We start from the raw sequence: 53,732 nt of genomic DNA on the forward strand, positions 1-53,732 counted from the left end.
AGAAGTAGGGGATGAACGAGGAAAATGTTACACGATCAAGTTAAAACAAATACTTAATAGTAAACCTTTAGAAAAATTTACAATAATATTATTTCCACCTTACAAAATAATGCACCCAGTTTTCAGGTACACTAGAATTCATCACCAGAGGAACACCGGGTACAAGTCAAATAGTATTTTAGAAAGCATGACTTATTTAAAATAAACAAAATTGTCTCGTCAAAAGTTGTATTTAAAGAAACACTGTAAATTTTTCTTACCTATAATTTGATAAATAACAGAACCGGTATTTTTTATATAATTTTCATATAACTACTTTTTCAACTCGACAAATGCACAGAGATTATTTCAAATTATTATTTTTTTAATTGATTCAAACTTCAAATTATTCAAGGGGAGTACGTTAAATTTCGGTAGAAATTCGGAATGCGGTTCTTAACTACTGTCACATCAAAAACCCTGCCAACATAAATGTAGTTACCCTTCCCGTCAGCCAGCTGACGAATTTGACGAATGTCAGACAGAAAAACATCAACTTTTTATTTGAGCGCGACCTCATATCGCGAAAATGCCGAAAGAGGAGTGATTGACATTTTCGTAGAGAATAAATATTTATTTTACGTATTTTATTATTATTATTCAGTTGGCTGTTCGTTGGTGCTGTTAGTATAGTCAGTGGAGTATTATTTTTTTTACTGGGCCAGGGCCCGAGCTGGAACACTAATCGGAGAGATTCTGCTTAATTTTGAGAAGCAACAAATTTCGAAAAGTTCGTGTTTTTGTAGACTTAAATTTTACAGAAATTGTGAGTGTTCTCTTTCATGCGACGAAGTTGGGTGTTTGGTTAGAAGGCTGGTAAAATTATATTTTTTATTAAGTTTATATTGTATTAATGAATAACACACTCAAGTCTCAAGTGTATTATCATAGCTACCCGGTTCCTCTTATTTTGTAAAATAAATTTAAATAAATCAAATTTATTACCTCACATCAAATATTGATTAATTTTTTTTTAAAAGAAAGACAAACATTCCCGGGTTACGAGTAACCTGACAATATTTTAAAATCTCCTACTAACACCAAAATGTTGCTTGTGTTGTGATAAAAAACTTAGCCAGTCGAGGAATTGAACACACTACGCCTGGGTGGGACCCAAACGCGATGCCGACTCAGTCACTGACGGGTCATAGTAAATTTAAAGACTTAAAAACGATAGAAAATTTAGTTTTCCGATATTTCCGAAATGACGAAGTTATGAGCTTTTCAAGTGAACTTAAAATGTTTACAATGGTGTCTCGTGACGTCACACGAAAAACAATTCTTTACGATAAGAAAGAGAAAGTGGGTACGTTTTTGGCTATTCAGATCTGGTCATAAACACGCTTAATATATATAGGCGATACCGAGAGTATCTTCAGAGTCACTTTTCAGAGGTTTTATGTAGAATGGTTTGTAGAAAAGTACAACACGGTAAAGCAATTTTTGCTAATTTAGGCATTTTCAAATTTTAAAAGTAAATTTATGCTTAATTTTTTTTAAGGTTATTTCGAAAAAATCGTACATGAAACTGCTCAACCCCCATTTTTTTCTAAATTATAAATAAAATTGCAATATTTTGAAAAATAAATAACCAGTTTTATATAAACTTCGAGTTTTTAAATTAGTTTAACGAATCCGTAAATGATTCATTTTTACCGTCACCTGTAAATTTTTCATTTTGTGGCTTGAAGGGTTTTACCAAACCACAGTCGATATATAATTTTAAATTAATCAGTTGTAAAAAAAAACTACAACGAACTAAGTATACTGATTCGACGAAAAACTCAATTAAATTGATTCAGCTCAAGAAAAAATTGTTAAGTTAAAAATTTTTAAAATGATCAAACTAAACTTTTATCGGTTTATCTCTTCAGTGGGCTGTGCCCATTCCTACAGGAGTTTCCGTTACGCCCCTGGCCGTTCTGGCGGACAAGAAAAATATTGCCATTCCGATGTGCAAACGCAAAACTCGGATATGTCCAAACTAAAAGCGGGAAGTTTATGAATGCTATTTTCCCCTACTGGACTGATTTTAATGAAAAATTGCAGCGTACATAGGCAATATTTTGGCCATTTAGCTGGCTATATGTCGTAATTGGAGATGTTATGATTTTACAAGGGTTTACACGATGTAAACTGGAGTTCATTAGAGTGAGCAAGGAACAAATTTTGACTCCAGCAGGTCATGGTGGATTACGACATAAATAGAAGCTTTTTATAACACTTTTTTCTACCTACTTTTAAAGATATTTCATAAAAAATTTTAATCAAAACAAATTTCGTTATTTAGAACATGGAAATAAGTCGGTAACATGTTGTATTTAATCCGTGTTGGTTCACTAAACACAGGCCACGATAAATCTTTTCTTATGTTGGGCATTTTTTAGTAATTAAGTGTAACATCAAGAAATCGATATGCGGGAGTGATTTTGAGATTCATGCGCTTTGCGTCTAAAGCCCCAAGTCCACGTTGGCTCAATTCATTGGGCCAATATTGGCGCCTGAACAAGTAAAAAAATAGTTTTTTTGTAAATTTTTAAAAGGTTAACCGCGCCACCTGAAGATTTGTTCAGTGATTAAATGTATGAGGATTTTTAATGGTGATAATCGGTATGTTTCCATACCTCCATTTGTTTCTATTGTATTCAATATGGGGTTCTTTTAACAAATGCGAAAGCCAGTTCGCTACAGAGGTCGTCAAATACTTCAAGGTACTTACTCCGGGCACTTTATGTGATATAATATTATCGACTATTTCATGGGAAAATGCTAATAAAATGTCCGCTGTCTAAATGTTCAATTATTGTCCAACTACACAATAAAGTATTATTTTTGGAAATTACCGTTTTGCGTGCCGGGAAAATTTTCACAGAAGCTTTTATTATCTTCGTGTTCCATTTGAATTCAAGGCAAAAAGGGTTTTCCACTCGCCAGTTTCATTGTTTTAAGGAAAACAAAGTTTTGTAATAACCATTTAACTTTGTTCTTTAAACCTCGGTCTGTTTTTAGCAATTTGCATTACCCCTGTGGAAAAGAGACTTTATTTCGGTTCCTGATTAGCAGTAATATTTAACTTTTTCTATTGTTGTTCATGTACTGTGCACAGCCGCGATTTTGTATTTAAAAAATGTAGATATTTTTAGATTGGTAACGTATTTATTTTTATAAACTTGACACATTATTCACAAATTAGGTAAATACACAGGAAAAGTGGGACACGGTTAATGGTCAGATTTTATTTTTAAAACACTTTGTATCAATTAGATAACTCAAGTATTTCAGTAACGTAAAATTGAAAATAATTCATTTTAATAGCTAGTTCGTTGATAAGCGTATTTTCTTTACGCCATGTTTTGACATAATAGTATTAAAATAGATTTTAGGCTAGTTAAAAAAAATTGTTACATCCAAATTGTAGACGCAAATATGCATTAATAAAATATGCACCAACAAATGTTCCTGCATTTCCTCATCTCATTTCATTACCCAATTTGACTATCCTGTTCTGACAGCAACCATCGAAAAACTATGGAGAACCTACCTCAGTGACCTTGAGTGACCCTCGGAGTGTATTAATATCGATTCTGCTAAAAGAACCAGAAAAGTTTACATATGTGCTATCACTAGACCCGCTTCTCAAATAGTTGTGTCAACTTGAAAGGTTACCAAAACGGTTCCATGATAACTCAACACAGTGACAATTCAACACAAATTTAAAAATTGTCGTCATTAAAAACGATGAAAAAAATTTTTTTTTTAACCTAAACTAACCTGACCTACTTAACCCAGTTAATTAAGTTTTTGTTTCATCACTTTCCATGACTTCATATAACTTTTTAAAGATGTGATGAATTATCATTTTGATGATTTATCCGGTCACCGGAGAATCGAGAAACCCTGGAGTCCATCGCATCAAGTATACTTACTTCAATGCACATTGCAATATCTACAACCTCTTTCCAAAGGCTAATGTTCACTAAAAATATTACATACAGTATTTATTCAACTTCACAAAATTTTAGAAGATAAAATATTATTTGAAACTATTCCCCTCTTCGGTAACACCAAAATTCACTAGTTAAAACTATGAAAAAACTAGACCTAGTCCGCAGCAGATATGGTTGAAGATGTATTTACGAAGTCATTTTTTAAAATTCAAATAATGTTGGTAGAAATTTCAAAACCATATCATTTCGCGTAAATGAATTTCTGGAATTCTTTTTTTTTCTTTCCAAGTCAATATTGGTAAAATTTTATTTAGTAAAGTCGATTTTAAAAATGTAAATGTTCGTTTGTACAAAATCTTAAATCTCCCAAAGTTCTTCGCCGATTGCTTTGAAATTTTGACACAAATTTGCATTCAAATATGCGTAGGTTACCTATATATTATATAGATGTCACCTGTGACAGGTGAAAATATGCCCTTTTTGAAAAACATCGGAGATCTACAATTTTCAAGATAGTCTTTCGGATAATTTTGGACATTTTTAGTTCTTTGTATTGCAAAGGTATACTCGTGTACAGATCTTCTGGTATATAAATTCAAATTCAAGGGAGTGTAACGTACCTAGTGACCGTAGGGCAGTTGGTTGTAATCCGGTAGTCAACCCCAATCAGTGAGATTGGCAGGGGTAGTTCTGTGTAACCCTAATTAAGGGCTGCTGTCAGGTTTGTTTGCTGGAAAAATCACCAGGAAACACGAAAAAATCGAAGGGCTAACGAAGACTTCACCGCCAGTAAAAAATATAATCATTGTGTCCACATTGCGGTTAAATTTAAACTGGGTTGTTTATAATTATTTTAGCCCTTTATTTACTGACGGGACGGGGACCCTGGAGTCCTGGTTTATTTAAACCAGTGTAAAATGTTTGTGGATTGTTAAATCTTGTAGGGAATAAGCATTCGTGTTTAGCAAATATTTTTACTTTCGTTGCAAGGACTATAAGGAACTACAGTGAAAAATATCATGGCTTTAAAATATAAATATATACTTATTCATATAGATCGATAAACGCTGATTCTGAATATACATGTTTGAATATGTATATTATTATATATAGAATTTATAAAGGGCCCATGTCATCCTTAGGGATGCTGTGTGGAGAGTTTCCTCAAGGAAAGGAGGGAAAGGACGTTCAAGGAAGGAAAAACAAGTATGAGGGATGGGTAGGAATCCATAGATCAGTGTGTCCAGGAGTGACGGACGAATGAACATCCCTTGAACTGCGGCGCAAAGCAATGGGTCGAGAGACCAGTTGGAGAGGTCAAAGGGTCTCCCCAAACCAGCCTCAGATTAAAACACACCGTTTGGTTGGTACGTCTGAAACTGCTGATTCTGACAGCACAACCAGTCTACGTGAGTAACATATCTATGGTCTACAATGTCCAATATCCACAGCTGAACTTATGAAAATGCTTTTTTTATTTCAGATGCGGTAACGGATGTACTTTTGCACTTTGGTTCAATTCAATAAAATTAGTGAAGAGAAACTTTTACTTAGTGTTCTTCAATATTAAAAGTAGGTTTTCACACACTAAGTTGTTCTTCGCGTGGCACTTGAGAATTGATTTGCCGATTATGGTTTTTTTTTCAAACTTTGCACCTGGGACTAGTTGTAGCGGCAAGCTACTCCTAGTAAGTTTTAGAACATCCAATTCAAGTAACGCGCATCGCATTTGGAACCTACGAGATGAGTGGCGAAAGTGCGCCGCACCGACCTACTCTCGATTGCCAAAATGTTCTCGAAAGAGTGTTTCCTATTAGGCGCGCCCGCATGCGGTATCTAGTTAGTCTTAGGGGGTATTTCACTATCTCTGATTATGTTCTGACTAAGCACTAATCCGCGGATTAGTCATTTTTTCGTTTTCACTATATCTGAATAACGCTAACGCTCGGGTTAAAGTTCGATTTGACTAATCAGTGCTCGAACCTGACGTTAGGCGCTATTCCTCGAATCAAAGATGGCGTCAAAACATTCCGAGTTTGACAGCGGAGAAGTGAGTCGAATTTTGTTGAATGAATTTGAATGCTTGTATGATCCATCCTGAATTATTTGATTGTGTTCAAAATAAGAAACAATTTATTAATTCGACACGAATCTATCTAAAATGACCTGATAATCAACATAACATAACCAAAAAAATGCACACTTTGCGGTGTGCGGACTGTGACGCATGACAGCTGTGGCAGTAGATGGAGTAACTGCAAACATTTTGTGATGTTGCCAGACTATTTCGAGTGTTATCTATCCGGAAGCTCGGAAACAATGGTGAAACGGTCGCCGTTGAATAACGAAGTTATTCTGATCTTTAAAGCCAGCCAACGGATAGCTAGTCAGATATTTAGCCCGACATAGTGAAATACCCCCTTAAGCAGTCAGTCTTTAGCACACAGCCGTTCAGTCCCAGGTAAGCGACCAGGGCGGCTGTTCCGCAGCCACCCCCACGCACTATACTCCGCACCGCGCTCCGCAACTGGGTCCCGCATTGAGCGGCAGGTACATACTAGCGTATCTGGCTTCGCCCGCGGTTGGAGCCTCCCATCATCTACATACCACGTCCATCGTACCTCCGGCTTTCTTACTTCACACTCGAGTAACAGGAAGACCCATGGTCTTCACCAGTGCTGAACACAACCTACAAGTCCGGTCTCCGCCAACGCGGTATAGAACCACCAACGCAATGACCACTCTACCACCGTGCATCTCCGCTTCATACGGTGTTGACCATCGACTACATCCACCGACGCCGCGTCGATCTTCCGCCTGGGGAATTGGCCACTGATCTAGAGGTGAGGCGTATTTGAAAAATGTGGGGAATCACATATGTATTTTTTTTTGTGGGTAATAACTTTTCACAGTAGTTCTCTAACAACCCACCTCTCCCCCATGGATTTGAAACCTTTTTTTGGGGAATCACACATCTGAAATTTTTTGTGGGGAGTTAGGTATCACAGAAATTCTCTCAAGATGGATTTCGAGATAGAATTTATGAGATTTAGTTGAGCAATTACTTATTCTTATTCAATCTTCAGGTCAGATTAAATACTCAAGTATTTTGTCACCGGTATTTTTTTGTACCTGTACTTATTGTACCCAATAACGAAAAGTACTCAAACTTTGCACCTGGGACAAGTTTTTCTAATTCTTGATTTTGCAATCAAACTAACTTTTAAGAAAACTTTGGGCATTTTCTAATGATTTGATATTATTAGCTAGGTATTAGAAAACTTATCATTTATTTTTTCAAATATTGGGTAGGTAAGTACCTAATTGTTTTAAAAATTAAACACATTTGTGTGATTCAAACCAGCACTGTGTAATGGACCTGTTTGGGGTAAAGGAACGTAAAGAATTTTTTTTTTTTTCATAAATTAAAATACGTTCAGAGAATAGGGAGGAACGAACAGACTATGGACATCTTTGGGACATACTAGAAGCTTTATTATAGAAACCTACGTCGGTAATAGGTGTTAACCACGTAATAATTGAAAAGAGGCGTGATGGAGCTCAACGAATCAGATCATTCCCAAAATCAATTAAAAAATTTTTCGCCAATCACGGAGACTAAGGGCGGTCTAAAGACACGAAACACTCTAGGTTGATTTACTGTTGAGCTAACCTTGGGATCCGGTCTCACGATGCGTGTAAGGGCACTTGGAGAACGACGATAAATTTGCATTCTAAGGTAGAAACGAAGCGATACCCAACCATCGATAACGAAACAGGGGGGTGACGGTTTGGCGAAAGAAGATGGTTTTTTAGAATGTTTTGGTCCAGAAGACATATTACGAGGTGATCCTCATAGAGAGAATTGTTTACGATCGCTGAAGTTCTGAGTGCTATTTCAAGTGTTGACAATGGACACGAATTTTAACTTAAGATGGGATGTTTGGCCGAAATTGCCTAATTATATTAACACGGGGGAGATGCAAGTTGGGTAATTAAGAAAAGACATAAAAGTTAATGGGTCACGAAGTCTTTGATTAACGATCAAAATTTTACGACCTTTTTTGCGCGTAAACAAAGTTACGAGGATAATATATTGAAATTCCTGGATGAAGCGAGAAAAGAGTATATGGGTTGGGCTAAAACTAGACGCAAAGAAACTGTAAAAACAGGGATGTACTGGGCGTAGATCACCGAAAAGAAAGGACCAGGAATCGAAAAGAAACCCGAAAGGTAGTTTAGCTCATGATGGAAGAGGTGTCACCGACTCGGGTAGTGGACAGCGATGGGTTACGAAAAATTACCAGAAGATATGCGGCGGATATCACGAAAAGAGTCAAAACAGGTAGGCGAAATTACAAAAAACGTGTCGAATCAAATTTTGGAACGAATGCCTACGTATGTCATCACCGAGAGGAAGGTATATGTGTCCTGGGATCACCCACGGATCGTGTAGACACCAATCAAATGCTAGAAGGCAGCACACAAGGAAGGATACTGGATTGCGCAAGCGCTGGACATAATAGGTGAAAAGCTTCCGTTAGTTGGGATAATTTATCGATTATATTATCGATATCAATAGCGAATTTCTCGGAAAGATTTCGAAAACAACGATATAGAAATGAGCTACACCTAGTCTATAGGCCGGAAATCAACCAATATTACGGACACAACACGTGTACGAAAAAAAAATAATCAAATAATTTTGCGCAATAATCTACATCGCCGAAAATCATTTACGGGAGGGCGCCCGGAAGTCAGGTCACCGAGTACACGCCTGTACCCGTCTCGGCAGAGGGTAGGTGTTTACCCCAACTCGGAAGGCGAGAACAAAAAAAATCTGAAACGGGATTATGCAATTCTAAACTTAACGGGGAGTGAAACCTCGAATTCATAAAGACGAAAGTCGCACAAATTTTAAGTCGATTTATTCGAAAGAAAACATTATTAAATAGCGTTGTTTGGAGGGAATCGGGGCTTTTTCGTTTTAACTTGGTTGGAGTCTGTCTTCGAGAACTTAACGTCGCGACAGTTTGGTGTGCTATCTTTAAACTAAACTGATAGAGTTTTAAATATAGTGAAGTTGTGGTTTTAATATTAATTGAAATAATTGAAGTGTTTTAAAATTTAATTAGATTCAACCAAAAAAAAAGGGTAAACTCATAATTAGACGATACTAAATTCACGGGTTGGAGTCTCTTGGTTCAGACTAATATAAAACGATGAAACTCGACTGCGGTAATGTTTAATAATAACGCGTGTGCCATTAGAGGAGAAAAAAATAGAGAACCATAATAACTATTAAATGACCTGACGAAAACGGCTAAGACAAAGTTCTAAAAATTTTGTGAAATTGAAGAGACAGCGTACATTAATCAAAAAATAATAATAAAAATCGTGTAGAAACGCGGCGAATGAATTTACTCGGAGAGAAGAATTTAATAAGAGCTAAATACATCATTCGTAAATCACATGTGGACCTTCTGGTCAAAATTAATAATAATTAATTTCCAATATATAAAACGTAGAGTAAATTGCTCATTTGAATTGGGGGTATAGACAGTGTTTTCCTTGCGAACACGGGAAGGATTTTAACGGTTTACACGATATAAGAATTTAGTGAAAAAATCGAAGTGAACGTGGCAAATAATATATGAAAGGTTCTAGGAAGGGGGAGGGAGTTTGGGTAGATCTCGGCAAATGCTTACTTAGATGCTCTAAAATAGTCGTTAGGGGGAGATATCTAGATTAGGTACAGTGGAGGCCAACAAATACCTATGCATGTCAACTATCAACTTACGGTTAGGGAGGAAGAGATATTCTATTGAAAGAAATGATCCGCTTAAACATTCCGAAATCTAGTATTCGGTAATTTATGTGCTATCTACGGGGCGGCGTATGAAGGTAGAAATTTTAGCTAGAAAATTAGATCCAATATGGTTATAGTTCCTACTGGCGAGTAGACGGGTGACATAGATAATCGATTTCGAATTTAATACGAACCCTTAACGGCTTAGGGGCTTCTACATCCTACCTACAGCCCCTGGACGTGGATTAATGTACATGTCGTCGATATCCCGACTGGACTGGTAATATAACGATTTTGGGTGAGTGATCTTGCATGAATATATATTTCCAGAACGTTAAAATTGCGACGAAGATGGGGCTGCAACTGATAAAATAGTATCACATTTAGAACTGTTTGCTTGCTTCTAACAGCTGTGTTTAGCACGAGGCCAATGACCTACTTATTTGTAAGCAGTTAGTGGCGACACACGACCCAAAAGGAAGAAAAGGGACCCCATAAATCACTCGACGTCCGTGCCTGACGACAAAAGTCGTACATTCTACCGAGTTGGCAGCCGCGCAGAGGCACCTCAAATCAACATGGAAGCGACTAGCTGCAACCAACTCATGCTCAAAACAAATAAAAAAATCAAATTAATAATATTTGTATAACCTTATATGTTCACTAACAAATTCCCGAATACCTTTGGCCTCGGCTTAGAACTCACCGTTGGAGTATGTTGTTCGTAAGCTGTCTTGAGAAAGCACACAACTTCCTCAGCTCAGAAGTTTTTCTACTTTCCTCATCACGCGATTTCGGGGCGTCAACGTTGTATGGAGAATCACGAAGAGTTCGGGAGGTCATCCCTTTTCGCGGAGCCGGGTTGGATGAGAGGACAATTAGGAGGTCGAGTCAACACAACTGGAAGTAAGGGTGACGGGAAAAAATGCAAATAAAGGGATTTGAAAAATATTTTTTTAATATAAATTTATATCATTTATTAAAGATAAAACTCTAATTAACAAGCACCGTTGTTCAAATTACATACTAGGAGTTACAAGGCACAATAAGATATGTTTCATCACGGCTTTATTGCTTTGTTTGTTTATATATAAAATTGAAACAAATTAATAAAAATAATGTTACAAAAATTTTATTATTCGCTACGGAACATGGGTTAAATGTCTTAGAGCTAAACAATAATTACTATGGACATTATAATAAAAAGTAAAAACATTGCTTTTAAATTCTTCTAATTTTTTAATTAGTGCCAAATCATTGTTTAAATTTATTTTTGGAATAATACAGCCCTCAGAGTGGATTTCTGATTGAAAATATCAATAAAACATTTCATCAAAATTTTTTTGGAAAATGTTATAATATCACTTAGTTAGTTCATAATCAATAATTAATTTTAATAAAACTACAGACATACAAAAAATATAAGAACATAATATAATTAGATAAATAAATTACATGGTAAAAGTTGCTAGAGAGAGAAACAATATTTTTTCACATGAAATTCGTTAATATTGTACTAATTATTGTAAAAGAATGTTGGAACTAAAGTGATGCACAATTATTAATTTAATAAAGTCATTTGTTATCGCCAAACTAAATACATTTCTAAATACTGTTCAATAAGACAAACAGGCACAGAAGTAATTACAATCTAATTATAGTGAGTAATTATAAACATGTGCGCATCGATACAGAACACAAATTGGCCTGATACACACCAAAAATGATGCAAGTGATTAGGATTGTAGAAATGCCAAGAAAGTAGTTACATATTTATATCACAAAGAAATTGTTGCAAGTATTAAAAAGTGTGATGTATTAAAAAAAAATTACTGATCGAAATCATTGGCACTGTGACGTCCTCATATCAGGCAATGTTGCATAGCGAAAGAGATAGGAGGAAAGAAAGGAATCCAGAAGGGTTCGGAGATTCGAGTAGTGAAATGTCGATCGATCACTCGTCTAATACATAATTGTTTTCCCGCACGTGTCCTTTAGTTTTCCAGTCCTGAATTAATTTCATACAAATCTCGCAAAAATAGATCGCCTCGATCGTTTCTATACACTCCGTTTTACCCCATTAACTGGTAAGTGGCCGAGTTGGCATCGCGTCTGGGTTCCACCCAGGCGTAGTGTGATCAATTCCTCGACTGGCCAAGTCCTCCGTCACAACACAAGCAACATTTTCCGCTTACTGTGATGGTAGTAGGAGATTTTCAAATATTGTCAGGTTGTTCGTGACCTGGGAAGGTTTTTCTTTCTTTAAAAAAAATAAATCATTTAAAGCAGGCAGTTTTGGTGCTATTTTATTCAAACGATCACTGCCGGCAGCCACTTCTGACGTTAGATGTTATTAAATTCAAATTCAGCGGGGGACGCTTGCGGTTATGTCTCTACAATCTTGTTTTTAAGCATTTCAACCCTAAATATGAACAACCCGATGAAAAAAGTACATACTCTTCAATAAAGATTAAAAATTGTCGAAATGGAAAAAATCCTGCTGAAAAACGCTCGGATATAGCGAAGCGTTTAGGAATTACGGCAATTTTATTTAAAAACTTTAATTTTATATGCGAGATTTGCATCTTTTTTAGAACATTAAACATATAAGTATGAATGTAGCGTTTATATATTCGCGCATTCATAGTTTATTCCAATAGGACCCTTCAAAAACGATAGATTTAAAAAACCTAAACTCCTTTCGATAAAAGTCAAATCCAAACTCTACAATCTTCTACTACTAGAACGAAGTAAAGTAGAAGAAGATAATATTTATAAAGAACTGGAGGGAGACAAGAAGAAGTGTTGTATTTTCTAGAGATAGTCAGGACTATATAGTGCCAACGAGGATATCGATTTGCAAAGCAAACACCTCATATTGTTAATTCATAAAAATAAGATAACACTACTTCAATACTGTGTTGTGCTTGAAAAGGTAAATTGAAAAAATTAATCTTTGGAAAAAGTCAGCCCATTGCAAATGGGGCATCTAATTTCGTCTCCATTTGCAACACTATTACTGTAATCAATAGTCAACTTATTCTGGAAGTACTTCAACAAATCTGAAACAAAATTGTGATTCAGCTCACCGTCGATAAATATACTCTCAATAACGCTTGCGATACCGCTGTCATCACCGCAAATATTTTTCAAATAATCATAAACGAAAACAAAGAGTCGGTAAAACAAATCGTTTCCATTAATTCCCAAAACGTTAAGTTGCTCGAGCATGTACATGTTCAGATTATTTTCAAGCGTTTTCAAAATTAGTACAAATTTGCTGTAGATTGCCATGTCTTTAGCAAACGCACAGATTTTCAACGCGACATATTGCAAAATATCATCGGTTGAAGCGACTGAAAGGTCGGGGAAATCTTTAATCAATCTATTAACTGTCATCACAGTTGTCATGACACTGGGGATTTGGTAGGCGGTGGACGGAGATCGAACGTCGACTGTAAGGTTTGTGGGCACGTTGCTGGCTGACAAGTTAGCTGGTCCAATACTGCTCAGGTAGGCGGCCCTGGCTTGCGGGTTGAGGCTGTAGAACTCTTGTGGGTTTATGATGTGTTCGCCGTTCAGCATAGCTTGACCGTCTTTCATAGCGATCCGGACTTTATATTGGTTCAGCTGTTTGTTCAGCCGCAGAGCGTCTTGGAAGAATTGATCCTTATTTTCAATCTTCTGGATTCCCCTGATGACTTCTGAGTTACCTCTGGCCTTGCCATTGATTCGGCGAGTTTCAGCCACCATCTTATCGTAAATTTTCCTACAAAGAAAATGGAAGAAAATAATTACTAAAATACTTAATAAAAGACGAAATGGATTGCTCAATAACTAGGCAGTTCTGCGATAGTCGACTTGGCATCTAAAAAAGAATTACAGTTTTTTTTTTTTTAAAGCAACACGCGCTCTTGTTTCAGCGATGGTACAGCTAGTTTCAAATAAAAAATTGTACAATTTTTTCAAAATGTCACATCTCAATGACAATTCTTCAAAAAGCTAATTCTAGCTAAATCCAAATAAACACGACGATTTCACATTTGAAAAAGAATCTTTAACTAACCATCTTGAAACGGAAAGTACCAACAAATTTACAGACAGGCGAAATGTAAAACCGAACTTCGCTACGCTCGGTCAATATCCAAAATTGAGCAAAGCATAATTTTTAATGGAGGTAATTTATCACAGTAACTGGGAAACACAGCGAAACATAGCACGAAAGTGGAATCTCACCTTTGGCGGTTAGAACGCAACGAGTCTCTGTATGTGGATATCTGCGAATTCTGAGTCTCTTCGATGATGGTGGAAGCCATTCTGTTGGACACTATCGAGTTGGTGAGGAAAAAGATCGAAGAAGCTATCTGGAATATTTCCAGGGATGTGGGACCCTCCTTGGTCTTGTTGTACTGTGAACAAAAACAAAAAATTTAGATAGAAAATAAAATTGAATAAAAATATAGGGTTTTCCAACAAGAGGTGTTATTTTGAATAGCCCGCTATTTCGGTAGATGTTACTTTTGAAGCTGTCATTTTTTGACATTTGACAAGTAGAAACGCCATTAATAAAAATGGAACGATACACGCTTCAACAACGCATTGAAATTATTAAAATTCACTTGAGTGAATCAAATGCAAATCATCTTGAGTGATGAGGCCCATTTCCACCTCGGTGGCTTCGTAAACAAGCAAAATTGTGGCATCTGGGGCTCGGAAAACCCAAGAGTTATTGTTGAAAAGCCTCTTTATCCTCAACGTGTGACTGTTTGGTGCGGTTTATGGTCCGGCGGAGTCATTGGACCTTACTTTTTCGAAAATGAGGCTGGAGCAACAGTTACGGTGAATGGATTGCGCTATCGAGAGATGAGTAATGATTTTTTATGGACGGAATTGGATGGTATTGATCTGGACAACGTTTACTTTCAACAAGACGGCGCTACATGCCACACAAGCAACGAAACCTTTGATCTTTTACGATTGAATATCAAAATAACACCTCTTATTGGAAAACCCTGTATATATATATATATACATTTTTAAATATGATTTTTTTTACCTTAATGACACAGTTTGTTATAGTGTTGGCCAGCCCTGCTCCGCTGGTCAGAGCTGCCATGACTATTGCAGTGTCGTGGGCCAAACGGAATCCCTAAAAAAAAAAAAAATTAATTTATTGTAATTTTTAATCATGTAATTTTAAACAAACGCATCATAATAAACTATATTCTTACAGTGGCGATGGTAGCCCCATTGCTAGCCGCTCTGGCCAAGAGCCTGGAAGAAGCACCGGCTACCATTCCGGCAGCACTGGCTCCCAGGTTCAACCAGCAACTCCTGGCTTCCGGGTCTGCTAGGCTGACACTCTGCAACAAGTTATTACATGAGAATTTTTGTTAAAAAAATTGTTATTTTAAATCATTTTGTAGGCGAGATTATCGCAGAAAACATTTTTCATTTATTTTTATATTCTTGATATCAGTTTTCTTTAGGGGATTTTCAGAATCTAGGGATTTTCAGTGATCCACACACATTTCAAATGACCACTATTTTTGTGGGTAACCGGATAAAACAGAATAATGACAAAACAGAACATGACAAAAGAATAAGTAAGGTTGGATTGTGTGAGTTTAAGTTGGGTTAGGTTAGGTTCTTCACTTTAGATCACTTCTCTTCAATGTTCTTTTTGCCATGAAACCATTTTGTTCCATCCATGCAACACTAAGATGGAGCACGCACTGATATTAAATGCAGCAGTTTTAGAATAGCTGAAAATGCTAAACCGCGTACAAACAAGCACTGCGGCTAGCGTTTTAACATAATTCTATTTCATGGTGATACTGAAATAGAATTAGCTAAAAACGCTAGCCGCGTTGCGTTTTAGTATGCAGTTTGGCATTTTTAGCTATTCCAAAACTGCTGCGTTTAATCGTTGCTCCGCCTAATTTCTCCAACAAAATATCATATATTTATTTGTTTATAATGAAAACAGAAAATTAATATAAACATACATACTATTCAAGTTAGGTACTATAGTGTTATAGGTTAACATTATATAGATATTGCAATTTATGAGAGGTTTACTATTTAAGTTAGGTACTATAGTGTTATAGGTTAACATTATGTGTAATTTATGACACATTTAAGTTTTCTTTAACCTCTCGGGTATTTTGTAAGGTTTATGGCACAAACTGAGAAAACTCGAATAACGATCTTAATTTGAATTACGGTGAAATATACAATTTAAGCAGTGTCAGAAAGAGGCAACACCACACTTTGTATTTGCATCTAAAAGGTTTCCATTCACTTCCAAATAATAGTAACATATTCCATAAAGTCATTGACTGTAAAATTATGCATGTTTACGAAAAAGCTTTGTCAAAGTTTGTGAATTTTTCGGTAATTATTTTATACGAAATGACATTTATAAAACATTTGCGTAGTTAAAATATATTTTTTTAGTTTTTGTATAAGGTAGTATTTCCAGTTTGCGTGAAAAACAATCTTAAAAAAAATCCCCCATTTGGGGAGGGACAAATGACATTAAAGGAATTCATTTAAATATTATTTAATTTCATTTGGGAATATTTTTAAATAAATCCAAAATTTCAGTTAAAGCTAAATTATTAAATGATTTTTTTAAATACCTGAGCGTGTTTATTTCTGTCGACGAGATGCCCAGATGAAGTAAATAGGCCATAGAGGCCGGTAACACCAGTGGCCACTCCAGTGGCCATGGCCACACCCGCCGCGACGGGTGCAAACACAGACACGCCCAGCACTCCCACGGCGCCCACGGCCACGCCGGTGCACACATAGTCGCCCACCTCGCGGACCCTGCTGGACACCGACGAGGCAGGAGATAAGGCTATTTCTAGATCCACGTGGACGAAATCCTGGGTCACAAGTAAATTTATTTTCAATATTTTTATAGTGGAAAAACTTATTGAGTAAAAATTGAAAGTGTAATATTTAATTGATCGCATCTGGGAATTGAAAGGCACAGGTACTAGGGTCACTTACCATATGCGACAGAATGTTTTTCTGCATTTTCTGTTTAACATTTTTGGTATACCCCAATTGGGGTATGTTGTGATGGTAAAGGGAATGGGGAGGGGAAGAAGACGTAAAGAGGAATTTGAGTAAAGAACCTGGCTATTCAGATCCAGTCACCAAATACGGCCAAGCCATTTCAAGCAACGTTTCAATTCTGAATGGTGGTCTTTCACCAAGGCTATACTGAAAGTATATAACATGCTAATACAATACTAAATATTGAAATAACATTAATAATACCCAAATAATATGCTTTAGAAAAAGTGTGCAAGGATGTGGGAAGAGCTCAAAATGAATTTAACCATTTAGTGACCAGATCTGAGAAGTCAGGTACTTTTAATCTTCATCTTCCTCTTCCCCATCTCCTTCCCCTCCTCATTTTCTTTACCCTCACATAACTCTCTGATTGGGAATGCCACAGCCTCATCAGCCCTGAGAAGTAAAGATTTTGGGGATATATTGCTTACGAAAAATACATTTAAGAGTTGCTAAAAGTTAATAACTTACATCGCTGATGATCCCGTGATAACGCCCATTGGCGGGTGCCACGATAATTCCTTTCGGTTGTTTGTTATTCTCCAAATAGAGGGACCAGCTTTGGTAAACTCTGCCAATATCATCAATGAAAATACAACACCCGGTGCGGCTATCTAAAATTAAACATTTAAATATGAGATAGTTAAAGATCTTATTACAGCTAAATAATTCTCCACAGGGATAGGCAGAGAGGACGGACCGCCAAACAACTAAGTCTTGGCACACTCTCCTTGCTTCAGTCACATTCATACATCGCACCATACATATCCTTCCATTATTCTGATTCTTGACATGTCATCATGTCATGTCTTTCTCGGGCATCCCCGACTGCTTTTTATAAATCACATAAAATCATATTCTGTTGTAATGTTTTTGATCGTCTGACAATGTTTTGACAATAAACAGTGTCATTAATTGGTTTTTCTGTCATTGTTGGCGATTGCTAGATAGAAGGTAGAAAATATATTTTGAAAACCACCACACAATCACAATCAGTAGAATGGGACGCATATGAAATAAACTCCAAAAAGAATTTTTGGAATAGCCACAATTTTTCCCCTAGTTCTGACAATTTATTTATTATTATGAATGTGAATGAGGCAAGAAGTGTGTGCCAAGACGGAGTTGTTTGGCGGTCCGTCCTCTCTGCCTAACCTTGCGGAGAAACGGCGTGATGGTTAGTTAGTTAGAGAAAAAAATGTTACCTGACAGACTAACTTTGATGCATTTTCTAATCCTGAACACCGGACTGACGCAAATTTTGTCTGACATAACTTTGTCATATGCGAATTTGTCAGTCACTTCTTTCATCTCAGGAACGCAGCACACAAATATAATCGACATGAAAACTGACTTGTGATCCGCTGAATACTTTTCTGTGAATAAAGAAAGATGCGTTAAAATAGTGACTTAAATAAACATTTGTGATAAAACAAACTAATAATGTCATATTATAAATACTTACGAAACTGGCATATTTTATCATAAATCGGTATGACTCTTTCCAATTGCTCAGCAGTGTAGCCAAAAGTAGAATTAGCATTTGCTAAACACAGATCCTCGGATTCAGTGCCCGGTGAGCCGTATATAGCAAAGGCTATTTTCTGCTTGATCAGAAATATGTTTGACTTCTCAAATCTAAAACATAATATAAAAGAGAAGGTTACGAAAACTATAATATCGACACAAACGATCATTAAAAAATATATAAATTATTCATAAGTAACAAATTTACGACATTTAATGTGATTGTAAAGGAGGAAAATAAGATGGAAGATTATGAATAAGCTGACAATAGTTGAAAAACTCCCACTACCATCATTACAAGCGGAAAAGATAAATATACTCGGGACACAATTATTACGTCAGTCAGTTGGATAACAATGACCAATAACTATTTCAGTAACTGGATATGGAAAAGAATTAATTAATAGCTATTTCTTTCAAAATACGAATAATTTGATATAATATTATTAAAATAGGTGAAGAAGAGTTTTTTTTAAATTAGATTAAGAACCTATTTTACATTTTAAGGTTCATAGTTTGGGTTAAATAAGAGAAGAAAAATAAATAACTTTAAACATTCACATAAAAACGATGGCCGCCAAGTGAATAATCAATTTTAATTTTAACTAAATAACTATTAATATGCATTATTTTCCATTTCCATTCTGTAAATCCGTAAATTTCACAGAATTTTAGAAAGCTTCTGAAGTATTTTGAATGTGTTATATAAATTGTTGTAAAAAGAAATACCATTATAGAAACTAGTTAAAATTTTCTTTAAGATGTTTGTACCTGAAGTAGATATTGATATTTCTAAGGATGGGTTGTATCAAAGAATTTGAACAATTCATCAAATTTCAATGCTGATTTTCAAGTTCTGTGAAGGTTCTACTAAAGTTTTGTTATTATATCATTATTGGCCAGTTGTTTCACAAAACTGAAATAATAACAGAACTTGAATAGAACCTTCACAGAACTTGAAAATCAACTTTGAAATGTGATGAATTGTACAAATTCTGTGAAACAACCTGTCCTAAATAAATTTAAATATCAAACATTAAAAGGTTGACTAAAAACTTATCGATACATTTTGACTTGGAAAGTCCATAATTTTGAAAGAATTCGATATTTAGAAAACACATTTCTTTTGTGTAGGAAATTAGTAATAAAACTGTTACTTCACTTTTTTGCCGTGTGTACAATAAAAAAATATTAATAATTTTGTCGACGAAAACATCTTGCCAATTTGTAATAATACACTCTTGACAATTCTTAGGATTTTATTCATTGAATCAAGTATTTCTCTTTCCAACGATGAATAATTCACATATCTCTGTATTATAGAAAAATACATTTATAATGTATGGACGCCCCGGTCAGATCTGTCCTTCAGAGCCTTTAATGGCATATGATGTTTGTGGCTAGTAATGTCCTCTGAGGTTTGAAGGGTTAATGGATTAAGAATGACAGCTAGATACATGAAAAGGTTAATCTCTATGTATCTGAGTACCTATTTTAGTATGAGTATTATATTTTGGTTATGTTTACAAAAAATACTGACTTATTCCAGTCCGTGCAGCCAAATACTTCAAGGTAATCCTGTTGAATTTCTCTGGCCGTAATGAATGAACTCACAGGCTCTGACTCGGGTGCATTAGGTTCATTATCCCTACAAAAAATGTCAATTAACACAACAAGTTAACAAGGAAGAATTGTTACACTGTTTTTTTATAAGTAACAAGGAAGAAAATATATTAATAATTTTGAAATAATTTTTTCAACTCACATGATAGTTTTTTGTCCAACTTAATGAAAATGACTGAGATAATGTCGAATCTGTGTGAGAAAGAAAATTATTGATTAAAGAATGAGATAAGATTCAAGTGCTTGTAACAGTACCTGAAAGTAAAGACAACAAAAAACAATACAGATTAATTACAATACTTATTACATATTATCATGTCTATGAAAATCTCATTGAGAAAATTGTATGATTATGTAGGTTCCAAAGTCTGAGATTGGCTGAAATCAGATTAATTGAAAGAATATTAGATGACAGCACAAGTGATGTGCACTCCCCCAAATAATAATATTAAAAATTATTTTTTACCGATAAAAATTTAAAATTCAAAATAATATTTATTGCACAAAAATACAGAGTACAAAGGGTATAGGGTATAGCTTATAGGTTACATCCTATTTCTTCCAGCTAACCCAACAATTACATGTTAACAAATGTATGTAAATAAAAAATAAAAAAACATAGGTATTTAATTTATGTAAGGTGTAGTGACATTTGTTTAAAATAAATGTTTTTAGTGATGATTTAAATTTAAGTATGTCGGTTATTAGTTTGATACTACGTGGAAGGTTGTTATATACTTTAATGGCCATGTAGTGTGGTCCTTTTTGAAATATAGTTTTGTTTGCTTTTTAAACTAATGTTTAAGAGGCAAGGTTTTTTACGCATACAGGATAACATATTATTTATAAGCAATAATTATTAGGCTAAAAATATATTATAAATTACCCGAAGTCAGGTTTTTTTAGTTTTACTGACACATTTCGGCCAGGTATTTTTTGCGCTGGCGCTATGCTGAGTCCGGGCGAAAATATGGGGCCCATGTGAATTTCTTTAATTTGTTTTAAATCTCTATATCTTCGAAAATAATTAAAATTTTAATAAAAATTTCTACATACTAACTCAGCATACCCAAGCTATAAAAGTACTAAACGAAAATCGAATATTATTTGAAATGCAACTCAATTAACCTTTTTATATGTTAATTACGGTCAGCCTATCGGTATTTGCTCACACCAGCTTTCTTTAAATACGCCCGACATCTCTCGCTCGCTTGCACATAGGAGTCGAATGGGTGTGGAACAGAGAAAGAGATTCGAATCAGGTTTCACGATCATAAAAACCCTCATTCCAGGAATTGAATTATTTCACTTACAAATAATATACTATCCTTTTGTTGGAATACTGATATAAACGAAAGGCACGAAAATACATTTAAAAAAAGACTTACATTACAATTCGATAATTATGTACATATAGTTGGAACCTCTACAAAGAGATAGGTATATAATATTCATGTAAAAACATTGAATAATTCTGTCTTTTTTGCCATTGAAAAGAAGCCGGCGCAAAAGGTAAAAATACTCTTCCCGTCCTTAAGCACAAACAAATTTATTATAGTAAACGTTTCAAAGTAAAGTGTGTTTAATTTTCATAAAGTCATCTCATTTCTTTGTAGTTTCATAAAAACTAACTAATAAAAATATTTATTTATTTTAATTCGACTATGGTTAATTTCTAGATTTGAATATAAAACGTGGTATTTTCTCTTTCTAACACCGTTTAGATAATATTGCTCAACACAACAGTAAGGGAGGACAACGATTTCTGTGAGATCATATGAGTTGTTCACAAAAGCCAACAAATTAGCCAGAACGGTTAAGAAAATTGTTCTAAATATGGCCGTCACGTATTTTTTAATATTGATTTTTTATTTATTTTTTTTTTTATATTAACTCCACACAGGAGGCCCTGAAGAAAATAATTTCCCTCAGGGCCTATGTCATCTTTGGGGATGCTGTGTGGAGGGTCTTTTTGTGGAGAGGAAGGAGTGAACATGGGTCTTGAAGAGTCCCATGTTGTAGGAGGGAGGAAACACAGAGGCCGGCAGTTCGTTCCACAGCCGAGCTGTTGAACTTAAGAACGAATCGTAGAAGCGACCCGTTCTCATGTGACAAGTGTCAACTGTGTACAAATGTTGGGCGCGCGTTTGGCGTGTATCCCGACTACGCACCGGTGCCGAGGGGATCAATGACGCTAGTTCCTCAGAGCATCTTCCATTGTAATACCGATAGAACAAGGACAGCATACCTACCTGACGCCTGTGCTCTAAAGATTGCAGTCCGTTTGTTAAGATTGGGGAATCTATCAAACGGACCGCCCGTTTCTGCACAGAGTCAAGGGTTTTTTTCAGGTATTTTGGGGCTCCAGACCAGAGATGGCTGCCAAATTCGACAGTAGGGCGCACTTGCGATTTGTACAGGGTGAGCAGTTGTGTACTATTAAAGTATCTGCGGGCCCTGTTCAGTACGCCCAGCTTCTGAGAGGCCAACTTTACTCTGGCTTCGATGGAGCCCCCGTACCTGAGCTGGTCACTTATAGTTACACCAAGCATATCAATGGAAGGCCTGTTCGGAAGATTGCTTCCGTTGAAGGAGACTAGATTATCATTTGGATCCCTTTTAGACGTAATCAGACAGGATTGGGTCTTTGAAACATTAAATTCGACGAGATTATTTTTACCCCAGGAGGAAATACTCTCGAGATAACCGTCCATTCTCTGCTTCAAAGCCCTCCGAGCCGTTGGAGTTTGTGTGACCTTTGGGGGCTTGTCAAACAAAAAGCTATCATGAACTGTACTGTCATCCGCGTAACAATGAATCGGTGCACATGTCAAAAGGTCATTGATGTGCAACAAAAACAAAGTCGGAGACAGAACCGATCCCTGTGGGACGCCAGCATTTATAGAGTGCGAGGAAGAGGTGAAACCGTCAGCAACCGCCTGAATCGACCTATCCCTTAAAAAGTCAGCAATCCACGTACACAGGGATGCGGGAAGTCCGTAAGAATGCAATTTGTTGACAAGTCCTCGGTGCCAGACCCGGTCAAAGGCCTTGGATATGTCTAGTGCGACCGTTTGGGTCTCACCGTGACGTTCCAGGCACCGCCCCCAAACATGCGTCATATACGCGAGAAGATCACCGCACGAGCGGTTCCGCCGGAATCCGTATTGACGGTCGTTGATAATTTTGTTCTTCTCGAGGTATGTGAGCAGTTTGTCGTTGATCACACGTTCCATCACTTTGGACAGAACTGATGTGATCGCTATGGGGCGGTAGTTGGCCGGGTTGGAGCGGTCACCTTTCTTGGGAATAGGGTGAATTACCGCTTTTTTCCAACCAGAGGGCACAGTTCCACACTTCAGGGACATTTTGAAGAGCTTTGTCAAAACTGGAACTATTTCCGCAGCACACCTCTGCAATACCAGGGCAGGTATTCCATCAGGTCCACTAGCTTTGTTAACATCGAGCCCCCGTATGACGTGGAGTACATCCCGATGCCGGATCCTCAGCTTTTTCATATAGAAGCCGCAGTGAGGAACCGACGGCGGAACAGCACCCCCGTCGTCGAGGGTCGAGTTTTCCGCAAACATTTTCCCTAATAAGTTAGCCTTTTCGGTGGCGGTGTTTGCTAGTGAGCCGTCAGGTCTGGTAAGAGGTGGCAAACTGGGTTTGCAAAAATTTCGACCTATTGAGCCCACAAGCGACCAGAATGCTCTGCTGCCGTGCGGGCAGGCAGCCAGCTTTTTGCTGATCTGCAGGTCGTGTTCGAATTTTGACCTATTAATGATTCTCTTGCATTCCTTTGCCGATTTGTTGTATGCTGATCTGCTTTCGGGCGTTCGAGATGTGTTGTAGGCTCGGTAAGCCGCGTTTTTTCGTCGAACTGCTTCGGAGCATTGTCGACTGAACCACGGCTTTGAGCCCGCACCAGTTTCTTTAGTAGTCGATTGTATGAAGCCATCCATCGCCGATTTGATGACTTCACCAATCTCCTGGGCACATCTTGAAGGGTCCGAAGTCCGAAAACAAACAGCTGACCACGGAAAAGCGTTGAAATGGGCCAGCATACCGAACCAATCTGCTGACCTATAGTGCCACACTTTTCTCCTCAGCCTCTCATTGGTTGGTCTGAGGCTAACGGGGATTGATGTCGTCACTAGGCAGTGGTCAGATGATCCCAGAGGCGCTGTGACGTCAATCTTATAACCGTGTGGCACAGTAGTTAAGAATAGGTCTAACAGATTGGAGCGGTGAGTCTGGACATCAGGAACCTTTGTAGGCTCCTGAACTAATTGCTCTAATCCGTAGCAAATGGCAAAGGAATCCGCCTGTCGGCCAGCCGAGTCGGTTGGGCCTGGGAACTTCAACCATGGTTCGTTATGAACATTGAAGTCCCCCAGAACAACAAACTCGGCCGAAGGGTAGCGGGGCAAGAGATCATCAATAGTATCGCTCAAATGTTTGAAGAGCTCGGAAGTGTCTGATTCGCTACGGTTCGGTGAGCGGTATAGACATGCGTAGAATCTTGCCATACTGGCAAGATTGACGCGCACCCACATTACGTCGAATCTGGAGTTTTCCAGACTCAATATTATATGTATTATATTTAAAGAGTTAATAATGATTTGTATTTGCAAAGCCGAACTATGATAAATTATTATTTGGTTAAATCTTGTAAACAATAAAAATCAACAGCTGGAAAATAATAAGAAAATAATAAATAAAAAAAAATACACTTCATTTCAACTTTAGTACAAGAAATAACGATTTACGTTAGAATTCCATTTTATTCTAAGTTCAAAATTTACCTTATAAAACGATCTCTTTGCCGCCATTTTGGACTTTTTTGCACAGAATGACAATTGCGAAAGTTTAGTTTCAAATCAAATATGCATAAATTGCTTTCTTGTGGTAATTGTTAAAACAAAGTGTAATTACCACAATATGTGCCTAAAAGTGCGGCGGTTAGTCAAATAATTTATTATTTATTTTTTATTATGGCGACTATTTAAACATTGTACATAAGTAAGTTGTATTTCTTAGTCCTCCCCTCTAGAGTGACCTGTGCTGAGGCGGACTAAAGTTATTCATTTCTGTTTTATTAGTTTTTAATGTTTTGTTCAGAGTTTTTTTCATTAATCCTTTCAGCCAGATTTCTATTTTTGATTTGTAATCATTCAAATTTTCTATTAGCTTCATATCAGGGGGAAGGATATTGTGGAGTTTCGTCGCAAAATATATATAATATCTTTACCCGAATGTGGTTTTATGACCTGGAATATTTTTTAGGTCATTGTGATTTGACCTTGTTTGATGAATATGAGATATTGTAGAGGATTCAGTATTTTTGATTAATTAATTGCCGACATTACAAGGATTTTTTGTAAGTTTTTCCATAAAAAAACATACAGCATTTCGTTTCAACTTGATTTCTACAAGAGATAACTAATTATGTGGTGAGAGATGGTAAAATATGCATTAAAGTTCCATTTTCTGCTCAAAGTTAAGATTGGAGGTTAGGAAATACGCATAAATTATTAAAATAACCCAAACTAAACACTAAAAACCTATTTTGTGCATCTTTACTTGAACCCAGGACAAAAATTGTTGTCTTCATTAGATATTTTAGTTAAAATCAAGTGTATTTTTAAAGAGCCTTTGCATGCAGCAGAATTCGACAAGTTTACACAAAAAAATAATGCTTTTTGTAAATTAAAATGTTTGCCAATGAGATTGGCTTCCCAAGATCTGTGTCATTTAGGTAGGCCGGTGCATTATTCATTTTATAAGCGAAAGTGACATTATAAATACCTACAACTTTTATGGGAACAGCTGATTATTCTATGTATCATAACAATGTACTTTGGACATTCTTGTTGTGTGGATTAAATGTAAAAATGTATTGTACAGAAGTTAATAATATTGAAATAATCCTATCATTTTAATAGTTATATTTCATTACAATTATTCAAATATAAGGAGAATGACCATGGACGAAAAATAGAGAGTAAATCTGACATTTATAGGTTATAAATCTACAAATTGAAAATTAACAGATTTAACTATGATATCAGCGATTTAAACATTGAAAAACATACCATCAATTGACTGCAGCTATCACAGAAAACAGATTACTAACACAATTTCAACAATTCACTTCAGTCTTTAAAAATAGGCACAAAACCAAACAGCCAAATGTTATTGCGCGTCAAAACACTGATATTGCATCATGAATCATGAACTCAGACTATAGACGCTGAAGAAATGCCGAGAACGATTCATAAGAGAGATAATAATTATTTAAAATTAATTAAAAACGGCTGTCATGAACGCATGACAATTTATAGAAAACGATTGTCACACAAAATAATAATATTTATTGAGTATTGCGAAACAACTGACATCGAACGTGAAGTGTTGCTAGGCTAAAAAAAAACTACCAAACTAAATAAATAAAACTTGATCCATCTGCCATTTCAATGTTATGCCATAATAATCTCTAGCCAATTCGGGTAAAGCTCATTATCCCATGGCATTAATGTGTCAGATGAAACCTTGTTCTTGTAATTGGAACTGCAAAAGCAAACTGAACCAATAATAGAAAACAGGTGTAATTATTTATTTGTTAGGTTATTTCTGAATCATCAATTTAATCATAATATTACTACTAGTAACTAGTATCATTCTGTTATCATGCTAGTATGATGCTATTATCATATTATCATATTATCATATTATCACTATTGTTTATGTTTAGTGTGAGACGAGTTGTACTAATTATAAAACCTACTGCAAATCAACAAGGGTGTAGAATGTAACTGTTCTGTTTTATATGGTTGAAAAAATATTTTAATTGTTTCGTTACATAACAAGTAATCGTCTATAAAAATGTAATTATTTATAATATTATAAAACAATAACTTTTAACGCATATTTGACACTCACTAATAATAATAATAATAATAATAATTGGATAATTTGTAGAGCGCCGTTTTTGTGAAAAATCACCTCAAGGGCGCACTAACTAGTTACTTCTTATAACGTCAACAATTTTTTGTTTGATGCGATAAGGGCGACAAATCTTCAAGGCCAAAAGCCGATACGAAAGAAACACAATACGGATACGAAAACGAAATTAGTTTTACAAACAATGATAAACGACAAAACTACTTCGGTGTTATAAAGAATAATGAGTGCAATTACCTGCAAATCACGGTGAAATATCGAAGGTTTGCTTGTTTTAAATCCAATCACGGCACAAAACAATAGTGGTATAATAAATTCTATAAGGCAAAACTTGTAACAAGCGCAATTGCAATGCGTTATTATAAATTATAATCACTCTGAACCGCCGATATGCCGAACCATAAATAAACTGTGCCGAACGCTGAATGCAGAATGAACGAACCAACAAACATAATAATTGCTAGTTGCTAGTGGGGAACCAAACCAAGCCGGTAAATCGGGGAAGTCCACCGGCGTCGTCCGCATTTCGAACGTTCGAACGCATTCCAAACGTGTCAAAATACATTGCCAGTAAGAAAAATCTCAATAACAGAAAAATAATATTTAGCCAGTGACTACCTAACAATATTTTTAGCGCGTCTTATTACAGAAATAAAAATTATGCAGTCACGATGTATTTTTATCCCGTGAATAGTGTGATATAATTTTTTTAATGTTTTAGTAAAATAAATGAGAAATGTACCATGATTTTTATTAGATATGATTTGAGATTTTCTTGGCCAAAAGTTTAATCGGGTTTTTTAAGCCAACGTTTTTGACGGTGTTACAGTATCTATCGGTGAACATCACATTTGCCCTGATGATGGACACTGTAACGCTGGACAAAACGTTGGATAAATAAGGCGGAAGACCATCTAATTAATTAATATGATGCAAATAATGAGTTATGGTAAATACATGGAGAAAAACAGTAATATTGAATATTGCTCATTAAATCATTTCAAATTATTCGTAATCCGGTTAAAAGCAGGATTGCAGGCTTCTAATGAATGAATTGTTAGGTTTCCTAATAAACTTTAAGTAAAATACGATGTCTTAACACGTGTTCATTAAAATTCTCATATTTTCGTATCTCGTCATTGTATATTATCAAGGCAAATGCAGGTGCATGAACACGTGTTCTGATATTATAAAAATTCACTAAAAATTTATCACGAATGGCCTGCAATCCTATTTTTAACCAGATTACCAATAATTTGAAGAGATTTTTAATACATTAGTAATACTCATTTTTCTCCATGTAGAAGCCCCCATAAACATTCCTGTTTTTCCCTTGCCCCCCACAGGATCGAACTCTCGCCTTACGGTCGAAACGCCCCCCCCCTCCTACGCGAATACTATAGATACACTCAAGGGTGTCAATAAGATAATACTCGTATAAAAACTAATAACGTTACAAGAATAGCAATAATTATGTTAGTATGCACTGTGCAGGTATTGACTTTCAGAAGAAAAAAACATTAATTTAATTGAGAACAAACATTATTTTGGAAAAAAAATTAAATTAGTCAAATTAAATGTATTAAATTAGTGAAATGAAATATATTTTAGATAAATTTATATTAGTCAAATGAAATATATTTTTACCGATCGAATAATAATTGTCGAAAATTATTTGAAAAAACTGCACAAACACGAAAACCGACGACTTCTTCCACAAACTGTTCAGGACTGATCTTAGATACATTGGGGTTATCAATTTATTGATTCATTTTCGATCATAAACTACAAAAGTCCCTTATTAGCAAAATTCAAAACATTTTCTGATTTTAAGTCGCAATATATAATAGATAACATGATTAATAATAATATTGCATTGAAGTTATGTGTGTATATAGATAATATTTAATCCATAACAATGCTAGGTAGGTACCTATATAATCTTGAAATGAGTTCATTGCATCAATACAAAATGATGATAATTTATAATCACAATGTGGATATTTTTATCGGCTGCAAGGCGTTTTAAATAAAGCCAGAGTCTTAAGGCCCCTTAAGAGGAAGCTACAAGCCAAAAATAAGTATATTCTTGGTATACCTAATATCGTAGGTAATAGGCATTAAAATCGCTTGACAAACGGAATCTAGAAACGTTCAATTTCAAGCACAAAACTGGTTTTTATTTATTTTGTTTATTATTTTATAAGAAAGCAAAAAAGTTAATCAAGTGAAACTGTAACAGATAATCTTAGCTATAATACTGTATTTTTTAAAGTTGTTATGTGTTAGTTATGCGTTCATACATTTCTATTGAAAAAAAGGTTTACATTTGTATTTTTTATTTAGTAATTTATTTTCTTATTTGTATTCTAATCAAGCGAAACGGTAGGAAAACCTTCAATTTATCTAAAGCATATTTTTTTGGTATTAATAATGTACACCAATTCGTTACAAAGATTAATCAAAATAGTGATTTAGTATTAAGCTTCGCTTTAATGTAATGTAATATTGTTATTTATGTTATCTTAAGAACGCGTTAAGGAAATAACTTTTTAAAAATACAGTATTATAGCTAAGATTATCTGTGACAGTTTCACTTGATTAACTTTTTTGCTTTCTTATAAAATTATTTACAAAATTAATAAAAACCAGTTTAATACTTGAAATCGAACGTTTCTAGACTCCGTTTGTCAAGCGATTTAAATGTCTATTAACTACAATATAAGGTATACCAAGAATATACACATTTTGACTTATAGCTTCCTCTTAAATGACAGAGGTCAATCAGCATCTAGTTGGAGTATATACTTAAAAAGGGGTTTTTATAAAATTTTTGTTCTTAGATCTTTTTTAAAATTTTTATTTTTATTTTATCATATTTTTTTTAATTGAAATTTTTTTTTGGTACATAGTGGATGAAAACTGTATGAAAATATTGTAATAAATGTACGTAAAAAATCCCACGAAGGCGAAGCCTGAGTCCACTCTCGGTATTATGGGTATTTTTTATCTTATTTCTATGGTTTAAGTGGAGATACAATATCAAATATACATTTAAGTTATTTAAGAAGAGTTACTGTACAGATGAAATACAAAAAACTGAAGCATGAAATAGTTTTAAAATAACACAAAAATAAGGTACCTACTAGTTTTTAAAGAAGACATCTTGAAAAGTTAACTAGCAAACCAAAACATAAAAAACAATAAAATATATCTGCTGTTTTGTATGTATTTGAAATAATAAAAAATAAACTGCCAATGGATATAAATGTAATAGATGGCTTTGCTAAAACTTATCAAAAAAATATCTAGTTAAATCAAATATCACTTATCAGAAAAAAATACCTAGTTATATGAAAGATCACTTATCAGAAAAAAAATATCTAGTTATATCAAATATCACTTATCAGAAAAAATAAATGTAGTTTTTAAAATATTGAAGCTTTACACACGTGGCCCTTTTAAAGGTTGTGCATAAAGAATTATACATTTTTGGAGCAATAAAACTAATCTGTCTTGGCTGATGATCCAAGACTTGGTGCCTGTTTTATATTTAAAAAAAATGTGTTCATAGTTTCGCTACAACTAATGTATACATATTATCCTCAATAATATATACAGGGTGTATCGGCACGTACCCGATAAACTTTAACCAGCTATTCCTTAGCACATTTGGAGTAAAAAATGTTATGGGCACTTTGCTGTCCGGTAACATTTTTTTTTTAACAAAAATTTACTATTCATATTTTCACCACATGTCACCAATGTTTTATCCTTTGTCAAAGTTTGAAAACCCGTCTGGCAATATTTTGTTCGAGTTTCGTTGAATAATGCACGTACGTACCTACATTGGCGCGCTTTTACAATCACAACGAAATGGCACGGCACCATTCGTCTCATTTTTAACTATTATTATTTAGTGTGTACGAAAGAGCGAGGACACTTTTTCACACACTTGCTAATAACAGCTGTTGGACACGAGAAACAATGCAAATGACAGTGACGGAGTGTGGATTTTTTTATTTATTTTTTGTTTTTAATGGAAAAAAATGTTACCGGACAGCAAAGCGACTGTAACATTTTTTACTCCAAATGTGCTGAGGAATAGCTGGTTAAAGTTTGTCGGGTACTTGCCGATACACCCTGTATATATATTTTTTTTGGAACTTAAAAACTTAACGACAAATTTCTTATAAATCGGTAGAAATTGGGTGTGCCAAAAATGATTTGTAATAATTATGTCCCAATGGCCGAGTGGTTAGAGGCGTTGTCCTGGTAAGACGGAGATCCTGGGTTCGATTCCCAGTTGAGACCGTTACCTTTTTATTTTTCTTTGCCTTATTCTATTTTACGTTTCGTTTAGTATTATCTTCTTCTTCAATGATATATTATTTTTTAAATAAAATAAAATAAAATACTTTTTGTTTTAAAACCACGAGTATTACTGTAATAATTTGTACCCTGAAGATGCTTGAGTAAATCGAAACCGGTCTGTTCTAAAAATTATTAAATACTCGTGGTTTTAAAACAAAAAGCGTTTTATTTTATTTTATTAAATGTGTCAAACCACTAAGTGATTGCTTTCTACAATAATATTTATTTTTTATCTACAAAACAAATGATATAATTTCGTTGCTTACGTCGAAGTGCCAGCATAAATAATCGATAGCGAAATAACGAAGATTATTAAAATTTAAGAGATACCCATGATTTTTTGTAAATTTTTCTAACGTACGGCAAAGTGCTGTATCCACTCCAATCTATTGTACAAAATGGAAGCTCGGACTCTTAAATTTTATGCTATGCAACGTTCTTGAGATGCAAGTCCTTTGTAATGTTGACCTTCGGGATAAGGTTTTAAGTACCGTGAACTGAACAATAATTAAAATATAATATAATAATTAAAATATGTAAAATTTATTGACCGCAACATTAAAATTTTTTTATCAAAAAATCTTTAAAAAAGGTTCAAAATAATTATAATGTGTTTATTCGGGAATGTGGGGAAATTTGTGCGATCCACTATCATTTGAGATGAGAAATGCGTGCAAACGTGTTTAGTGATCCAAAAGTCTGACCATTCTTTGCTTAAATTTCATATTCAGAACAGTGTGAGGCAAGTATGGAAAGAGAGCGCGTGCTAAATGGACTAGAATCAAAAGGTAGTCTGTCACTGGAAATCAAAAATCAGTCAAATCTATTTGGAAGGCATTTCTAGTTTTCTTTGTTATTCTATGGTGCTAAGGGTAAATTTGTAATTTTTTCGTAGTGCATTATCGGTATTATCATGGTGAATGTACTGGACACCTACGCCAGTGACATTGACTGTAAAATGCCGGTTTCCTCTCGGGGGTACCTTGGGAGAGGATTTACAATGAAACACAACTTCACGAAAGTCGTCGGACAACTGATTGATTGGGCCAGTTGTTTTCGTATTTATTGGGTTATTATTATTCAACAGTTTATACATGTGTTAATGTGGAGCAGTATTTATTAAAACATCTAAACAGAAATATTATAATGCATCATACCCCGAGAGTTAATTACTTAAGTCCCACAGTTTTGTCGTGCGAGTAATGCATCCTTGAAAAGCGATATGACACGTGATGGTGATTTAAAATCTTATCAAGATGACTTATCGTGCGAGATAAGCCTCAAAAGATTCATCGTAAAATGTGTGATAACAGATACATATTCATTTCCTTAATTATTTAGGTACACCCATCTGCTGCAAACTTCTCCATATTGTGTATAAAATAAAGTATGGTGATACGTTCCTAACAGCCACTCCGTAAAAAACGTACTACGCCGTAACATTGTGATCTTACAAATTTGAACATTTTTACACGGGGATCTTGAATCTGAGGGTTGAGGAAAAACGGAAAATAATCGTGCGTGTGTGATGAAAAAGACAGTAATGGAAGAAGTAGTTCCGAATAATTAGTCTTGTATCACATAGCACTCAAATGCTGCCAACCTGTCAAAGTTTAAATTACTTTGCTGGGACAGTTATCACACTAAAGGAGGCTGTACGGGGTACACGTGTTGTAAAGGAGGTAGTACACGTACCGTATACATTGTACAAGGCACTCCCAAATGGGCAGTCGAACGGTAAATGGTTTGATTAAACTAGGCCTTATTTCAGTGGCGTTACGCTATATTTCCTGGTCCCAAGAATTTTCAGCCTCTTCTCTCGAGTGAACAGTAAAGAATATCTATCTATCACAGACATAGGAATTAATAGACGAGAAGATAATGGCGAGGGGTAAAATCAACTGTTGAAGAACGAAGGGGGTAAGGCTGACTGTGATTCGTCAATAAATCAATCTGACAGTAAATAGGCATCTCGCATTATAATATCACCATTTAGTTCTTTAAAGTAAAATCTGCTTTTGAATGAATAGACATTTTTACATGGGAGCGCAAATTACTCGCCACGTTATGAACTAATTTGCGAAGTCCAAATTCGGCAAAGTAAGGCAGCTTCTATTTTCAGAGTCGTAGTTAGTTTCAGAGTATTTAGTTAAGACACTTTTACAAATGTTTCATAATTTACTTACCCCAGTAAACAACGATGAGCACACTTGAGAATCGCTACATTGTGATGTGATAGTATGTGTTTCTAAAACTGATCCATATAATACGGTGTGAATAAGCTAAAAATAAAGTAAAATAATGCTTACTTATGGAATGTAATACGACAATTGGGTTTATTCTCTTTTTCACATCTATTTTTACAAGTTTTCATATCACAAGTCAACATTTTGCAGTGTTATTTCGTAAAATGAACCGATGATGCCTCGACCATAGTTCGCACAAGAATGATGACGTCACGTTTTCAAATTTCACTTGAGGCCATACGCGAGCACAGCCGGCTCCAATGGAACCGGTATGGGGAGTGGGGATAATACGCTTTTAATCACTTAGGGCAGGTCTACTAATATTCATATGTCTATGCTATCTATATATAAAGAAGTGTCCATGGCGGCGGGCGACGTGGCTTCGATTTTTACACAAATCTACAGTTTTATTTCAATATTGATAAAAATTTGCACACTTGACCCTCAAACCTCTCCAACTGGTCTCTCTATGTCAATATGTTGCTTGTGTTATTTGGTCTCCTTTTTATGCTGTCCACATTCGACCCATTGAATCTCTTCAACATCGGTTCTTAAGAGGGATTGCTAGGAGGCTAGGTTTAGAAAAAGGCAAATACTCATATGATGAAATTGAACTAACTCTATACCTCTCTCCTTTGTAAGTCGGGAAAGAAATGACCTCATTTGTTTCTTCAAAATTATAAATGGTATTATTGATTCACCTACTCTACTGCAACTCATTCCCTTCAATATCCCCTCGCAAAGACTCAGAAATAATGAACTGCTCTTCCTCAACCATCATTCGACAAATTATGGATATTATTCACCATTGTCCAGAATGTGAAGACTGGTCAACTCAAGTCAAAACCTTAACTTTTTTGGGATAAGTCTCAATGATTTTTGCCAGTCGCTAAACAAGTGACGGAATATTATAAGTGTCCTGTGGTCCTGACCCACGGCGTATTCTTGACTTGATTCGACTTGTCACTTTATTTTCTTATATTATATCTACCATATGTCTTTGCTTTCATGTACCTTTGTCTACTCCTGTATTTTTCATTTTACTTTATTCGTGTTATTATTTTGTAATTTGGACGATGTCCGTTAATAAATAAATAACTAAATAAATATATAGGTATTTATTGATATGTGTGTCACTACTGGACACACCGATCCCTAGATTCCTACCCAACCATCACACATTTTACGTATCCAGAACTTCCTCTTCTTTCTTTCTTTAAAAAAGGCCCTCCACATTGCATTCTTAAAGATTATTAAATTATTTTCATCATGATCTTTTGTGAGGGGTTAATGTAAATATAAAAAAAAAAAACAAACATAAAAAATAATTTAGTGGTCCAGATGTTCAAATCATTAAGGCCTTTTAGGTTGCTGGAGAGTATACTTGTCACTTGTCCAAAAGGGTTAGCTGTTGGAAATAATGCAAAGATATGAATGCCTGAGCCTGAAGTGTATGCTTTGTCTTGATAGATTGCTAAAATAAACACTGGAGAAACAAAACAATTCATTTTCGTGATTATTTTGGAATAATCTCTACCATTATTCGGAAAAATAAATTTAGTTGAAACTTCCTTGATCTTAGCGCACTTCGAGATGTAGATAACAATATGACAATGGGTTGACTAATCGACATAATTATGAACTCATTCATTGGCCCTTGATTAGTACAAAGTATTTCCAAAGCCATTTGCGTTTCAGACGGAGAAATTTTACAGCAATTATTTGGCCGTTATTTAACATAATGTTAACTCGTATATACATATAGTTGGTCATTGAGACAATGTATTTCATGCGTTTCTTTCCTAAAGTTAGACCGCGCTAAACTATAAGCTAGTGTCAAAGAACTCACAGGTAAACTTTTTCACGTAAAATACAAAGGAAAACGTAGCGACAGAGGGAAACGTAATAAAACCAGGTACGGTAGCTAAGCTAGATGGGTACATCTAGTAAAACAATATATTATGTTTAGTGGTATAAAAGCACGAATATAAATCTCATATTTTATGTGGTACCAATAAATTCACACACAGAAAAAGAGTATTGCCGATTTATTAAAAATTTCTTCTAATGAATGGTAATTTGGTAAAAAACAGGACTGTAGGCCGCTTCCTGAAATTTTTTCTAGTAAATCGCAATAATATCGGAACACTTGATAATGCACTTGCATTTTTCATAATTATATATGTATTATGACGAAGCGCGAAAATGTTATGATTTTTATGAATACGTGTTCCAAAATAATGATAATTCATTGGTATTTTACTAACAGTTTATCAGGAAACATATCAATTGATCTGTAAAGCGCATGCGCCATGCAATCCCTTTTTTAACCGGATAACGAATAATTTGAAGAGATTCTTAGTAAATTAGCAATATTTTATTTTTTATTATTGATATTTATTAACCAATAAATTAAAATTCTTTTTTTTTTGGTAGAATCCACCTCACTAGGCTGAGCCTGTTCTGAGGTGGCGGGAGTTTGATCTAATTTTAGATAATGCGAATTTACATAGAATCAAAGATATAAATAAAAAGATATATAGAAAATATGAATAAAAATATTTAAAAAAAAAATAATTAAACAAAAAAAACAAAAAAATAATGAAAATATTTATATCAATAAGTTTTCAACATGATGATTGTGATACTACTGAAAATATAGCTCCATTTGTTCGATGACCCTTTTCCTTCGGGTGGTTGCCCCAGCTGACCAAGCCGGTAGTTACGCCACTGCCCAAGTGATTTAGGGCACTTATTAAGGAATTCCTGTGAACACCAAGTAATTCCTGTGTCAGAGATTATTGGACCTGGCCAACTGCAAAGAGGAATTCGTGACAAACATTACTGGGAACAGGACCGACTTCTTGGATGTATTAGATGGAATACGGACCATAAATCATACAAGCGGGCTACAAGGAAGCGAACAACGAATGGATAGTTGAAGAAATCATAATTAATCAAATAGCTATCACGTTAATAAAAGAAAATTGCAGAACTTAATAATATTTTAAAATTATATTTACTTAAAACTTTAAAAAAATATACATCTAGACCAGAGGTTCCCAAAGTGGTCTATATAGACCCCCAGGGGTCGATATCGGCATGCTGGGGGTCTACGTCAGCGAGAAAAAAATTTGGGGGTCCACGAGATTCAAATAGGGGTACATACGAGCGGACCCCCATTTACCTCAAGTCAACATTTAGGAGTTCCGTAAATGACACAATAGACCTAACACAAATATAATTGTCTGAGATTTTTTTTGATTTCTTCTTTGATATTTGTATTTTTATATTTCGTAAAGTTGTTAATTGAGGTATATAAATAGAGTCTACGTTCCTATTCTTATCAGAATTAATATATTTAAGCAAAATATTGCACATTGGAAGCCGCGAATTTTCCTAGTTCCTCAACTTGTTTTCGAAAAACGTCTAGGGTAATAATGAGTTCAACATTTAAATGCACTTCACACAGACTTCAAAACTAAGTTTGAGGACATTTTGATTAGGGAAATGCAACGTTGAAGAATCGGATATCATGTGACAAGAAGAACTGACCGGAATAAGCACTGACAAAGAACTTAACGGGCAGTTCTGTAGGGTAATTCACGTTGCTTATCATGCTACATTTTCCTTTGGTGTAATACCTCACAACGGCGCCCCTGTCTGCACAATGTACAGACAGAGCAACTATACCGCCACCCGGTTGTTGGGCAGGCAAGGGAAGGGAATATTTTTACTAAAAAAATAAATGATTATCACATGGGACGTTAATAGTTTTAGGAAAATTCAATATTCGGCAGGCAGGTATACGGAAAAAAAATTTGGCAAGCGGTCTAACAAAAAGTTTGGGAACTTCTGATTTAGACGTAGGTACCTACTACGTTTTGAGACGTGGATATCAGGAATTCTCATTTTTCACTACACTCACAACATGCTTATCAGGTTATCACTGCAAGCACCGATAAAAAAATATCCATATAAACCGATAATTTTATTGATTCACAAGATATTTTTGTTAAAAATATTTCCTTGCAAGGAAGTGCAGTCTCAAAGATCATTGATATGATAATAATATTGATAAATGGTCAACTTTATTTACCGCCGTGTAGTGAATCAACCACCTCAAGGACGTTGTCGTATTTGATTATTTGTTATTTTTTTAATATTTTTTTGGTAAACTAATGTTTTTAAGACAAGATTTTTTATGCATAGCACAAAGGGTAACAATTATTTTATAAGCAATAATTACTAGCCTGAAACACTCATCCACATTGAAAAATCTAATTACCTTTAAAATGGTCAAGTTTTGATTATATTATTTTAGAATTTTTTATATAATATTTTGGTCCCGATGATCTGCTGACGCGTTATATAATCAGATAAGATAACCTCATTATTTATTACCTAAAAACATTTATAGTTGCTAAGAAACCATATTTTAATAGATTTACAATTATCACTGTGTACGTGTGTACCCATTGTCTTACTTGGTTTTCCAATACAGCCCATACATTTCCTAATTAGATGTTATGTATTTAGCTTCATGGAAGAACTAACAAGCATCTTTCTTTATATGTACCTACAAGTGGACTTGTTTTTACTTACGGAATTCTATTATTTCAATTTTTCTCATGAGATTCCCTTTGATCGCAAAGCCATGCCATTATCATTATTTGAAACTCACATTGTTATTTCGCTTTTATGGATTAAAACGATTTCAGGAAGATATTACTTTGAAAAGTTTCAGTTATATTTTTGAAAGGCTTATCTCTCCACTAATAAAAGTCTTTAAAATTATGTTCAATTGATAATTTACGTTACGCTAGCAATTGTTTATCAGACGTGTAAAATTTTTATGACACGTTAATCAGTAAGGCCCATAGTATACGGTACGGATATATGGATATAATCACAGACATAGGAATTAATAGACGAGAAGATAATGGCGAGGGGTAAAATCAGCTGTTGAAGAACGAAGGGAGTGAAGATTACTGTGATTCGTCAATAAATCAATCTGACAGTAAATAGGCATCTCGCATTATAATATCACCATTTACTTCTTAAAAGTAAAATCTGCTTTGGAATGAATAGACATTTTTACATGGGAGCGCAAATTACTCGCCACGTTATGAACAAATTTGCGAAGTCCAAATTCGGCAAAAAAATTCGGTTCATTTTCAGAGTCGAATATTTCGTTTAAGTATTTAGTTAAGACACTTTTATAAATGTTCATAATTTACTTCCCAGCAACCAACCAGCTTTGTGTTTCGCGTCCAGACGTTTCTCGATGTGATAGTAACAACTGATTCATATTATACGATGTGAATATGCTTAAAATAATGTAAAATAATGCTTATATATGGAATGTAATACGACAATTGGGTTTATTCTCTTTTTCACATCTATTTTTACAAGTTTTCATAGTACAAGTCAACATTTTGCCGTGTTATTTCGTAAAATGAACCGATGATGCCTCGACCATAGTTCGCACAAGAATGATGACGTCACGTTTTCAAATTTCACTTGAGGCCATACGCGAGCACAGCCGGCTCCAATGGAACCGGTATGGGGAGTGGGGATAATACGCTTTTAATCACTTAGGGCAGGTCTACTAATATTCATATGTCTATGGATATAATTAAAATTTGGAGGGTTTTTCCAGAAGTAATAAATAATCCCCTTCACTCCAAACGTTTTTTTGTTATAAAAGCGAAAAAATAAAATAACTGGCTGACGTGGACCCGGCGTTGCTCGGGGACTTATAAATAATTGGGGTAAAGGTTTGAGGTTGTGAAGACTTCTTAAAATATACATTTCCGTAGTACATTATGTTGATATATCTCATAAGATTTAGCCGGTGTTAGCAATGTAAGCGCCCAAAAATAGATATTTAGCAACCTGATTACAAAACATCGACTTTTCTCTACTTTCTAGAAAATATAATAAAAATTAAATAAAAACCTTCGAAAAGCCTATCAAAATCCGTTGAGTAGTAATAGACGGAGACCGGATAAATCATCACAATTATAATTCACCACATATTTAAAAAGTTATATAAAGTCATTTAAAGTGATAAAACAAAAACTTTATTAACTGGGTTAAGTAGATTAGGTTAGGTTAGGTTAAAAAAAAAATTTCATCGTTTCTAATGACTTTATATCACTTTTTAAAAGTGTGTTGAATTGTCACTGTGTTGAGTTATTATGGAACCGTAACAGACATACGCGGATATTTCCAATCAAACACAAAAGGAATTTGAAGAACGTTCTCCGAATAGTACCTACCTGTGCTATTATTGTAGGTATCGAGTAAAAGTTATGTCTAATGACAATTATTTCATAACAAGAAAACGTTTTTAAAAAGGCATAATAAGGGCCCGCCCAAAGATATTAGAAGAACGAGATATGCTATGTTGGCCGCCGGACCGTAGCCGGAGTACTACCTAATTAGGGTACTTTGAACGGTATCGGGACGTGTACGTACAGAAATCTGTTCTATGTATTAGTGCGGATACCTTAGCGTAAGCGAAGGTTTGCAGTAGTATTGGTGAACAAAACCGGCGACACTCGGCAAAACAATTCCACACAGTATGAACTGCTCATAGCACATCTCGTTCTTCTAATATCTTTGGGCCCGCCAGAGTTAGCGATAAAACTATTTTGTTTAAAATATTTAAATATATATCGTGGCCCAAGGGTTGTGGCGCCATGTGGCATATATACCTATTCTAAATTGACCATTTCCCGTTTTTTTTCTTTTTTAATAATGTGTGAAACCGCACAAGAGTCCTAACTGCTCCCAACCGTCCGGAGCTAGTGAGATTATGGTTTCCTCAATTGGTGTATTTTGTGAGGCTGAAGGTAGTGGGGAGTGGAAAGAGATGGGGAAGAGAATGGTGGGAAAGAACCTTACTATTCAGATCTGGTTACCAAATACGGCCAAAGCCATTTCAAAAAGTTTCAATCCTGAATGATAATGAAACGCCAGCGCGTTACTGATAGAATCTTTCACTCTGGAACGTGCCGCAAATATTCTACATTTTATGTTTAGTGAGTAATTTGCAACATAATTTACTTGTGCGGGCCGGGATTTGAACCCGCGATCCCAGTTGCTGGTCGAGAGCCTTACCCTCAACCACGGAGGCCGTCGCTTGTTTGTGCGCTTACGAGGGGGGTCAGATAAGAGCCTTGAAATTCACCCTGCGACTAAAAAAATAGTCATAACTTCGCAACGGAAAGGGCTACATTAGTTATTCGTGCGTCGTCCTGTAGATCTTGAAATGATCTAAAAAATAAATACAGCAAAGCACTTATGCTCAGCGAATGCCGAAAGATGTTTTCAAATAAGTTACCTGTGTACGCACACCAATTTTTATTCATAAACGAAACTAGATTTCACATACGACGCGTACGTGATGGATTATGTTGGATGTCTTACTAGTTTTACTACACATAATAAAAGATGTAAAATACAAATGATTATATCCCAAGAATGTTTTTTAATTCCAGCATTATCTTGCAAACATTTATCTTCCACGAAATACAAACAACACAACCAAAACAAACCAAAAAAAGTTGTCCAAGAGCAATAGAAACACGAGAAGGAGAGATTTCAATTATTTTTCGTCAATCCGATATCCCAGAGGAGCGAGGCGAGTTTGGGAATCGTGGAATTTATTTCGCTTATAAATTTTCCATCTGTCATTAACTTTATTCAATTGTTTTATTCTCTCCCCCCAAATGCCCTCCGGTGGAACAATGATAAATTTCCCTTACAAAGTTACCATTCTTTTTTAGAAAGTCTGCGGCGAATTTTCCAAGAAACGGTGGGCAGATACAGTGTGGCTAGAAAGTGGTCTGAGATAAAAATCTCACATTTCAATTATTTTTTTCCGCATAAAAAATATTATTTTAATTAAATGGAATGATAACATCATTGGAATTTTTTTTGAGACAGTTATTTTTATGCAATAGAGTAGGTACTTCTAAATTACTAGAATTGCTGTAACAATATATTTTGTTCTGTTGTACGCGAAATATTTGTGAACCAAGTTAATGAAAATTACTTTAAAATTGTTTTCTTTTTTTGAAGTTTTTAAATTTCGCACTGATTCTTTAAAAAAATCTATTTTTACAGAAATAGGTACCATAGTTCTACAAACTGTTTACTTCTAAAAGTGAATATTGAAAATAAAATATTGTTTCATTTTGAAATAGCGCAAACCCTTGAAAAATCATACAAATTATAAATATTACAAGTTTTTAACAATATTAACAAACTAATAATTCCTAAGATCCTAGAAGACTCGAAACGCATCGAGCCCGCCTAATTAGGGAGGCAACCAACAATAAAGGTATTTATTCCAGAATGTGGGGAGTGTTAGTGCAATTCCGCACATCCCATAGATATGTACGTAGTTACATACAGAGATTCAAGTATGAACATGTTTATAAATAAGAATCATATACGGAGGAAGCTTACTGGTATAAAATATTGTTTATTTATTAAAAATCTGTTAATATTTTTCGTTTTCCTGTTAAAAACGGGACTGGTAGCCAATAACGAATTAAGTGACAAATTTCATAACAAACTATCAGTAAAGCACGTATATTTTATGGGGAAGTCGGAACACATATTTTTAAAAGTAATAATATTTTCTTTCTTCATATGAAGCGGTTAATTTGTGATGTGACATTATAATTTAAAATTAAACAATAACTTTGTAAACATCACTTATAGGTAAATACTTAATGCTGACCGGGTTTCGCTACAACCGTAGCTTCATCAGGACAGTATAATACTAAACATCTAAAATATAAATTAACATGTGTTGATATCAAAAAGATATCAAATCAGCTTTTTACACTAACAATAGTATAGGTAAATTTTTGATGAACGTTAAGGACAAATAACATCGGTTAAATCATTCAGGTATTTACTCACTGCAATGTAGTGACTGTCCCGCGTTTTACATAGGCAAAACAGCACGTAATATCAGCACGCGAGTCAAAGACACCTAAGATGCCCAAACAGTAATGGGTTCTCCGAATTTGCAAATCATCTCATATCAACCAACCATACGTTTGACAAAAACACTGGCGTCAGTCTATTACATAAAAACGGAATAGGCCTTAGGTTGGATAACTTAGAGGCGCTAGAGTTAAGGAAAGCCAAAAACGTCAATAGTAAAGTCATCAACAACCAAATAAACCTAAATAAAAGCCCTATACTCAGATTGTTCCCTATTGAAAAAGAGCACTCGCCTCTCAATCTCCCACCTATCCCTACTTCTTTCACTGTAGCTCAGACTGTCTACTTACCGTGATATCAACACATGTTAATTTATATTTTAGATGTTTAGTATTATACTATCCTGATGAAGCTACGGTTGTAGCGAAACCCGGTCGGCATTAAGTATTTACCTATAAGTGATGTTTACAAAGTTATTGTTTAATTTTAAATAATAATATTTTCGTACTCGTCCATTATATTTACTAGGACGAGGCCTCCTGCGTGAAAACGTGTTCAGATGTATTCTATAAATACTAAATTTATTTTAGGAAATGTCCATGCCAAAGATATTAGAAGAACGAGATATGCTATGTTGGCCGCCGGACCGTAGCCGGAGTACTACCTAATTAGGGTACTTTGAACGGTATCGGGACGTGTACGCACAGAAATCTGTTCTATGTATTAGTGCGGATACCTTAGCGATGCCTTAGCGTAAGCGAAGATGTGCAGTAGTATTGGTGAACAAAACCGACGACACTCGGCAAAACAATTCCACTCAGTACGAACTGCGCATAGCACATCTCGTTCTTCTAATATCTTTGATCCATGCAGTCACATTTTTTAACAGTATCTTAAAATCCGTACTCATTTTTCTTCGTCTATAAATGTACAATGTAAATATAAATTTAAAAAAGCATTTATTGATCGCTTAAACGCGTTATTGGTCCATCAGGACGAATATTGTAAGGGCCAATATCCTTTTCTAATGTTGTTCGATGGTATTCGATGATGACGATATTTGAGGAGTGATAGATCCTTCACCCCAATCCTGCCACCCTGGTCCTTATTTGAACTGCAACTGCAGTGCCAGGGAAGTCCAAACTTCATGCCTTATGAATTGTTGTATTGCACCCGAAGCCTTTTAATGGTTCTCCGTTTGAAATAAGCCCATAGTATATAAGGTAGTACAAAAAAAATAGTATGGTTGTATACAAGGCAGTACAAAAAAACTAGCATGATTGTACACAAGGTAGTACAAAAGGCTAGCATCATGGTATACAAAATAGTACAAAAGCTAGAATTATTATGTATACGAAGAAGTACAAAAAGCTAGCATCATTGTATACAAAGTAGAACAAAAGGGTAGCATCATTGTTTACAAGGTAGTATAAAAAGCTAACAGCATTGTATATAAGGTAGTACAAAAACTGGCATCATTTTATAAAAGGTAGTACAAAAAGCTAGCATCGTTGTATACAAGGTAGTGCAAAAATCTAGAATCATTGTATACAAGGTAGAACAAAAAGCTAAGACGAGCTTCCTTTTCACCTGTGGACATCAGAGCCAAAATGTTCCACTGCGAGTCTCTCATTTTATACACACTTAACCACAATCTATACATTTGCCCTGATAATGGACACTGTGACGCAATCAGTAAAGTTGGCTAAATATGGAGGAAGCGCAAAACATATCCCAAAAATAAATCACCATAAAACACAAAATATGTATTTTATACTTTTTAAATTTACGTACATCAGAGCATGTTCGCCGTACAACAAAATAAAATATTCTGTTTGAAAAGTATTGTAGAATTTCTTATGAATTATGTCACCGAATTCATGGGCTTCATTTCCTAAAGAACAGCTTGACTTTAATGATTGAACCGCTGTAATTTGAAGGTTGAAGAATTGATTTAGAACCACGGAGGTAATCCAAAAATAAGTAAACGCATAAACACTACGCTGACCCCCAAAAAACCTCTCAAAAGTCACGCACCATGGCGTGGTAATGGCAGCCATTATGAAAAAATCGTTCAGCAAAAATACAGGCTATACTTATACAATGACATTATATAATGTATAAAAACTTAATATCTTAAATTGAGCGCATAATTTTTTAAATCTAGATAAAAAACTGACAAATCGTTAGGGATTAGATTGATTAAGGCGATGCCATACGTAGTAATGCAAAATCATGTGTTTTTGGTTTGAAAATTTGGTCGCCTAGAAATGTTTCAGATGCTTTAATTAAATACTGCAAGTAGAATGAAGACATGGTACGCTTAAGTTAGGCAAACACTCGATGTAGATGACGTCAAGGTCATTTTCATCATTAACCAATTAAATTCTTCGTTGGGGGCAGGGAAACAGAGTCAGGTTGATCAAATATAAAGAGATGATATTTTGACGAGAGTGGGAATGAAAATGACCCTAATTTGTAGCAATTTTTTGTGAACTATGTTAGTTAATTTATTATATATTATAAACGTATGTAAATATGTTAAAGTATTTAATTAAACATTTGAAATATGTGTTCAATGTTTCTGGCAGGTGTAAAACAAACCGTGTTATCAGATAATGCGTTTTTACATTATTGTATTATTTTTTAAATCTCTTTATATTCTCCCGACTCCTTGAAATACGTTTTAAGTAATAAATATCAAGTAGCAAAAAAACGTATATTTTTATGTCACCATTTTGTTACTAGATCGTAATAGATTCGCTCTATTTGTCCCGTCTAACGTCGTCCAATAAGGATAAAACGATCTGCAGTCTGGTCACGTGACCTGATCCGATACTGCAGCACATTTCCAGAGAAAGAGGAAGAGGGAAGAGATATATAGTCCTTGGGATCCTTGCTATCCATCACTAGTGGGACTACAACATGTAAAATGGACGGTTCTTGCGGCGTTTGTTAGAATTTATGAAGATGCGATTGGTTAAGTATGAGTGAAGTATTGACATTATCAAGAATTCTCGAAGTCGATTGTTACTATGGCATCCCCAATTTATGTGGTACGCTATGTGATTTGTGAGAGTCGAGAGGGAGGTTGGGCAGAGGAAGGTTGGGAAGTACAAACCCGGCTATTCAGATTTCATCACCAAATACTGCTAAAGTGATTTCAAGCATTTTCAGTTTTGATTTTGAATTGGAGTCGTACTACGAATCACGCCTTGATTTGAACCCTCGATTACCGGATTACTCAGGTTGTAAATGGCACTCGCTACACTGCACTACAACATACCATTATATACTGTCATTTTTTTCTTGAGTCAAAATATATTATTAAACTGCATATTTTTCCAGACAAACAAAATGTTTATTTTTTTAATGTTATTTTACATAGTTTGACACGACATACTGACACACATTACACAATTTTCTCAACTTTTAAATAGTTATTTTTTGTTTGCCAACGAGTGTAAAAAATCTTCATATTTATGAATTCAATACAAACGAATCATACATTTCATAAATCTTCCTGAAAAAAATATTTAATGCAATTGTTCATTATTTATTTCATATTTACATTGAAAAAGAGAAAACGGTGGTGATTGAGATTTTTCCAATTAAGTTTCCTCTCAAGTGAGCACACACAGCAATTATTTCAGTTTATTGAAAGAATCAGCGTTTCCATCTTGGGTGATTTCCCGACGTTGTTTAATTTATTGATATATTTAGCAAAGGCAAGTATGTTAAGAATATAGACAAGTAAACTTCCTGTGCCTAGTTTATGTTATCGATTCTTGTACTGGACGGGAGTCCGCACAAGACTGTAGATTTAGGCGCCGGGTCCAAACCGTGTCTTCAACCGATGAGAATGCTCCTTTACGGCCGATGATGATGATAGTAGTAATATTTGTGATGAAATCTGCCTCCCGCACCCAGGCTTGGTGAATGTTGGGCACTGGGTGTGCTGTCGTCTCTGCTCGCTTCTGGTGTTGGCGGTTTTCCAGAGAAGGGCCGGCTGGTCTTGAAGAGGTAACACCAGAAGATCTTGGAGCAGAAGACTTGGCGAGGTGAGGCAGATGTTTTTTATTTTATTTATTTTATTTTATTAACGCCTAGAAGGCTTTTACATATACATGTTATGGGTTTTGTTGTTCAGTAGCATTATAAAATATTTTAATTACATAGCATAATAAATTGAGTATGAACTTACATAACAATGTGTAGGGTTATTGTTATGGTGTTATTATTTTATAAACATAAGCAAGCAAAGTTTATTGTACAAAGTACGTCGGTTGAATATTTTACAGAACATAGGTTAAACTAATACATAAACTTGAGAAAAATATAACAGATATAGGTAGGTAGTTAAGTAGATACAATTCAAGTATATAGTTACGGTGTTATTGGAATTTGGACAATGAGTTCGATAAGTTTATATAAATATAGTGTAGTTACAAGAGTACAATAATCTAAGTAGGTAATACACACAAGACAAGTAAGTTTGTTATTATTATTATAAAGATAAACACTACAGTTTGTTGTAAACCATCTTTGTAATCATCAATCTTTATTTTGCCCGATTGGGAATTTTACAAAACAAAGCTTAGTTAATGAAACAATAAAATATGCGTTTGAAAAAAAATTATGAATCTGTTACAAACATTCTAGTATACTGTATTTTAGTTTGTATACTGATTGGTGATGATAAACATCAATTGAGCTATACTTATTACCGAGTATGTGAAGTCTTTGAATAGGTGAGTTTTGAAAATAATTGTTAGCAGATATGGGAACATTATATAGAGCGGTCTGTCGAGTGTTGCGCGTAGGTACACGGAGCGATATAAGACTCGTCAAATCAATGGCGTCCAGTCTGCCATTCGAAATTTTGAAAAGAGATACTAAGTCGCACACTGTGCGTCTCAATGATAAATCGGTTAAATTTAGTAAGTTCATGAGGAAAGTGTAATTAAGATATTCGTTTGGAATTCCTAATTTATAATTAATAAATCGCAGAAATTTATGTTGCACTCTTTCAATTTTTAATTGGTGAATCTTATAAAATGGAGACCAGATTGTTGAGTTATACTCTAGATTACTTCTAACTAAACCAGTGAATAGCAGTTTGAAGGAATTTATTAATTTAAAATCTTTCGTTGTCCTTAATATAAAACCCAAACATTTCATGGCCTTGTTGGTTATTTCGTTTATATGAGGAACAAATGTTAGTTGCCTGTCAAAAATAATACCAAGATCCTTAATATTCTCAACTCTTTTTAGGAAAATGTTGTTGATGCTATATTGATGCGTAATGGGATTTTTGATTCGGGAAAAAGTTATCGTTTGACATTTATCAATATTGAGAAATAGTTCATTGTGGGTGCACCACTCTTGTAGCCTCACAAGATTAAATTGTAGTACGTAACAGTCATGAATATTTGTAATGGTTTTATAAATTTTGAGATCATCTGCAAATAAGAGAATCATGACTCCATCAAAAACCGTAGTTATATCATTGATAAACAATAAAAATAGTACTGGTCCTAAATGAGACCCCTGTGAGACGCCGGTAAAGACTTCGAACTGGTGTGAATAGTGTGAGTTGAGTTTAACACATATTTTTCTTTTATGCAGATAACTCTCAAACCATCTCAAAATATTCCCTGTTATTCCAAGGGCACTAAGTTTATGTATGATAATTTTATGTGAGACTTTGTCGAATGCCTTACTAGAGTCAGTATACACTACGTCTGTTTGAAGACGCTTTTGCATTGTATTAAATAGGTATTCCTGATAGATCATCAAGTTTGTAAAAGTAGATCTTTTTGCCATGAAACCATGTTGACGATGTGAAATAACTTTGTTAATCTCAGGCGAGAGTTTAGAAAGCAGAGCAGATTCAAATAGTTTAGGGATTGACGATTGGATACATATAGGTCTATAGTTAGAGATATCTGATCTATTTCGTTTCTTAAAGATTGGAAATAGAAAACTGGTTTTCCATTTTTGTGGAAAGGTACCAATTTTTAGAGACAAGTTAAAAAGTTTAGTTAGAGGTAATGTTAAAACTGATAAGCATTTTGATAAGAAAATTGGAGGAATGTTATCGGGACCAGCCGATTTATTAATATCAAGGGATTTTAATTTAGTTCTAATATCGCTTTCTTTGAATATACATTGGCTAAAATCGATCTTGTTGTCATTGTTAGCTGTAGTTGTATCGAATAATGGAGAGTTGTTTGCAGTATCATAGACTTTGCTGAAAAATTCAGCAAACAGATTGACGACTTCTTGGGGGGTATCGGCCATTTTATTATCTAAGTACATGTTTGACGGAATACTAGAGTCATTATTATTGAGCATGTTCGCAAATTTATAAATATTCTGAGGATTAGCTGCTGCCAATTCTTCGCAGTTTTCGATACACCTTTTGTAACATAACTTGGACATATTTTTAGTTGTCTTTCTTAGTTCACAAAATTTAACATTATCTTTAGGATCACGTGACGATTTATAAACTTTATGAGCAATTTTTTTGTCTCTAATTATTTTAATAAGGTCGTTGCTAAACCATTTTGGGTAGTTGTGCACAGTGATTTTAGTGACGGGTACAAACAATTCAATTGCATTATTTAAAATTAAGTAAAATTTGTCTACCATTATATTTAGGTTTTCTTCAAAGTCAAGAAAGTTCCAGTCAGTAGACAATAGAAGATTTGTGATTTGCTTAAAATCAGCTTTGAAAAAGTTTAATTTTGTTGATGGAGATGGATTTTTTTCTATTTTTGAACTGTAGCATTCGATCGTTAAAGGAGGGTGATACTTGTCGATTGGGAGAATATCTTCAGCAGATGCGGATACTTTTACAGAAGAAGAATTGGAAAACACTAGATCGAGAAGACGAGCGTTAACATTGTAGACATAGTTTAACTGCCGGAGACTTAAAAAATTTGACATTATTTATGTTGGGCAGGAGTCACTTGTAGATAAATAAAACGCTTGGTTTCGGTGGTAAAGATGAACTGATTTATTTTTAATTATGTGGCTGCTTATATTTAATTAGCCTGACTCGCGCCCGACATTGGGCTAGGAGCCCAAAAGTGGTGGGGGGTTGTACCCGCGCCAACAATGAGTTTATAGGCTCCGACAAAATGTTGCATATTCATTTTGTCGGCAGCACTGGTGATAGTAGTCGCTTAAATTTGCGAGTTAGAAAAGATTTTGAACGCTTACATGAATGACAATTACATAGTTTAAGTGCATAGTAGTTATGAGAATGTGTATCTTGACAACTAGATTTTTTGTTTGCCAAGATACGACAAAAAATAAGAAAAGTTTGTAAATTAATGTGTAAATATGATCTCAAAGCGATCAAATTTGTAAAACATGTTAAGTTAGTATTTTTCCCAGGTCCCCCGTAACATAGCGCTCAGAAAGAGATAAGATTCACTATGCTACGAGGTTCCTGGATTTTTGTACACGCAAAAAAGGTAAAAATATTGTTCAAAATATGGTTATACATATGGGTGAAAAACAGCTTTTTTAATATCTCCTCAGCGGTAGTATATCGAAAATAGTGTTTATTTGACTACCGCCGAGGGGATGAACAAGTAAAATATACACATTTGCAATATTTAAAAATTGATTTTTCCTAGTAAATTTTACATAGAAAAAACGTTGAACATCGATCCACGCGGCAGGTATGCGGGCGGTACGGTATCGATGCCATTCGGAGTCAAAGTTTTCAAGCCGCTTGGGCCGAAAGGATAGATAGAGATTTGAGAGTTTTTGTGGTTTGTGACACAACCACAAAAGCGTTTTTGTCTGGCTTGTGTACTCAACCAGGCCCCGCTACTTTTGCCGGCCGGAGGAATCCCGCCGGCCCACCGAGCAGGCGCCCGCGCCCACCCAACTGCCTTTATCAAGGCAATCTTTCACGCAAAGTATTACTCAACACAAAAAATCCACGCTGGCCCCTACAAACCGCCCGCAAGTTCCCGAGACGTGCTCTCTTTTTAAGAGGAGTCACCGCTCACAACAAGTGAAGATGTTCCCGACGAGGATGCTCCCCGCTGACCACGAGGACTCCCCGGTCGTGGTACCGCCCGGCGCTCACCAAATTGCGCATCGCACTAAGACCGGGACCGTGCGCCTTACGATCCCCGCACCACAGCCCCGCCCCGAGGACCCAAGGACCCGGAGACCATCCACCACCACGACTGCCACCACGCCCGATGAAACGGAGATGATGGAGCCCGCAGCAGGCCCCTCTTGGGCAGCAGGACCCAGTCCCCCACGCGCCCCCCGATAGGCCCAACGTCGGCCTACGTGGCGCCCCCGAGACCGCAGCAGCCGATGAAGACGGCTGCCCCCCAGGATGGAGGCTGGACGAGGCCGTCCAACCCCGTGAAGAGGCCCATGTCCCCACGGGGACCACAACCGCTCCAGTGTGGCAACCGATTTGAAGAGTTGTCCGAGGTAAGCGAAGGCGCCGGCGCGTCGCGTATGAAGCGTGCCAACACTAATTTATCTTTCTCTCCCGCAGGTACCGGCAGGAGAGACCGCGTTCCCCCGGTTGTGATGACCCTGGGGAACATGACACACGCGCAGATCACAGCTGCGGTGCAAGGACATCTGGGGGCTGGTTAGCTCTTTACTTTCAGGTACAACAGGGGCGGCACGGCTAACATTTTCGTGCGCACGATGGAGGACCATCGCGCCCTCACCAATGGACTGCGAGCGGAGGCTCGCGGCTTTCACACATTCACGGCCGAAGCGGAAAAAATGAAAAAGGCCGTCATCAAGGGCCTGCCGCTCGTCGAAGTGGAAGAAATCAAGGCAGATCTGGAATCACAAGGATTCCCAGCAGTGAAGGTGGTTAAGATGACCGCCTCAATCGAGTATCCCTTATACTTAGCACACTTCAATAAGGAAGTCAACATGGGACAGCTGCGCGCGGCCGTCAAATACCTGTGCCACTGCCGAATTCGACTCCAGAAGCACAGGAGCAATCACTTTCAGCACGGCACTCAGTGCTACAGATGTCAAGACTTCGGGCATGGGTCCCGAAACTGCTCGCACACAGCAAGGTGCGTAAAATGCTTACTGGAGCATGCTTCGGCAGAATGCCCCAAGAAGACGAGAGACGAGCCCGCCGCATGCTGCAACTGCTCAGGCCCGCATCCCGCCAATTACCGAGGCTGCCCCAAGCGGGTAGCGTACGTCGCCTCAATACAGCAGCGACCTGCCAGAAGGACCCAACGACCGCCGGCAGACCAGAACCCGAGCAGGCCACCTCCTCAGCCGAGGACGGATGGACGCTCATGGGCCAACGTAGCCGGAGGCACCGCCCCCGCCCAAGAGCAGCGCGAGACCGCGCCGCCCCCACAGCCCCGCCCCCAGCCCCGCCCACAGCAGGAGCCCGTGCGCGCGTCCACCTCTTCAGAAGACAACCTGGATTTGATGGCCCTGCTCCAAGGCCTCCTCAGGATGCGATCACAGCTCGCTCGCTGCACATCAAGAGCAGACAAGCTCGTCATCCTGATAGAGCTTCTAGACACCCTCGATGCCTAATACCGAGACGGTGAAAGTCCTCGTATGGAACGCATTTAGCGTGCGCAACAAGACAGACAAACTGCTGGCTTTGGCAAACGAATTACACACCGACATTATTCTCCTATCAGAATCTCACTTGAATCCAAGCGTACCGCTGAGAGTGCAAGGTTTCGAAATTTATCGTGACGACCGACAAGGAAGATCAGGCGGAGGAACCGCAATATTCGTTCGGCAATCTATGACGTCCACAAGAATCCCCACTCCGAAGTTGAAGTACGCCGAAGCCACGATTATCGAAGTCACCATAGAGGGTAGAGCGCACACCATCATCTCCGTATACTGCACCCAACGTAACCTAGTGAGAGAAGATCTCAATAAATTGCTCAATCTGGGACCAATTGTTGTGATGGGAGGTGACTTGAACGCCAAACACAACTATTGGAATAACTACAGAGGAAATGCGAACGGAAATACGCTCTTTACACACATGCAGACAAATACCTATTCGATAATGGCGCCCGACAGACCTACGTACTACTCGCAACTATCTAGATATCCGAGTACATTGGATATAGTACTCGAGAAAAATGTTAAGACAATATCTCCACTGCGCACATTAGACGAACTGTCATCGGACCACCTGCCCGTGAGCTTTACTATAGGCGGCACAACTTCAAGGACCCCTAGAAAACAGCGCAATTACAAGGATGCGAACTGGGAAGGATTCAAAAAAGAAGTCAACGAACGAATTCATCTCACTTCGGGAACTCTGCGCTCGCCACAAGAAATCGACGCAGCTACAAGCACTCTCACAGAGATTCTTCAAACAGCACAAGATACACACATTCCTCTAAAAGAAATACACCCATACACGATCAAGCTTCCCGAGTACGTTCTATCGCTCATCAAGGAGAAAAATCGCCTGCGACGCATGTTTCACCGCACACGCGACGAATATTTCAAGACAGCGTACAACTGTCTGCAGAGGGAAATCAAGACCGAAATCGCAGAACTCAAGCGCGAACTTTGGGACAAAAAAGTCGCATCACTCACGCCAAAGGATAATTCCCTATGGAAAATGGCTAGCGCGCTTAGACATAAAGATTTCACAATCCCCCCGCTACAGAAATTGAACGGCCCCGGGACGGCGCTTTCGCTACAAGAAAAAGCTGAAACACTCGCCGACGGGTTCGAGAGAGCCTACGCCGCTACAGACGGCCTTTCCGACCCGGCTACAGACCGTATCGTAGCTGACTCTCTACGAGACTTGAGGGAAGCAGAGCAGACAAACGCTGAAGATATTCACTTTGCTACGCCAAGCGAGATTGCTGTCACAATCAGGCGATTGAGAACAAACAAGGCGCCGGGAAGCGATCAAATTCATAACATTTTACTCAAACATCTCCCTCAAAAAGCCATCATCTACACAACAAAATTGTTCAATGCCTGCCTCATGACCGGGCATTTCCCCCAGATTTGGAAATCGGCGACCGTGCTGCCTTTCGCAAAGCCGAATAAAGATAGAACGCAGCCGACAAGTTACCGGCCGATTAGCCTATTATCTACGCTGAGCAAGGTATTTGAACAAATTAT

At 36.1% G+C, this 53,732-nt stretch overlaps 1 protein-coding gene across 3 annotated transcripts; it reads right to left on the reverse strand.

Annotated features, from left to right (window-relative positions):
• Nucleotides 1–10,758: 10,758 nt before the first annotated feature.
• Nucleotides 10,759–28,688, reverse strand: LOC149419061 (uncharacterized). Of its 3 annotated transcripts, none has more exons than XM_089637671.1 (11): nucleotides 28,648–28,688; nucleotides 20,177–20,226; nucleotides 19,952–20,059; nucleotides 18,350–18,522; nucleotides 18,090–18,260; nucleotides 17,356–17,498; nucleotides 16,440–16,688; nucleotides 15,027–15,158; nucleotides 14,852–14,944; nucleotides 14,032–14,204; nucleotides 10,759–13,564 (listed from the first exon to the last, which is right to left on the reverse strand). In XM_089637671.1, coding segments are annotated over exons 2-11 (2,064 nt in total). In that variant the 5' UTR covers nucleotides 20,179–20,226; nucleotides 28,648–28,688; the 3' UTR covers nucleotides 10,759–12,744. The 3 variants fall into 3 exon arrangements, with proteins under 3 accessions (XP_089493797.1, XP_089493796.1, XP_089493795.1); XM_089637670.1 differs by lacking the exon at nucleotides 28,648–28,688 and adding an exon at nucleotides 27,238–27,516; XM_089637669.1 differs by lacking the exon at nucleotides 28,648–28,688 and adding an exon at nucleotides 26,133–26,440.
• Nucleotides 28,689–53,732: the final 25,044 nt, after the last annotated feature.

This window comes from Hesperophylax consimilis, chromosome 12 (genome assembly GCF_061612785.1).
Source record: "Hesperophylax consimilis isolate HC1 chromosome 12, BYU_Hcon_1.0, whole genome shotgun sequence".
NCBI lineage: Eukaryota > Metazoa > Arthropoda > Insecta > Trichoptera > Limnephilidae > Hesperophylax > Hesperophylax consimilis.

Excerpts from the sequence above, each read along its gene's own strand:
- LOC149419061 (XM_089637671.1), bottom strand. Across the intron at positions 17,499-18,089 it reads CATCAAAGTTAGTCTGTCAG|ATAGCCGCACCGGGTGTTGT; the intron begins GTAACATTTTTT and ends GTTTAATTTTAG. Across the intron at positions 16,689-17,355 it reads ATCACGGGATCATCAGCGAT|GATTTCGTCCACGTGGATCT; the intron begins GTAAGTTATTAA and ends CTTGTGACCCAG.